Source organism: Chiloscyllium punctatum, chromosome 14 (assembly GCF_047496795.1).
Source record: "Chiloscyllium punctatum isolate Juve2018m chromosome 14, sChiPun1.3, whole genome shotgun sequence".
In the NCBI taxonomy this organism is placed as follows: Eukaryota; Metazoa; Chordata; class Chondrichthyes; order Orectolobiformes; family Hemiscylliidae; genus Chiloscyllium; species Chiloscyllium punctatum.
Window position 1 is genome coordinate 78431042 of NC_092752.1, and position 72089 is coordinate 78503130.

Consider the following 72089-nt stretch of genomic DNA (forward strand, 5'->3'; position numbering starts at 1 on the left):
TCTAAGATGGGACTGGGATATCCCAGGTATTACAGAAACAACAGCTGAGGGAGGGACAGGACAGGCAGCTCAATGTTCCAGGGGACAGATGCTGCAGGAAGGACAGAAGGGGAGCTGAGAGAGGAGGAGAGCTGCTGGTTCTGATTGGGTGAAACATCCCAGCAGGACTGAGAGTGGATATTCCTGCAGGATCGCCCAGTGAAGCTGTGTTCGTGGAATTAATCAAGAACAATGGGTCTTCCCTTTCCTCTGATTGTTCTACAGACCCCGAGAGCCCCGCCCTCCTGCACCTTGACCTTCTCAAGATGGCGGCCCTAAGGCCCGCGCTCCCTCTTCCCTCAAACAAATGGCGGCCGTGACCCTGGGCCGCTTCCCTGGAGGGCCTTTTTAGAGTTATTTTTAACCTGTATCCAGGAATTGTGAAATCTCTTCCTCCTTTTTCCTAGCGACGCTCCCACACACCGGCTCTGAGCGCGACTCTCTGAAGCCGATCGCAACCGCTGCCGGAGAAAGCAGCTCCATGTCACTCTCTCGGTGTCCTGATCAATGTGACACTGCGCATGCTCCACATAGAATCCAAACTGCGCGTGCGTCTGAGAGTATCGGTGAGTTTATAGAGAATATTCATATCTGCACAGGATCATGGGTGAAATTTTAGTCATTAACAGTTGCTCTGTCGAGTTACAGTCATTGAGATCATTAGTATGCAAATAGATTGTTCGGTCCAACTTAACCATACTAGCCAGGTATGTAAATTACCAATCGTTCTGGGAGTTTGAAAATAAGTTTCTTACTCGCATTGTGTAAACCGACCTGTGAATTATTCACGCCGACCTGTGAATTATTCTCAGCTCGTCCCCCTAAACTTTTGCAAAATCACCCATGTGTTTATCCAAGGATTGTTTAAATCTCCCTAATGTACGTTATCAGATTTACATCTCAACTATTTTGTAAAAATCTCACATTGATTCATGAGAAAGGTTGAATGCTCCACTATGTAGTGAGAATGATCAATCCTGCAAAATAGTTTGCTTTCTGACCAATCCTGAAGTGTTCACTCCCGAGAATGCTTTGGCCGCGCTCCTCACTCACTCTGGTTAGACGACCGGCTGCTGCTCGGTCCTCCTGTTCCGCCCCTTCCTCCCAATTGCGGAGTTGATTCAGGCGCGACTCAGTAGGCTAAGGGACAGGGGAGGTTAGAGTCGATGCCTTGTGATGTGGTGAAAATATCCTGAATCTTGGATTGAGAGGGCTGAGTTCATTTCACAGCTTGTGCAGGTGTGTATAATAACAACTTGATTAAGAAAAAACAAGGGAAGGCAGGAACAGTGTATAAACAATAGAACATGCAAACAATGTGGTGGGGCTCTCAATGCTCTGGTGATTTCAGTCTTTACCATGTGTTTCAGGGCCCCAGTGCATCTCAGTACAGACTGTGCCACTCCTCCTTCTGTACAACCAGATACCACGATTGTGGGGCAATCTGATGTGGTGGGGTACAGATTCTGGATTAGAGGTACTGGAAGAGCACCGCAGTTCAGGCAGCATCCGAGGAGCAGTAAAATCGACGTTTCGGGCAAAAGCCCTTCATCAGATATAAAGGCAGAGAGCCTGAAGCATGGAGAGATAAACTAGAGGAATATTGAACACAATATTCCAAGTGTGACTGCACCAGTTTTTTGTAGAGTTGCAGTATGGTATATCAACTTCGGAACTCAATCCCTCCACGAATGAAACCTAACACACCGTTTGCCTTCTTAACAGCACTATCAACCTGGGTGGCAACTTTCAGGGATCTATGTACATGGACTCAAAGATCCCTCTGCACACCACACTACCAAGAATCTTTCCATTGACCCAGTATTCAGCCTTCCTGTTATTCTTCTCAAAGTGCATCACCTCACATTTAGTTGCATTGAACTCTATTTGCCACCTCTCAGCCCAATTCTGCAGTTTATCCAAGTCCCCTTGCAACCTGTAACATTCTTCCACACTGTCCACTACTACACTGACTTTAGTGTCATCTGCAAATTTCCTAATCCATTCACCTATACCTGCAGTAGTTCCAAAATAGATCCTGGTGACACGTGACTAGTAACTGGAATCCAGGCTGAATATTATACATCAACCACCACTCGCTGCCTTCTTTCAGAAAGCAAGTTTCTAATCGAAACTGCTAAATCACCCTCAATTCTATGGCTCTGCATTTTTTCCAACAGCCTACCATGTGGAACCTTGTCAAAGGCTTTACTTTTGTCCATGTATACCATGTCAAATGCCCTACCCTCATCTACATGCTTGGTGACCTTCTCAAAAAACTCAATGAGGTTTGTGAGACATGACCTGCCATTGACAAAGCCAAGTTGACTATCTGAAATCAAATTGATGTTTGCCAGATGATTATAAATCTTATCTCTTATAATCCTTTCCTAAACATTTCCTACAAAAGAAGTAAGGCTCTCTACTGCCCTTCTTGAACAAGGGCACAACATTTGCAATCTTCCAGTGCTCTGGTACCAAATCTGCAGACAATGGCAACTCAAATATCCAAGCCAAAGGCTATGCTACCTTCTCCCTAGCTTCCCAGAGAATCCTCGGATAATTCCCATCCAGCCCAGGGGACTTGTGTATTTTCACTCCTTCCAGCATTGATAACACGTGTTCGTAACTAACCTTAATAATTTCTAGTCTAATATCTCATACTTCATTCTCCTCCTCCACAATATTCTCCTTTTCCTGAGTGAAAACTGATGAGAAATGTTCATTTAGCATCTCTCCAATCTCCACAGGGTCAACACTCATCTTCCCATTCTGTCTGTGATTGGCCCTATTCCTACCCTAATCATCTTTTTATTCCTCACATACCTATACAAAGCTTTAGGGTTGTCTTTTATTCTATTTGTTAAAGACTGCTCGTGTCCTCTCTTTGCTCTTTTTAACTCTCTCTTTAAATCCTTCTTAGCTGATCTTAATTCTCCATCGCCTCATCTGAACCATCTTGCCTCATCAACACCTAAGCCTCCTTCTTCTTCGTCACAAGAGATGCAGTTTCCGCAGTAATCCAAGGTTCCTTTACCTTATCACTTCCGCCTGCCTGACAGGGACATACCTCTGAAGGACACGCAATACCTTAAACCAGCTCCACATTTCCATTGTCTGCATACCCTACATTTTGCTACCCCATTCTGTGCATCTAATTCTTGCCTAATAGCATTATAATTGCCCTTGCCCCATCAATAACTCTTGACCTGTGGCATGTACTTATTCCTTTCCCTTGCTAAACTAAACTTAACTGAATTATGGTCACACTCCAAAGTGCTCACCTACAACTAAATCAAACTAAATCTGGTTCATTACCAAGGACCACATCCAATGTGGCTGCCCCTCTTGTCGGCCCTTCAACATACTGTGTCAAGAAACCCTCCTGTACACATTGGATAAAACTGATGCATCCAACGTATTAGTTGTAGCATTTCCAGTCAATTTTGGGGAAGTTAAAGTCCCCCATAATGACCACCCTGTTACTTTCACTCCTATCCAGAATAATTTTGCTAATCCTCTCTTCCACCTCCCTGGAACTCTGTGGAGGCCTATAAAAAACTCCAAGCAGTGTGACCTCTCCTCTTCTGTTTCTAACCTCAGCGCACTCTACCTCAGGCGACTAGTCCTCATCAAAAGTTCTCTCAGCCACCGTTATACTCTCCTCGACTAATGTGACATGCATGGATCCATTGCAGAGCTTCAAACTCCATGAGGCAGCCATACTCTGTGACAGAGAGACTCAGTCTGGAACCTCCTCTGTCCTTAAGACCTTATGCACTGCTTGTGCTCCTCCATTTTCCCTTTGCACATTCCCTTTCCAACCCACCCCACCTGCATCACTCCACGAATGGTGCTGTCAAGGGCAGAAGTCTGTGGAATACCCTCCCGAACCTTCTCTATCCTCCTTTAAGATGTATTTTAAAATCATTCTCTTTAATCAACGTTTTGATCATCCAGGAAGCACCTTAGGAGATTTGCCATTGTAAAAGATTCCATACAATGCAAGTAGTTGTTGTTATTGCTGTACAGTAGGAGAAACAGGAATGATGCATTCAAAATTCCAACAAGAAAGTCACTGACAGGTGTAGTGTGCAGGCCATCAAATAATAACATCACATTGGGATGGGCAATAAACAAAGAAATAACTATTGCCTGTAAAAATGGTCTGGCTATTATCATGGGTGATGTTAATCTACATGGAGGTTGATCAAACCAGCTCAGTCAGGGTAGCCTTGAGTTTATTAAGTGTATCCATGAAAGTTTTCTTGAACAGTATGAAATGGAACTGACAAGGGAGCAATCTATCCAGCATCAGGCCCTGTGCAATGAGACAGGAATAATTAATGACCTCAGAGTTAGGGATCCTCTTGAAAGAAGTGATCACTGTATGGTTGAATTTAGAATACATATGGAGAGTGTGAAGATAAAATCTAATACCTGGGTCCTGTGCTTCAACACAGGAAACTACAATAGAATGAGGGAGAACCTGGATAAAGTAGACTGGAAACAAAGATTTTATGGTGGGACAGTTGATGAGCAGTGGAAGATTTTCAGAGGTACTTTACAAAGTGCTCAGCAATGATATATTTCAGTGAAAAGGAAGGACTGTAAGAAAAGGCATACTCTGTGATGGGTATCTACGGAAAGCAATCAAATTGAAAGAGAAGGCATGCAAAGTGGCCAATAACAGCCTGAAACTAGAACTGGGAAAACTATAAAGGTCAACAGAAAGCCACAGAAGAGTTATAAAGAAAAGTAAGATAGAACATGAGAAAAAAATCTAGCACAGACTATAAAGACAGAAAACAAAATTTTATATTGAATGAGAAAAGAGTGGCTAAAGTAAATGTTGGTCCTTTCGAAAATGAGAAGGAACATTTAATTATGGGATATCACAGTGGAGGAAACTGATAGCTTGCCAATAATTAGCAAAGAGACAAAGATAGGTGAGGATTTGGAAACCATCATTATTACAGAAGAGCTACTGTTGGACTGTTGGAGTTAATTGACCTAATGACAGAAAAGTCTTCTGAGCCTGATGGAATGCATCCCAGGGTACTAAAGGAGATGCCAGGAGAAATAGAAAATGCACTGGCAGTAATTTTCCAAAATTCACTGGACTCTGTGGCAGTCCCAGCAGATTGGAAAGCAGCAAAAGTGATGCCACGTTTTTAAAAAGGAGGTGGACAAAAGGTGGGGAATTATACACAAGTTAGCTTATTCTCTGTAGTGGGAAAGATGCTTGGGTCTATTGTCAAGGAAGAAATAGCAGGGAATCTTAATAGAAATTGTCCCTTTGGACAACAGAGCATGGGTTCATGTAGGGCAGGTCTTGCTTCACAAATCTTTTGGAATTCTATGAAGACATTTCGAGCAAGGTGGACAACAAGGACCCAGTGGATGTGGTGTACCCGGATTTCCAAAAGGCCTTCAACAAGGTGCTGTGCAAGAGGCTGTTGCATAATATAAAGGTGCATGGCATTAGGAGTAGAGTATTAGCATGGATAGAAGATTGGTTGACTAACAGGAAGCAAAGTGTGGGGATAAATGAGTACTATTCCAGCTGGCAATCAGTGACTGACAGTGTGCCTCAGGGATCAGTGTTGGGACTGCGATTATTTAGAATTGATACAGATGATTTGGAGTTGGCGACCACATGTAGGGTGTCAAAGTTTGCATATGACACTAAGATGAGTAGCAGAACAAAGTGTGTGGAGGACTGGGAAACTTTGCAGAGGAACAGAGATACATTGAGTGAGTGGGCAATGGTCTGGCAAGTGGAATATTATGTTCATAAATGTAAAGTCCTACTGTTTGGTTGGAGTAACATTAAAAAAGAGATTATTACTTGAATTTTAAAAAGTTGCATCATTTGCTATGCAGGGGCACCTGAGTAACCTTCTGCATGAAGGTTGGTCACCAGGTACAACAATCAACTCAGAAAGCAAATGGAATGTTGGCCTTCATTGCTGAAGGGATCGTGTTTAAAAGCAGAGGTTATGTTCCAGCTGTATTGGGTGCTGGTGAGGCCACACCTGGAGTACTGCATGCAGTTTCTGTCTCCTTACTTGCTCAAGGATGTACCGGCACTAGAGGGGGTGCAGAGGAGGTTAACTAGGTTGATTCCGGAGTTGAGGGGGTTGGCTTAACAGAGACTGAGTAGATTGGGATTATATTCATTGGAAATCAGAAGAATGGGAAACATATAAAATAATGAATGGAATGGATAAAACAGAAGTAGTGGGAATGTTTCCACTGGCAGGTGAAGCTCGGACAAGAGGGCATCACTATAAGACTAGAGGCAGCAAATTTAGGACTGAATTGAGAAGAACTTCTTGACCTCTGTGGAATTCATTGCCCAGGGAAGTAGTTGATGCTAGTTCAGTAAACGTTTTTAAAGCTAAGGTAGCTTTTTAAAAAAGAATTAATTAATTAATTAAGGGATATGGTGAGAACATTTGTAAATGGTTCTGCGTCCACAAAATGATCAGCCATGATCTTAATGAATGGCAGAGCAAGCTCAAAGGGCAGGACGGCCTTCTCCTGTTCCTAGTTCTTTTGTTATATTTTGCATTCTTCCCACACTCTTGACTTTCAGGTGCTGGTGTTAGATTAGGATGGACAAAATTGAAATTCACAGAACACCAGGTTATAGTCCAACAGGTTTATTTGGAAGGACTAGCTTTGCAGCTTCTTCATCAGGTGGTTGTGTGATTTTTAACTTTGTGTCTCACTCTTGTAACTGATAAACAGCAACAAAAGCCACGAAGCAGTGTGCATGCTCCAGGCAACAATGGGGCCCCTGGTGGTTGATGTCAGCAGAAGACCAATGGAAAGGCAGGGGCACAGCTGGAGGACCTGGCGGGGCATTTGGTCCTCCGACCAATCAGAGTAAATGAAGGACGGGACTAGACTATACCACGTGATCATCCTCATCGTGGGCGCGGATGTGCGGTACGTGTAGATGGAGAGCTTTTGGTAAGGAAAGAAATAAACAGCAGGAAGTTGGACAGAAATGGTGTTGGTATGGGCTGAGAGGCTTTACAAACATTTGGTGCACATCGGAAAATACAAATTTGAAACTTACAGTCCTGTTTTTGCAGTAAACTGGAAAATAACCTCATTGTGTGATCGCTGCCATCTTTATTCGGGGCAAAGATTCACTGGACACATGCGCGGCTGCCAGCTTTGTTGGGGGCAAAGTTCAGAGGTATGTATGTGCAGCCCTCCCTGGTAGAGAATCAAAGGACAGGATTTACAGACCACATTCAAACCCAGAGAAATTGATGTTTTGTTTTCTTGGATTTGTTTCTTCATCCATTTAAATGATTTGGATGTGAATAGAGCCGGTACGGTTCGTAAGTTTGCAGATGACACCAAAATTGGAGGTATTGTGGACAGAGATAAAAGTTGTCTCAGAATACAATGGGATATTAGACAATAGACAATAGATGCAGGAGTAGGCCATTCAGCCCTTCGAGCCTGCACCGCCATTCAATATGATCATGGCTGATCTTTCCCAATCAGTATCCTGTTCCAGCCTTATCTCCATAACCCTTGACTCCACTATCTTTAAGAGCTCTATCCAATTCTTTCTTAAATGAATCCAGAGACTGGGCCTCCACTGCCCTCTGGGGCAGAGCATTCCACACAGCCACCACTCTCTGGGTGAAATAGTTTCTCCTCATCTCTATCCTAAATGGTCTACCCCGTATTTTTAAGTTGTGTCCTCTGGTTCGGCACTCCCCCATCAGTGGAAATATGTTTCCTCCTGATAGAGTGTCCAATCCTTTCATAATCCTATACGTTTCAATCAGATCCCCTCTCAGTCTTCTAAACTCAAGGGTATACAAGCCCAGTCGCTTCAGTCTTTCTGTGTAAGGCAATCCTGCCATTCCAGGAATTGACCTCGTGAACCTACGCTGCACTCCCTCAATAGCCAGAATGTCTTTCCTCAAATTTGGAGACCAGAACTGTACACAGTACTCCAGGTGTGGTCTCACCAGGGCCCTGTACAGCTGCAGAAGCACCTCTTTGCTTCTATACTCAATCCCTCTTGTTATGAAGGCCAGCATGCTATCAGCCTTCTTCACGATCTGCTGTACCTGCATGCTTGCCTTCATTGACTAGTGTACAAGAACACCCAGTTCTCTCTGAACAGCCCCTTTACCTAATTTGATACCATTGAGGTAGTAATCTGCCTTCCTGTTCTTGCCACCAAAGTGGATAACCAGACATTTATCCACATTAAACTGCATCTGCCATGCATCTGCCCACTCACCTAACTTGTCCAGGTCACCCTGTAATCTCCTAACATCCTCATCACATTTCACCCTACCACCCAGCTTTGTATCATCAGCAAATTTGCTAATGATATTGCTGATACCATCTTCTATATCATTTACATATATTGTTAAAAGCTGCGGTCCCAGCACGGATCCCTGCGGTACCCCACTGGTCACTGCCTGCCATTCCGAAATGGAGCCATTAATCACTAACCTTTGTTTCCTATTAGCCAACCAATTCTCGATCCAATCTAGTACTTTGACCCCAATACCGTGCGCCCTAATTTTACTCACTAACTTCCTGTTTGGGACTTTATCAAAAGCTTTCTGATCCACTGGATCTCCCTCGTCCATCTTCCGAGTTACATCCTCAAAAAAATCAAGAAGATTAGTCAAGCATGATTTCCCCTTCATAAATCCATGCTGACTCTATCCTATCCTGTTACTATTATCCAGATGTGCCGTAATTTCATCCTTTATAATAGACTCCAGCATCTTTTCCACCACTGAGGTCAGACTAACTGGTCTATAATTTCCTGCTTTCTCCCGCCTACCCTTCTTAAAAAGTGGCACAACATTAGCCGCCCTCCAATCCTCAGGAACCAACCCCGATTCTATTGAACTCTGGAAAATAATCACCAGCGCATCCACGATTTCCCGAGCCACCTCCTCCAGTACCCTGGGATGCAGGCCATCAGGCCCCGGAGATTTATCAACCTTCAGACCTAACAGTCTCTCCAAAACCAAATCCTAGCAAATATAAATTCCCTTAAGTTCAGGTCCTTCAGCCACTGTTACCTCAGAGAGATTGCTTGTGTCTTCCCCAGTGAACACAGATCTGAAGTACCCATTTAATTCCTCTGCCATTTCTTTGTTCCCAGTAATATATTCCCCTGTTTCTGTCTTCAAGGGCCCAATTTTTGTGCTAACCATTTTTTTGCCTTGGACATACCTAAAAAAGCTTTTACTATGCTCCTTTATATTCTTGGCCAGTTTACCTTCGTACCTCATTTTTTCTCTGCGTATTTCCTTCTTACTAATCCTCTGTTGTTCTTTAAAAGCTTCCCAGTCCTCCGTTTTCCCACTTATCTTGGCTAAGTTATACTTTTTCTCTTTTAACTTTATATGTTTCTTTACTTCCCTCGTCAGCCACGGCCGCCCATGTCTCCTCCTGGGATCTTTCTTCCTTTTAGGAATGAACTGATCCTGCATCTTCTGCATTATACACAGAAATATCCGCCATTGTTCCTCCACGGTCTTCCCTGTTAAGGTATTGAACCATTGAACTTTGGCCAGTTGCTCCCTCATAGCTCCATATTTCCCTTTATTCAACTGAAATATTGTCACTTCAGATTGTACCCACTCCCTCTCAAATTGCAGATTGAAGCTTATTGTATTATGGTCACTACTTCCCAATGGCTCCTTCACTTCGAGGTCACTGACCAAGTCTGGTTCGTTACACAATACCAGATCCAGAATCGCCTTATCCCTGGTCAGCTCCAGCACCAGCTGCTCTAAAAATCCATCTCTGAGGCACTCCACAAAGTCTCTTTCTTGAGGCCCGATACCATCCTGATTCTCCCAGTCTACCTGCATGTTAAAATCCCCCATATTGATCAGATGGGCCAATGGGCTGCGGAGTGGCAGATAGGGTTTAATTTAGATAAATGTGAGATGCTGCATTTTAGAAAAGCAAATCAGAGCAGGACTCACACTGAATTGTAAGGTCTTGGAGAGTCTTGCTGAACAAAGAGACCTTGGAATGCAGGTTCATAGTTCCTTGAAAGTAGAGTCACAGGTAGATAGGACAGTGAAGAAATTGTTTGGGATTCTTCCCTTCGTTGTTCAGAGCATTGAGTAAAGGAGCTGTACAGGACATTGGTTCGGCCACTTTTGGAATATTGTGTGGAATTCTGGTCTCCCTCTTATCAGAAAGAGGCACTGGAACATGGAAGGTTTGAGAATTGATTTTTTTAAGGATGTTGCCAGGGTTGGAGGATTTGAGTTGCAGGGAGAGGCATAATATGCTGGGGCCATTTTCCCTGGAGTGTCATAGGCTGAGGTGTGATGTTGAAGAGGTTTATAAAATCGTGAGGGGCATGGATAGCGTAAATAGACAAGGTGTTTACCCTGGGGTGGTGGAACCCAGAACGAGAGGATATAGGTTTAGGGTGAGAGGGGAAAATTCAAAAGGAGCCTAAAGGTCAACCAAAATTGTAACATTTAAAAGGCATTTGAATAGGAAGGGTTCAGAGTGATGTCAGTCAAGTGCTGGCAAATGGGAATAGTTTAGGTTAGAATATCTGGTTTGCAAAGATGGGTTGGACTGAAGAGTTTGTTTTTGTGCTAGACATCTCTGACTGTGGGATCATAAAAGTGAACACTGCTCTGATTCACCTCTGGGCTCCTTGATGTCCACCTGTTCATTATCTAGCTTCCTCAGTCTCACATGAGTGTATTTTTGCCACATTTAGTATTTTACTACTACATTCACAGACCTTTTTGGAAATGGATTATCCACTGCTGCCTGACTCCTGACCGTATGCTGCTCCATTATCAGGTTATTTTTTCCACAATATCTTTGACAGTCAAGAATTCTTTTTTCCAATAGGGAGTGGATTTTTCTTCCATTTCTGACAGTCAAATTCTGCACCATTTTCATTCCCTATAATTCATATTGCACTCCCTGAAACATCATGTGTATTTCTCCTACAGATGCCAGTGATCATTGCCAAAGCCCTGTTGCCTGTGGAGAGGGTGATGTTTGACTTCCTTTTACAACTGCAGTTTGAATGGTGAAGGCACTCCCACAACATGGTTGGGTAAGAGACATTACAGATTATTCACTCAGCGATAGTGAGAAGTAGAAGATATCTGTAAAAATCAACATGTTTTTAATTTCACAAAAATATTGAGAACTTTTGACATAAGGCCACAGCTGGAGAATATTATGTCCAGTGACCAAACCCATTGCCAAATAGGCAATTTTTCAGGAATGCCTTAAAGGAAGAAAGCAGATCTTAGAGGGTGGGAATTCCAGACCGTGTTGCCTTGGAATCTATAGAAAGAGTCACACAGCTGAACTCACAAATAAACACATCATTGGGAGTCTAAACTAAAATAAGTTATTGAGATATGAAAGGGTGTGTGGTGCAGGAAGATAGGAATGATTACAGCCAGGAATTAAATAAAGTGTGTGAAAGTAAATTGTTGTTGCTTATAAATGGGAGCCTTTTGATGGATCAGCAAGTTCTGGTACAAGTGAGCTTTTGGGCGGTAGAGTTTTCAATATTCTGGAGATTAAAGGGAGGATGATTGTGGGATGCTGGCCAGGAGTGGGTTCAGATAATGAAATCTAGTGTTAACAAAATGAATGAATGAGAGTTTCAGTAAATGAGCTGAGACTGTGGTGAGGTCAGGTGATATCACTGAAGTCGAATTAGTGGCCTTGGAGTGGGACTGGGCTGTCACCCTCACCTCACCTCTGGAATTCAGCTGTTTGTCAGTTTGTGAACGGAGGAACGGAGTGGTCCTGGCAGAACCCAAACTGGGTGTCACAGAATGTTATTGCTGAGCAGCTGCGTGACAGCACTGTTGATGACACCTTCCGTCACTTCACTGCTGAGCGAGTGTCGACTGATGGATGGAAATTGGCTGGGCTGGCTCTGTCCTGCGTTTATGTGTTGAACATCCCTAAGAAATGTTCCACAATGTCAGGAGGTGACAGTGCTGGACTTGTCTTGTTAAGCAGCAATTTCTGGAGCACAGCCATCAGTATTATTGCCACAATGTTTTTTAGGGCCGACAGCCTTTATACTACTTCTCCATTTCTTGATCTGATTTGAAATAAGTTTTCAACCAAGTTGATTCACGTGTGTGATGTCAGGGACCAATGAAGAAGGCTCATCCACTTGGCACTGCTGGCTGAAGATTGTTGCAAATGCTGTTGTCTTGTCTGTTGCACGGATGTGTGAGACCCCTCCATCGGTAAGGGTGGGGATATTTGTGATGCTTCCTTCAGTGAGTTGTTTAATTGTCCATCACCATTCCTGTCTCGGTGTGGTAGAACTGCAGAGCTCCGATCTGATCCATTGGTTGTTGGATCACATAGTTCTATTTGGTGTTGCTTGCACTGTTTGGCATGCAGGTTGGGTAGCTTGGGGACATTTTTAGGTATGCCTGGTATTGCTCCTGCGGAATTCTCCATTGAACTAGGGTTGATCCCCTGGCTTGATGTTAATGGTTGAATGGGGATATACCAGGCCATGAGATTTCAGATTGGGCTGGAGTACAGTTCTGCTGCTGCTGTTGGCCCACAGTGAGACAGAAGTTGCAGGGTCAAGAGGGCTGATTGTATTGTTGTATTTTTCAGTGCATTAGTAGATGTAATGTGGGCCATCCAGTTTCATTCCTTTGTTGAGACTGTGCAGTGATTAATACAATGAGTGATTTGATGGGCCACTGTCAGGGATGCAACTATTAAAAAAAGGATTTGTGATTTACACATGAAAGAAGTGAAACTATCATGGTATTCGAACAGATGAAAGACTCAACAGACAATCAAGGTATTTTTCAATGGATAATTTCAGTTACATCACACTAAATTTTTGCTATAAATTCTGTGCCTTAGAATTGTGCCCTCCACAATCACCTGATGAAGGAGCGGTGCTCCGAAAGCTAGTGTGTTTCCAAATAATCCTGATGGACTATAACCTGGTGTTGTGTGATTATTAACTGAAAATATTACAACACTACTAACAGGACTGCATGTAAACAGGCTCAGTCCAGTTAATCAATACATTCAGAAGGATTTCCTCCAAGTTTGAAGATGCAATATTCGTCAAAACCGTCAACTTCAACCTGCAAGATTGTTATTAACAAAACTTCAGGCTGACACAAATCTCCCCACCCCACTGCAATGTGGTATCCTGGGCCCGGCCCACGAATTGGAACTTGGACATTTGTGGACTGTGATCTCAAAGGAAGGGAGCAAACACAATTCTGACAGATTAGTCCTCAAAGATGAGTAGCAAGTTTGAGACAAGGCAGGTGGTATACCATCTTACACTTAGCTTAATTGCATTTCTTAATTACAGTCATGGTTTGCAAAGTATAAAGAACTATGTGTTTGTTTTCCATGGTTGGGGAGTTTTATCCAAATTGATCACAGTTGCTGCCTCTCGCTCCCCAAGTCAAATCATAGGATTGATAACAAAACAATAAACTGCAGGTGCTGGAGATCTGAATCCCAGAAACAAAGTGCTGGAGAAACTCAGCAGTTCTGAAGGCATTGGTGAAGAGAAAAATAATGTTACATTTCAATTTCAGAGACTCTTTGTCTGAACGGAAAAATGGTCATGAGACTTGGAGCTTCCAATGTTTTATTCCCCTCAGAGATGCTGCTGGACCTGCAGTTCTCCAGCACTGTGCTTTATATAGTGAACTTTATTTACAAAACAGATCGGAAAAATACTAATCTCTGAAAGTGAAAGGTTCATTGCAAACATGAGCATAGTTTCCACACTTGAGTTACACAAGCACGTCTCAGTTTAAAAACAAGATTTAACTAAAAATAATATTTCATCTCAAAATTAACCAAGTTACACCAGTAATAAAGCTCATCCACCCAATCAGGCACTTCAGCCCAACATCCTGCAGTGTTACACACAGCCACCTTCACCAAAGAATGATTATATATCGCAAAATTGAAGGCCAAGAGCATGTCTCTTTAAAGGAGCTGAAGTCAAACTCAATTTTTGGAAGGATTTTTATTAAACCTGATTGAACATTTAAATCTCAGAGCATAATCTTTGTTTAAAAAAGCATAGTGTGTGGGAAACATCCCACATCTTGTTAAAGGTTCAGTTCAGCCTGATACATAGAGCCAAAGGTCAAGCAAACATCACACTTTCCATTCACTTCTACAAAGGGCTGACATCACATTTCTTCAGGATTTTAAGTATTTTATAAATTGTTTGTGAAATCAATTGTCACGTTAAAGAACTGGACAATACATGTCATTGTATACAATAAGAGTGAAGCCTGTGACAGCAGATTTATCTTTGGAGGGCAGTGTGTGTGCTTTCTAAATTCTGGAAGCACTTTGGGAGACTGTTCCCAGATGGTGATAGTGAGCATATCTGGAATGCACTGTTTAGATTTGGGAATCCATGGGAATCAATCTGTGGTTTCACTAATACTTGGCTTGCGTTGTTGGTGAACAGTAAGCAATTCATAAAGTTACTTATGTATTGTTGTTGACTACCTGAATGGTATTCAAATTGACCAGATTGCCTTCAACAGTGTGAATGCATCTATTGTAAATATTTGGAATATTCCACAACTGCCCAGTGCTTGGCAAATTCAGGGGGGACAAAAAATCACATGGAGTAATTTGAAATTAAGAATCCAAGAGGACTTAACCACTGAAGTATTCAATTCAAATAGTTAAATGGAGTGCTCACATTTAAAATACCTGTTATCCATAGGAATGGATGGACTGACAGAATTGGGATCAAATTCCTAGCTGGGGAGTGTGAAATGTGCTTTGATAAAGCCACCTACATTTCCCAACAATAATTTGGCAAGCTCGGAAATTTAAAAAACAATACGAGCTTCATTGCTGCTCCAGTCGGGTCACAAACTCTGTGAAAAAAATAACAATGTTCAGGTTTATTGCATACACTCTGAAACACATGTTTCTTCTACAGATCCTGCAAGTTTCCCCAATGAGCATAGTCCATCCAAATGATGTTGCTAACTTTGGCCAACTCATTTCTTTCCGAGCCTCTATAACCTGAAGAATGACCAGAAGCAATTACTCCACATACGTGGGAACATTACCGACGAGGATTTTTTCCTTCAGAATTGACTTCCATATATTCAGTGCCCAGAACAGATAAAAAGCTTGTTACCTTTTATAGAGCAATGATTCAGTGGGAGTAAAACGCCAACCTTTTCTTGCTTAACAATCACGCTGCCTAAGTTTTAAACATGAACACTTCTTAATAGTTCACCAGATCCTAACAAAATATTTTGTGTGAAACAAATCACATGATACATAGTTATTCAGATAATAAAACAAGTTTGTTCATTGAAGAACCCAGAGGAAAAGGTCATGAAACAATGTGATATACCTCAATCATCATTTCAAGTGCATTCTCTGCATAAATCCTCCTTTTCCTCCTCGAAGCATTCAACTTCTTGAATAATTGAGAGAATGAAGTCGCAGTTGTACAACACAAAATCAGACCCTTCAGTCCAACTTGCCCATGCTGACCAGATCTCCAAAATTAATCTAGTCCCATTTGCCAGCTTTTGATCCATGTCCATCTTTAACCCTTTCTACTGATTATCAGTTTATTTTACATTATCAGCACTTGAAATACTGACTTTTTTTTTCCCAACATTGGTTAAAGAAATCATAAGTTCATTCATCCAAGTTAATTTTATAATCTTTCACAAAGAAACAAGTGAGAACAACAGAGAGCTGAGTGCAAAACAAAATACTGCAGCTGTGCGATATCTGGGAACACTGTAAAGGTAAGGCACTGATACTGCACAAGTTTGTCAGCACAGTTTCAATTACTGACAATAATTTAGTAATGTCTTAGCCTTCACACAGTTAACGTAAATGTGAGATATCTGAATTTCATGAATTGGTTCGTATTGCACTTTGAGAAGATTAAACCAAGAATAATTTTTGTTGATCAAAGGAAAAAGTGATGACCAAAGAAGTGGACATCAGAGTCGAAAAGTGTCATGCTGGAAAAGCACAGCAACTCAGGCAGCATCCGAGAAGCAGGAGAGTTGATGTTTCGGGCATAAGCCCTTCATCAGGAATCACAGGTTTCAGAAAAATTACTGGCATAGACTTATGCCAATACATATGTAGAAGGGCCAGAGCATGTTACTATCAGATTAGAGACTAATTTCAGATTTGGTACCGTTCAGTGCAACATTTCAGTCTGATATTTACATATGTACCTAAAAGAGAAGTTGTCTAAACTTACAAGCTCTAGAATTATTATACAATTAAACCTAAAAATAAAGCTGGTGAACAAGAATGGCAAAGTGAAGTCCCATCAGTATTGCCTTGGGCAGTGTCAAGTAAGAATTTGAGAACACAGTTGCCACTTTGGTGTAACCTGCAGTCTGGCCAAATTGCAGCAAAGATCTGTTCAGTTTTATCTGCAACCTATTGAATGGAAAATCCTCCTTGCACAATAATGAGGCAGCATTTTGGGATGTCATTTTTAAAATATATTATTTTCAAAGTTACTCACAATTAAGAGTGATCGCTTGGTGCTGTCTGCATAACACAGTACGAAAAGGAGTTAACAAAAAAAAACATTATAACCCAAATTCAGAGTCACTAATTTATTGATATTGCATGGGTCCAGCATTTAAAAGTAATCAATTTTTAAAAATAAATTCAGATACATTTGCTAACTATATTGGAGTACAGTCAAGTTTCTTAGTGACCAGTGACAGGATTGGACAGAGTCCACATGGATTTAAGAGAGGGGAATTAAACTTAGCAAATCAACTAAAAGAATCGACAGAGTCGAATATTAAAGAAAGAAATTGCAGGACATTTGGAAAAGCTTATCATTAAACATGGTAGACTGGGTTTTGTGAAAGAGAAACTGTATTTGACAAATTTAGCGACAGTTCATTGAGGAGGTAACAAGCAGGGCTGATAAAGTGTAATCGAATTATGTTCTGTATTTGGATTTTAAAAGTGTAAATGATAAGGTGCTAAATAAAAGTTAATTGCACAATTTAGGAGCTCATGGTATCGGGGTAATGTATTAGCATGGATTGAGGAATGGTTAACCACACTGGCTGTTGCTGAGACTTCACTTGGAGTACTGTATACAATGTTAGCTCCCATGTTTAATAAAGGATAAACTAACATCGGACACCATTCAAAAAAGATTCACTTAGCTACTTTGAGGACAAAAGGGTTGACTGATCAAGAATAGATAAGCAGGGGTGATCTTATGGAAACAAGGTTCTGAGGAGCTTGACAGGGCAGATGTTGACTAGATATTCTAGCACCAGTGAAGTCTCAAAGCAGGGGACATTACATAAGGGAACATTCATTTTAGAAAATGTAAAGAATTTTTTCTCTCAATGAATGGTTAGAATTTTCTCGCCCAAACAATTGTGAAAGTTAAATGTGGGAGGGGAATGGTTGGGTTACTCTTCGGAGGGTTGTTCTGGCTTGTTGGGCAGAAAGGCCTGTTCCCACATAGTAGGGAATCTGTGACTCTGTCTCAAATTATTTTAAAAGAGGGCAGATAGATTTTTGAAATATTGAGCAGTTGAGGGCTATGCAGATCAAGCATAAAAGAGGTGTTGAGGTCTGGATTGGCCCAGCCATGATCTGATAGAATAGGGGAAGAAGGTGAAGGCGATGAATGCCCTACTCCTGCTCCAATTCCTTGAGGCTCCGTTTCATGTTTTTTGTTTCTAAAGAAGAGCATGATATAATGTGCTAAAGATCTCAGATGTTGTGAAAAGCAGTGAAAATGGTGTGTTTATGTACAGGTTCAGATGGCATTGATTCATCAATCACAGCGATACAGTCATGAGTGGGAAGGCAATTCCCTCCATGAATAAAGGAAATCTACAGCAGAGCTCACACAAAGGGAATTCCTACCCTCAGTAAACTCTCCCATCACATTACCCAACATGTCTGCAAAAGCAGGACACACTGCGCATGCTCTAGCCAACAAAGTGACCCGCGGGTGATTGATATCAGCGCCGGACCAATGAAAGCACGGTGGGCGGATCTGGATGACCGAAAGGGATGTTGGTCCTCCAACCAATCAAAGTGAAAGAAAGGCGGTGCTAAGCCAAACCATGTGATCACCCTCGCGCGCGGCGCAGAGTCTCTGTAATGAATGTTTGGGAAGTTATGGAGAGAAAGGATACGGTAAGAAAATAAATAAACAGGGAAACGGGATAAAAACTGTGTTGCTATGAGCGGAGAAGTTTTACAAACAAATTGTGCACGTCGGAAAATACAAATTTGAACGTCTCAGTCCCGTGTTTGCAGTAAATTAGTAAATGCAGACCTGAGTAAGCACCGCCATCTTTATTCGGGACAACGATTCACTGGACATGTGCGGAGCCGCCATCTTTGTAAGGGGCAAGGTGCAGCCAGGCGCATGTGCAGCCTTTCTCCCGAATCATGTCTTTGGGACCATAACAGCCAATCCTGCTCTGATTCACCTCTGGGCTCCCTCATAACCACTTTGTCAATATCTAGCTTCCTCAGTCTCAAACCATGGGTGTATTTTTGGTATGTTTACTATTGTATTATTACTTTTGTAAATGAGTTTTTTCACTGCGGCCCAGCCCCTGACCATGTACTACTCTATTATCAGATTACTTTTTTCTTGAATATTTTTAACAGTAAAGAATTCTTTTTTCCAATAAGCGAGTGGATTTTCCTTCCATTTCTGACTATCAAATTCTGCACCATTTTCATTCCCTGTAATCTGTTTTGCACTCCCTGAATCATCAACTGTGTTTCTCCTTCCACAGATACCAGTGATTAATGCCAAAGCCCTGTTGCCTGTGAAGAGGGTGATGTTTGACTTTCATGTACAGCTGCAGTTTGTGTGGTGAAGGTGCTCCTAAAATATGGTTGGGTAAGTGGCATTATAGATTATTATTTCAGCAACAGTGATAATTTGAAAATAATGTCCAAATCAACAACAGTTTGTATTTTTATTATCATGCTTATAATTTCACAAAAGTACGATTGAGAACTTTAGACATAAGGCCATAGATGGAGATATTAGATCAGGTGACCAAAAGCATTGCCGAAAAGCAGGTTTTGAGGGATGTCTTAAAGGTGGAAAGCAGACCTGTGAGGTTTTGGCTGCGAATTTCAGACCATGCTGCTTCAGAAACTGTAGAAACAGCCACACAGGTGAAGTAATGAATTAACAAATGGTTGGGAATCTCGAAGAAAATGGGTTGTCGAGGTCTCAGTGTGTGTAGTACAGGGAGCTCGGGATTATTACAGCCAGAAATTAAATCAAGTGTGAGAATTTTAAATTGAGGGATATTGGCCAGGTGCTGGCAAGTGAGACTAGATTGGGTTGGAGTATCTGGTCGGCATGGACGGGTTGGACCGAAGGGTCTGTTTCCTTGCTGTACATCTCTATGGCTGTATGCTGTTGATTATAATTAGGAGCCTTTTGATGAATCAACAAGCAGAGATTTCGACTTTCTTGAGATGACAGGGAGATTGAATGTGGGAAGCTGGCCCTGAGTGTGTTTGGAAAATGAAGTCTGGAGACAACACAAGGTGGATGATACAAGGGTAGAATCAGCTTGAAATAGTGGTCTTGGAGTCGGACCGGGCTGTCACCCTCACCTCACCTCTGGGATTCAGCTGGTTGCCTGATTGTGAATCAGGGCGGTAGCACAATCGGGAGCTGTGTGGCTCTGGTGGAGCCTAAAATGAGTGTCGCTGAGCTGACTGTTGCTGAGCAGCTGCTGCTTGGTAGCCCTATTGATGACATCTTCCATCACTTTACTGCTGGCCGAGTGTGCACTGATAAATGGAAATTGGCTGGGTTGGATTGCCCTGTGTTTTTGTGTTGAAGATCCCTGGGCAATGTTCCACATTGTCGGTAGATGCCAGTGCTGGCTTGGTGGGTGGCAAGTTCTGGAGCACAAACCATTAGTATTATTGCCAGAATATTGGTCGGGCCCGTAGCCTTTGCACTACTTAAGCATTTCTTGATGTTATTCAAACTCAACTGAACTGGTTTAAAACTCACATCTGTGATGTTGGAAACCACTGGAGAAGGCTGAGATGGATCATCCCACTTTACACTTCTGGCTGAAAATTGCAGCAAATGCTGTCATCTTATCTGGTGCATGGATGTGTGAGGCCCCTCCATCAGTAAGGGTGGGGATATCTGTGATGCTTCCTGCAGTGAGTTGTTTAATTGTCCATCACCGTTCACAACTGGGTGTGGCAGAACTGCAGAGTTCCAATCTGTTCCATTGGATGTAGGATCACTTAGCTTTGTTGCTTGCTGCTGATGCTGTTTGATATGCAGGTAGTTCTGTTTTATGGCATCACCAGGTTGGCACTTCATTTTTAAGTCTGCCTGGTGCTTCTCATGGCATGCCCTCCTTTCCTGTCCATTGTGATGGGTGCGAGCAGGATTTACAAACCCATGAGATTACAGATTGTGCTGGAGTACAGTTCTGCTGCTGTTGATGTCCCACAGTGCCTCATAGATACCCAGTTTTGAGATCCTACATCTCTTCGAAGTCTGTCTCATTTAGAACCTCCACTTAACACAATGGAAGTTTTTCTCAACTTTAAGGCAAGACTTTGTCTCCAAAAGGAATGTGTGATGGTCGCTCTTACCGATACTGTCATAGACAGATGTATCTGCAACTGGTCAATTCATAACAATGAGATAAAGTATGTTTTTCCCTCACCACCCACTGTTGAGCAGCTATGTTCTTTAGGACCTGGCCAGCTCAGTCAGTAATTCTGTTGCAGAGTTAATCTCGATTGTGGACATTGAAATCCTGTACCCAGAGTACATTTGACACCATTTTATTGCCTCGGTGCTTCCTCCAAATGTTGTTCAACATGAAGGAGAAGTAATTCATCAGCCAAGCAAGGACGGGATGTGGTAATCAGCAGTAGCCATGAGACTTCCTGGTCTCCGGAGCCAATGCTGTGTACTCCCAGGGCAAATCCTCCCTCTCTATACACCACTGTGCCACCACCTCTGCCTGGTATGTCATGCCAGTGGGACAGGACATATCCAGAGATTTCAGGACAAAGTGAAGATTGCAGATGCTGGAGGTCAGAGTCAAGAGTCTGGTGCTGGAAAAGCACAGCAGGTCAGGCTGATGAAGGGCTTAGGCTCGAAACATCGATTCTCCTGCTCCTCGGATGCTGCCTGACCTGTTGTGCTTTTCCAGCACCACACTCTCGATATCTAGGGATGGTGATGGTGGTGTCTGGTCATTGTTTGTAAGGGATGATTCCGTGAGTTTGACTGTGTCAGGCTGTTCCTTGACTAGTCTGTGAGACAGCTCTCCACATTTTGGCCCCAAAAACCATATGTTAGTGAGGAGGATGTTGCACTATCGAGAGAGCTGATTCTGTGGTTGTACTTTCTGGTGCCTTGTTAGTTGCCAACTGGTCCATCCAGTTTCATTCCTGTGTTGAGACTTTGCAGTGATTAATACAGTGAGTAGCTGGCTGGGCCGCAATCAGGTCGGCAGGATTTTTTTCACCATTGACAATGGTTTCATGGAGATCAGGAGATTCCTAATACGTTGTTTTTTTCTTGAATTCAGATTCCACCATCTGCCAAGATGGGATTCGATCCAGGACTTCAGTCGTTTGTTTTAATATTCTGGATAAAAGCTAAATACATCAGGTTTGATCACTCATTTTAAATATCACGAACCCTGGTTTTGTTTCTTTATAAAACACTGTCCATCATCCTGTCTCCTCCATCCTCCCCTCCAACAACGAGTGAGGAGCACATGGAGTTTCTCTGTCACTAAGACTGAGATAATCCGATCTGCTGTTTCTCTCCCTCCCACTAGCCCACTGAGCCAAACTGCCTCACGTGATGTTCCTGGTTTTTGTCCTAAACCTACATCTTTCTCCAGTCTCTTATCAAGCCTTATCAGAGCTCACCTTGACCCTTTACCCTAATCTCGCTAAACTCACTTTCCAACTCTCTTTCCTCCGCTGCCGCCTCATCACCCCCCCTCGCCAATTCATAGATATTGTTCCTTGTTCTGTCTGTTGGTCTTTTCTGGTTATGTCCTTCTCTCCCATTCTGTGAAAAACTGATATTTGACCTCACCATTGTTGGAAAATCCTGCTCCATCTCCATTCTCCCTTTGCTTTCTGAATTCCTTGCATTTGGTGTCCCTCAACGATCTATCCTTGGTCTCTCCTGTATCTCACGTACATAGTGCCAGGAGGTGATATCATCCAAAAACACTGTGTTAGGCTTGACATGTACACTGACGATACCCAGCTCGCTCTCCCCATTATCCCTCTCCATTACTCCACTGTTACTCAGTTATCAAACTGCTTACCACATTCCCACTACTCAATTAGCTGCAATTTCCTCCAATGAAACATTGTCAAGGTTATACCCGTTGCCTTACTGCTGAGCCCCTGCCTCCCACTGGGAACTCTGAGGCAGAACGACACTCTCAACAATATTGCTGTTATATCTGACCCCAAGGTGACCTTCTGATCAGACATCCACACAATCACAGCACCAGGAAATCCAATCTCTTAAACGTTGCTTTTCTCCACCTCACCCCAGCTCCATTGCTACTGAAATCCCTTACCCACGTCTGTGTTCCCTTATACTTGAATCCAAAACAGAACTCTTGATTCCGTAACTCAGAATATTGTTTCAGACTCCCCTCTCAGTATTTACCCTCGGACACATCCTCTCAGTATTTATCCTGTCAAACCCCTTAAGAATCCCATCTGTCTCAATGAGACCACCTCTCTTTCTCCAAAATCCAGTGAGTAGAGTTCCAAACTTTTCAGCCTTTATTTAAAAGATAATCCCTCCAAACCAGGGATCATCTCATTGAATCTTCCCTGAAATGCCTCCAATAAAGTGACACATTTCCTTATCTAAAGGGACCAAAACTGCTCTCATTACTGCAGATATGGTGGTCTCACCAGCACTTCCACACGTTACTCTCAGGTATATACTCCAAACTCTCATACTGAAAACTTTTGAAACAAACATTCGATTCCCCTTCCTGATTCCCTGTTGTAACTGTGTGGTAGCTTTCTGTGTTTCCTGAACAATTACCCCTGGTCCCTTTGTGGTGCAGCTTTCTACAGTTTCCACCATTTAAATAGTACTTTGTTCTTTTATTATCTCCTCCAAAATGAGCAACTTCCCATTTTCCCAAGTTACACCCCATCTGACAACTTGTTGCCCCCTTCTCCTGTGCATCTCTCTCTTTTCATATTCCTCTTAGACCTTTACAGTTATGCCTTTTCTAGGAGATATTCCCCCCCCCCCCCCCCTTCCCATTCTTCCAAACATTTACTGGGAGCACTGGGCAGTGGGAAGCAGACAGTGTTACTATCTTTTTAGGGATACGCTTTGGAGTGATTGGGAGGATCTTCCTACCCATTGGTCAGGATGGAGACAACGTGTCCATCGTTAGGCATTAGCCTTTCACACCCATGTCTTATTGATGAGGCAGAGCGGCAGCACGGAATGAAAGAATATAAAGTAATTCTTGTTCCCCATATCTCACTGACCCTTGGATCATTTTCTCCAATGTGTCAAAGAACTGCTGTGTTCAGTCACATGAGATCTCAAGTTGGAATCTCCTAGAAACCCACAGATTTCCCTCTGAGTTGACTGCTGATGTCCTCTAGGGTAATATGTACAGTAATCCTGGGCCACAAGGAGGGGATGGTGTGAGTTTCTAACTTGAACTGATAGTGACAGATTTTATAAACTTGTATTACGGGATATTACAGGTGGACATTCAGATGGTAATCTCAGTAAATATTCTGCTAAACTCTGATTGAATTACTCAGTACATCAGGATCTGGATATTCGCATTGTGTGTGTGAGTATTGTGTTCCAGATCAATCCAATTTGCTGCTTAAAAATTCTCCTTTGAATCATCGCATTCTCTCAAAAGGTCTCCCCAAACCTTCAATGTGTCATGTAATCCTTTTATGATGACCTGATGAGTGTAAGGTTTATTATTCGAATGTGTAATTTTTGTATAAGGATGTCTCAGAGAGGGAGCAGAATATTCTTAAAGGGGAGAATAACCATTTTGAGGGGAGGCTGTTGTTTATCGCTGTCAATGACATAGGAATTGAAGAGTTCACATTATTGGATCATTGGAATCTCTTGTGGGGTAGAATTGACCTCCATCAGAAGGATGGATTGTACTGACACTGGAAGGGAACAGTTTCTCGTGCTATTCAGGAGGCATTAAACCAGTGAAGGAACGTGGGTAAACCCAGAGAGAGAGTGAGCGAAGAGCTAAGTATGACGCTGGTACAGTTCAGACATCAAACAGTCAAGGCAGACAAGGGCAAGGAACAGAATGAGCAGTTACACTGCATATGTTTCAATGCAGGGGGCAGAGGAGCTCAGGGTATGGTTTTGAACATCGCACTGGAATATTATAGCAATTACAGAGGCATAACTTAATGATGGATAGGACCAGCAGCTTAATGTTCCACTGTATAGATGCTATAGCAAAGATATAAAGGGGGCAACAGAGCAGGGGGATAACATTACAGCTGGGCTTCAAGAGGGTATTCCTGGGAGTACATCCAGGCAGAACTGAGAAATAAGAAAGGGATGATCTCCTTATTGGGATGGTACTATTGACCGCCCTCCCACTTCCCCAATCGTCAGCAGGGAGTTGAGAAGCAAATTTACTAAGAGATCACTTATCTGTAAGAATAGTATGGTTGTGTACAAGACTTGACCTTCTTTGTTGTTCATTCACAGGATGAGGGTATCACTGACTGGGCCCAAAGGGCAGTAAAGAGTTATCTACATTGCTGTGGCTCTGGAGTCACATGTAGGCCAGACCAGGTAAGGATGGCAGATTCCTTCCCTGAAGGATATTAGCGAATCTGATGAGGTTTTTTTTCGGAATAATCAACAATGTATTCGTGGTCTTTAATAGATTCTTAATTCCAAATTTTTATTGAACTCACATTCCACTGACTGCCGTGACGGGATCCAAACCCTGGACCCCAGAACGTTATCTGGGTGTCTGGATTATCCATCTAGTGATAATCTCACTCGGCCATTTGGCAGGGTGAGTGACTGAGGTATCCATGGGGCAGCACATCAGCACCAAAGATCCCATGGTCTCTGCGGAAGATAGAAAGGGCTGAGGAGGGAGATATATCCCTGGTGGTGGGGTCTGACTGTAGGTAGCAGACATAGCAGAGGTTAATGGAGATTAGTGGGTGGCAGGTGAGGACCGGGGGATTACATTCTTATTGTGGTTGGAGGGGTTGGGGGGGGGGGAAGGCAGAGGTACAGGAAGTGGAGGATATGCGTTGGAGTGCATTGTTGATCAAGTGGGAGGGAAATGCGGTCCTTGAAAGAGGAAACCTTTCTGGGATGTCCTGGAGTGGAATTGCTTCTCCTGGGAGCAGATATGGCAGGGACAGAGGAATTGGGAGTACAGGATCACGTTTTTACAGGAATATACTCGAGGGTAATCAGGAGAGCAAAAAGGGGACTTGAAATATCTCTAGGAAATAGTTTAAGGAGAATACAAAGAGTTTCTACAAATACTTTAAGCATAAAATAATAACCAGACAGAGAATAGGACCCCTTAAAGATCAACAAGGCCATTTATGGAACAACAGGATGTGGAAGAAATACTATGCTCTTCTATTCTACAGAGTTTGGACAAATAAATAGTGATAACTTGAAAAGTGTCTATATTACAGAGGAGGAAGTACTGGATGTCTTAAACAGTAGCAAGGTGGATAAATCCCTGGGACCTGATCAGGTGTATCCCAGAAATTTGTAGAAAGCTAGGAAGGTGTTGGCAGTGCCCCTCCCTGAGGTATTTATATCATTGTTTGTGACAGATGAGGTGCTGGAAGATGGGTGCCATTATTTAAAAAAGGTGGTAAGGAAAGGCCAGGGAACAAGAGAACAGTCAACCTAACGTCAGCGGTCGGTAAGTTGTTGGAAGGGATTCTGAGAGACGGTATTTACATGTATTTGGAAAGACGAGGATTGATTAGGGATAGTTAACATGGCTTTGTGTGTGGGAAATTCTCTCTCTCTAACTTGATTGAGTTATTTTGGAGATGTGACAAAGGTGATTGATGAAGGCAGACTGTGGACGTTGTCTATATTGACACTGAACCATGTTCCACAAAGCAGACTGGTTAGCAAGGTTAGATAACATGATATGTTCGGTGAACTAGCCATTTGGATGCAAAACTGGCTTGAAGGTAGGAGGCAGAGGGTGGTGATGGAGGGTTGCTTTGTGGACTGGAGGCCTGTGAGCAGCATTGTCCTGCTGGAATGGATATTGGGTCCTTAAATAAATGACTTGGATGTGAATATATGAGATATGGTATGTGGGTTTACAGAAGTTGGAGGTGTAGTGGACAATGAAGAAGGTTAGTTCAGAATGCAACAGTATCTTGACCAGATGGGCCATTGGAGCGAGGAATGGCAGACTGGGTTCAATTTAGACAAATGTAAGCTGTTGGATTTTGGAAAGGCAAATCAGAGCATGACTTGTACACTTAATGGTAAAGTCCTTGGGAATGTTGCTGAACATAGAGACCATGGAGTGCAGGTTCATTATTCCTTGAAAGTAGAGTCGCAGGTAGACAGACGAGTGAAGGTGGTGTTTGACATGCTTATATTTATTGGTCAATGCATTGAGTTCAGAAGCTGGGACATCAAATTGTGGTTGGACAGGACATTGATTAAGCCATTTCAGGAATTATGTTTTAAGTTCGAAATTCCCTGTTTTGGAAAGGATGTAGTGAATCTTGAAAGAGTTCAGACAAGATTTACAAAGACTTTGCAAGGGTTGGAGGATTTGGGCTACAAGGAGAGGCTGAATAGGCCAGGGTTAATTTCCCTGGAGAGTCAAAGACTGAGAGGTGACTTCATGGAGATTTATAAAATCATGAGGGGCATGGATAAGGTGAACAACCAGGGTGTTTTCCTCCCCAATTAGGTGGGTTCAAAACAAGATCACATTGGCTTACGTTGAGAGGGCAAAGATTAAAAACGGATCCAAGGGGCAAAGTTTTCAAGCTGTGTGTGGTGTATGTGTGGAATGAGCTGCCAGATGAAGTAGTGGATGCTGATACAATTACAACATTGAAAGGCATCCGATTGGGTACATGAATAGGAGGAGTTTCCAATGATACAGACCAATAACTGGCAAATGGGGCTCTGTTTGTTGAGGATTCCGAGTTGTCATGGACAAATTGGACCAAAGGTTTGTTTCTGTGCTGTACATCTCTATGACACTAATAAATGAAAATAAGATGTGTTCCTCTTTTGTGGAGAGCTAGTAGAAGCACAGATCATTGTTCTTGGAGCTGAGAAGGTTAAGCAGTGATTTTGACCAGGTGCAAATTTGTTTCTAGGATATCTAATCTGCAGAGAGAGGGGAATTGTTAACAATGTCGCAATCTTAGTAGCTATTTTCAGGTAATTGGCAAATAATGTGAATATGCTGGACACAGACTCAGCAGTTATTCATAAACATATTTAGAATTTTACTTTTTAAGGGAAGATTTGGGGGGCTATGGGCAAATAGGAAGGGAATTGGGACAGATTTGCAGCATCTCCAGAGGGAGAGGGTACATCCCAAATGGGCTGAATAGCCCCAGCCCCTGTGCTCTGTGATACTGCCCCATTGACTGTGAATGTTGAAGCTCATCCCAGGGCAGAGAGAGGGAGGATCCCACCACTCACCTCACAATGGGCCCTGATGATTGATGTCAGCGCAGGCCAATAGGGGGCAGAGGGCAGTACTGGAGGACCAGGTTGTACCAGTTTGTCCTCTAACCAATCGGAGTGAATGAGGGCATCCTCAAGGCTGGAACTAAAGAAAGGCACATATCGCAGAGATTTGAGAAACTGGAGGACATGAGATAGGGAGCGTTCTGTGGCTGGTGAGGAATTATATAAATAAGGAAGAGTTGTGAGGCTGGATGAAGTGACAGTGATCGGGAGAGTTGAGGATGGAGGAATTTAGAGTTAGTGAGGATTAGAGTCCTAATGTTATACAGCAAGGAAACAGGCCCTGTGGTCCAACCAGTCCATGCCGACCATAATTCCAAACTGAACTAATTGTACCTGCCTCCGCTTGGTCCACATCCATCCAAATATTTCCTATTTATGTACTTATCTGAAGGTCTTTTAAATATTGTAATTGTATTCACAGCTACCACTTCCTCTGGAAGTTCATTTCACACGTATAATTTTTTTTAAAACCCTAATGTCTTTTCTCAAATCTTTCTAATTTCTTCTCAAAATGAATGCACCCGAGTTTTGAATCTCACTCTTCCCCAGCTATTCACCTTATCTATACTCTTTCTGATTTTGTAAACCTCTAATAAGGTCACCCCTCAACCTCGTGCACGCCAGTGAAAAAAATTCCCAGCCTATCCAGCCTCTCCTTGGAACACAATCCCTCCATTCATGGAAACATCCTGGTAAATCTCTTCTGAACCTGCTCCAATTTAATAACATCCTTCCTATAACAGCACAACCAGAACTGGACAGAGTATTCCAGAAGTGGCCTCCCCAACGTCCTGTACATCCTCAACATATCGTCCCAACCCCTGGACTCAAAGGTCTGAACGATGAAGGTAAGTGTGCTCAGCACCTTCTTAACCACCCTGTCCACATGGAACACACACTTCAAAGATCTGAAGCCCTCGGTCTCTTTGTTCCCATATCACTACTCAAGGCCCTACTTTTATTGAGTGTAAGTCCTACCCTCGTTTGTTTTGTCAGGATGTTATATTTTGCATTTATTCCAATCCAAACCATTTTTGAGTATAAAGGCAGTAGGAGTATAATTAAGAGGGGAATCAGGAGTCAAAAAAGGGGACGTGAGATAGCTTTGGCGAATAGGGTTAAGGATAATCCAAAGGGCTTTTGTAAATACATGAGGAACAAAAGGCTAACTAGGAAGAAAATAGAGACCCTCAAAGATCAGCAAGGCAGCCATTGTGTGGAGCTGCAGGCGATGGGCGAGATAGGAAACAAGTATTTTGCATTAGTGTTTACTGTGAAGAAGTACATGGGAGATATAGAATGTGGGGAAATAAATGGTGACATCTTGAAAAATGTCCATATTACAGAGGAGGAGGTGGTGCTCAATGAGCAGCTAAGGAGCTGGTGCAGGGGAAAAGGATTCACGTTTTTTGGATCATTGTGATCTCCTCTGAAGTAGAGTTGACCTGCATAAGAAGGATGGATGGTACCTGAATTGGAAGGTGTCTAATATCTAGGCAGGGAGACTGGCTGGTGATACTCGGGAGGCATTAAACCAGTGAGGGAGTGGGTGTCAACCCAAGAAGATAGTGAGAATAGAGGTATGTCTGAGGCTGGTACAGTTCAGAAGTCAAATAATCAAGGCAGGCAAGGGCAAGGCACAAAATGAAGTCGGACTGAGCAGTTGCACTGCATTTACTTCAATAGAAGAGGCCTGACAGGGAAGGCAGATGAGCTCAGGGTGTGGTTTTGAACATGGCACTGGGATATTATAGCAATTACAGAGGCATCACTCAGGGATGGATAGGACTGCCAGCTTAATGTTCCAGGGTATAGATGCTATAGGAAGAATAGAAAGGGGGACAAGAGAGGAGGGGAGTGGCATTTTTGATTCGGGATAGCATCATGTTTTTGCTTAGGGAAGATATTCCTGGGAGTACGCCCAGTGAAGTTTTTTAGGTGGAACTAGAAAGTAAGAAAGGGATGATCACCTTATTGGGATTTTCTGCAAGGATTTCGTCCGGGTGCTCTGGTTCCCTCCCACGGTCCAAAGATGTGCAGGTTGGGTGGATTATCCAGGTTGAATTGCCCACAGTGTTCAGGGATGTGTAGGTTGGCTGGCCCTGGGAAATGCAATGTTACAGGGGGAGGTTAGGAGGCTCTCCAGGTCAGTATCAATGTGATGGGCTGAATGACCTACTTCCACACTGTTGGGAGTCTCTAATAATTCTACTAGTTTTAAAATAGTTACAGAAAACAATATACAAGATCTAAACGTTAAGGTTCTGAATTGGACAAAGGCCAATTTTGATGGCACAAGGCAAGAACGTTCATCTGGCCCCTCAAGCCTGCTCTGCCATTCAATAAGATCAGGGCTGATCTTTTCATGGCCTCAGCTCCACATTCCTGCTCTCTCACCACTACCCTTAATTATTTTCCTGTTCACAAATCTACATTTTGCCATAAAGGCATTCAAGTTGATAACGTCAAATGCTGCACTCGGCAGGGAATTCCACAGATGCACAACCCTTTAGCTGAAGAAAGCTCCTCCTGAACTCAGAATAAATCTGCTCCCCCTTATTTTGAGGTAATACTCTGTAGTTTGACCCGCCCCCAGTGGAAATAGCCTCCCTGCTTCTGTCTTATCTGCTCCCTTCATAATTTTATTGTTTCCTCTCCAACCTCCCATTCTTCTAAATTACAATGACTATAGAACCAGTTTTCTCAATCTCTCCACATACACCAACCCACAACTCCCAACTCAAACTAGTGAACCTCCTCTTTACTCCCTCCAGTGTCAGTACATACTTTCTGAAGTAAGGAGACCAAACCTGTACACAGTACTCCAGGTGTGGCCTCCCCTGTAGAGTTGCAGCATAACCATCCCTCTAGCAATGAAGGACAATATTCCCTTCACTGCCATAATTACCTGCTGCACCTGCAAACCAACTTCCTGTGATTCATGCACAAGGACACCCAGCTCCCTCTGCACAGCAGCATGCTGCACGTTTTCACCATTTCATCCTCAGTTTGCTGTGAGTCCGACCAAAATGGATGACCTCACATATCCCAACATTGAACTCCATCTGCCAGATCCTTACCCACTCACTTAACCTATCTGTATCCCTGTGCAGACTGACAGTGGCCTCTGCAGACATTGCTCGACCTCATCTTTGTATCAAATATGAACTCTGACACCGTACACTTGGTCCTCAACTCCAAAACATTTGTGTAAATTGCAAACAGTTGTTGTGCCAACATTAATCCAAACACCCGTTTATTCCCATTCTTTATTTTTTGTTGGTTAACCGATCCAGTATCAATGATAATACATTACCCACAATGCCATGCATTTTTACCTTATTCAGCAGCCTTTTGTGTGGCAACTTGTCGAATACCTTCTGGAAATCCATGTACACCACATCCACCGAGTCCACCTTGTCCAACGCACTCGTCGTATCCTCAAATACTTCCAGTAAATGCGTTAAACGTGACCTGCCTTTCATGAACCCATGCTGTGCCTGCTCAATGAGACAATTTCTACCCAGATATCTCACCACTACTTCCTTGAGAGATTCAAGCATTTTCCCCACTACAGAAGTTAAGCTAACGGGTCCTTTTTGATAGATAGTGGCACCACATTTGCAGCTTCCAGTCTGTCAAAACCATCCCAGAATCCAATAAATGTTAGTGAATTATCACGAGGTGTATTTGTTACTCCCCACCCCACCTTCTCCCCCCACCCCCACCCCCACCCCCACCATCTAGTGAATTATCACGAGGTGTATTTGTTACTCCCCACCCCCCCTTCCCCCCAACCCCCCACCATCTCTTTTAGTCCCTGGGATGCATTCCATCAGAGCCTGGATACCCATCTACCTTTAGGCTGTTGTTATCTTTCCCAACATTACCTCTTTACTGAGAATGATTGCTTCTGTCTCCTCATCTGCCATTGCCTCCATAGGCCTGCGACAATGAGAGTACACAGACAGTATGTTCCTGTTAAAGCCAAGGCTGGTAGGTGTAGAGAATGCTGCCTGACGAAAGATATTGTGGGCCTGGTCAAGAAAATGAAGGAGGTATATGGCAGGTACAGAGAGCTGTGTTTGTGTGAATCCCTAGAGGAGTATAGGGGCAGTAGGAGTATACTCGAGGTAAACCAGGAGGGCAAAAAGGGGACATGAGATAGCTTTAGGAAATAGGCTTAAGGAGAATCCAGAGTGATTGTACAAATACACTAAGGACAAACGAGTAACCAGGCAGAGAATAGGTACCCGCAAAAATCATCAAGGCTGTCTGTGGAACAGCAGGAGGTGAGAGCAATTCTGTTTGAGCGGAGAGGTTTTACAAACAAAATGTGCACGTCGGAAAACACAAATTTGAACGTCCCAGTCTCGTTTTTTCAGTAAACGGGGAATTGCCTCAGTGTGGCTGCAGGCATGAGTGCGCGCCGCCATCTTTATTCGGGGAAAGAATTCTCTGTACACGTGTGGAGCCACCATCTTTGTAGGGGGCAAGGTGCAGCCAGGTGCATGTGCAGCCTCTCTCTGGTACAGAGTCATTGGGCAGGATTTACACAGAGCACATTCAAACTCAGAGAAATGGATGTTTATTTCTGGATTTTTTTCGTTATTCATTTAAATAATTTGGTATCGTAAATGAGTTTACAGGTCATACAAAATTGGTGGGGTGTGGATAATGAAGAAGGTTACCTCAGATTACAATAAGATATTGATCAGATGGGGTTTAATTTAGGTAAATGTGATGTGCTGCATTTTGGAAAAGCAAATCAGGGCAGGACTTGTACACTGAATGGCAAGGCCCTGAAGACGTTTGCGCAACAAAGAGAGCTTGGACTGCAGGTTCATAGTCCTTGCAAGTCAAGTTGCAGGCAGATAGGATGATGAAGAAGGTGTTCAGTGTATTTTCTTTTATTGGTTAGAGCATTGAGTATAGGATGTGGGAGGTCATGTTGCTGTACAGGACATTCGTTAGGCCACTTTTGGAATATTGTGTGCAATTCCGGCCTGCCTCCTATCAGAAGGGTGCTGTGAAACTTGAAAGGTTTCAAAAAAGACTTACAAGGATGTTGTTAGGGTTGGAGGATTTGAGCTACAGGGTGAGGCATAAAGTACAAAGATGCTCCGGTGTTAGAATCATGAAAGTGTTGGCCCCTTAACAGCGCATCAATGAATATTCATGGGCTATGCATATACCTACATGAACACAGGCCACTCACAATATGAACACCTATCTCCCTCTCTCTGCCTATGTTCCTTGTCTATGTGCCCTTTCCTGCTTCCCTTGTAACATTGTGGGTCTGATTACCCTCCCTGTACTGCAGCTATTCCCCTGTGTTTCTGTGTTTGCCTCAGCTCTCATGGCCCAATTCAGAATGTGGTTAGAATTATCTCCCACTGAGAGTCCCATGTTTATAATTACAGTTAAATAGGGTCCCATGTCATCTTTTAAATACATCAAACCGATTTCATCATCACAGGTTGGGGTTTGGTCATCCCCCGTGGTCCTTACATACATCAGGCTTCCTTTCTGTATGATCCTCGATATCACCCTTTTGTCTCTGAGTCACCAAAGTTATTTTAGCCCATTCAGCCTGTCCCCTCCCCAGTGTGTCCCTGTAATATCTGTAAATGCCTGGAGCCACTGATCGGCTGTGCATTGGGGGAACCGACTCTCCCCCTCACCCTCTTATTGCAGGGACAGATTCTGCTGTACACGTCAGGGCATCTTGGGCTGAGGGAGGGTCCGTACATCATTTTCGGTGAGACTGTGTACATATACTAATTCATCCATATTGTCCCAATAAGGCCCATTATTACCAATTCTCTGTCAGGCTGGGTGTTCATTCACCAACATCTGTCGTTCAGCTGGATAAACGGTTCAGGTTTCGTTTCTGTCAGTTCCCCTTGTTGCTCCCTACTGTCTGTCCAAGTTTGAGCTTTGATGCACAGTGGAGCCATAGACAGGGCCTTCTGGGTCTTATAGGGCGGTGGGTCATCCCACCCATTGTCGTCCCTCTGTCCATACGTGGCTGCTTCACCATCTAACCCGTTCCAGTCAGTGTCACCATCCTCACTGCCTTCTGAGGAGAGCGGTGCACTAGGTACCTCCCCCACTGTAACTACCACCTGGCCCTTTGGCTTTAAGGCCTCACGTCTGAGAGCCACCACCTTCACTTGTTCCTGTTTCCCATAATAATGTAACACATCCTGTCATTCCTGGAATAAAACAGAGCAAAATGTAAATTTGGTTTGACTTGGAATATTAATAATTTGACATTCACTTTGACATATCTATAGAGGTGAGAATTGTACTGTGATTATTTAAGTGAATTTAACATGATCATACAATGAATATAACTCTGATAATCAACGACAATGAATGAACTGAATAATATGTGATTATTTGTACCAGTTCTTGCATTGAAAATTCAATTTTATTTTAATGCTTGTCACCCATTACACCATGGGCATTGTTATTAGGGAATAAAGTAATGGAAGGATATCAGAGAAAATAAATAGACTTTAATTTTAGCTTCACTGCAATAATGAACCAAAACAATATTTGGAAATATGGTTAAACTACATAACAAAGTTTCCAGTGTCATTATTGACATGAAAACTATTTTAGTTTGCAAGTTGTTTTGCTCTAAGAATAATTGGAAATGAATTGTGATTATGAATTGACCATTTAAAATATATTTTGAAGAGAATAGTCAGATATATTTTTTGGAGGAAACTTAGGAAAGGAAATAAATATGTATGCATTGGTATTAATAGTTTTAAAATGTTTGGAAGTTGACTAGAATTATTTAATCGAGAGAGGCTGCGTGATTATTAAGACTAATTCACCTTTTTCATTTCATTGTTGGTTTCCCTAGAATCTGTTGTGGTGTAAGCTCTTGTGTGCAATGGACTGTCACTAATAGCTTAATTAACCTGCGAGTCTCAGATCAGGTTTCCTTTGTCTGTAAGTCAGTCTGTAAGTGCGCGACACACCTGCTTTTCTGAAGGGAAACAGAGACTCTTTTCAAAGGAAATAAGTGGCAGTTCTCACTGAGAATGATTTCTACCACACACCATAAGCAGGGAAGTGTTTTTCTGAAGAATTTCATTGTCTATCTACAAACTGATGGTGTGTTTGTCATATACCTGTGTTTGTCAGTTTGTGGAGGATTCAGCACCTTTGTTTTGAGCTAGTTTTATACAAGTAGTTGGTTCATTCTGTCTTTGCCAAGAATGTTGTTTACTTTCCCCTTTTACTGTGATTCTGCAGGTTAGAATATTCTGAGAGTCAGTAATATTCAATAACTGAACATTGAATGATTTTGACTCTAACAGAGCAGTCGCCTTGTTTTCAGCTAATTATTCACTTTCCATTTCCTGGTTGTGTTGAATGTTACAGAAACAGGCTCTGAGCAATGTTTCCATTCACTTGTGTTGGAGTCACTGACAGCCACGTGGTCAGTCAGTTTCAGGCTGATGGATCAGTTTCTCTGTCCTATTAGATGGTGGTCACTTGCTCAGTTTCTGATGGCTCACCTCAGTGTCAGTCCATCAGCTGCTGAAACCCTCCATCCAGCATTTGTTCCCTCTCACCATGACTACTCCAATACAGTCCCAGCTTGTCTCCCACATTCACCTCCATATACTCATGATCACCTCAGATTCTACTGTCTGTGTCCTTAAAGCAAGTCACGTAAGACATCTCCCTCCATTTTAACCTCATCGACATTATGTTCAGAAATATGATTTCAAAATTTGGTTCACTGCTTTTAAACCTACCCATGCCTTCACCCTGTCCTCCCAGTGTAGTTCCACACCTCCCTGAGGGAGCTGCACTTATCCAATTCCAGCTGCATGAGAGTTTCTTGTTTTCATCTCCTCCCTGTTGGTGGCTTTAGTTTCAGCTGCTTTGAACCTAAACTTGGTAATTCTCTTCCCCCAATCCCTTCAACTCTCCTCCATTCTATCAGCACTCCTTTATTTAATCCAGTTTGATCAAGGTTTTGGTTTCCACCCGTAAAACTGTCCCTTTGTAGCTCGGTCACAGCCTCGTGTTATCATTGCTGAACTGTTAATCCAGAGACCCAGCGAATATTCTGGGGACCCTGATTCAAATCGCATTACAGCAAATGTGGACCTTGAATTTAATAATCATCTAAAATTATGGGTCTGTTGATGACCATGAAACTATTATTGATTGTCAGGAAAAACCCATCTGTGTCACTGATGTCCTTTAGGGAAGGAATCTGCCATCCTTACCTGGTCTGGCCTGCATGTGACTCCTGACCCACAGCAATATTGTTAACTCTTAACTGCTCTCTGGGTAATAAATGTTGCCCTAGCCAGTGGCGCCTACATCCAGTGAATGAATTTTAAACAAAGCTCTCAGTCTGGGATCATGTGAGAAAGAAGCAGAAGGTGACCATTATGCCCCTTGAGCCTGCTCCACCATTCAAGAAGACCAAGCCTGATCTGTTCGTGATTTTTATTCCATCTTGCCCCAATGCCCCTTAACACGAATCTATCAACCGGTGTCTTAAAAATACTCAGTGAATCCACCTTCTGGGGCAGAGTTCCAAAGTTGCACAGCCTTCTGAGAGGAAACAAATTTCATTATCTATGTCCTGAAAGGGTGAAGCCAATTTTAAAGCAGTTCCCTCTAGTTCAGGAATGACCCACAAGAGGAAATATCCTTTCCACATCCACCTTATCAAACCATGCAGGATCTTATATACTTCAGTCATGTCACCCCTCACTCCAACTGAAACAAAACCAGCCTGTCCAACCAACCCACATTTTATTTCTGTCATGCCGGTATAAGTGGGGTTGAAATGTTGTCTAATCTTTATTATGCAGTGAATGTGTTGCTTCACTGTGTGGGTTTCAAAAATCAACATGAGCCATACTAGCTTTCCTGTCTCACTGTATTACATATAGCTTACATCACTGTAGTGTTTCCATGCCTCCCTACTTTGTCTAATGAAAAGGAAGGAGAGATAGATTGAGAGAAGTTGTTTGAAAATTTGTTGTCGTCAAAAAAATATTTGGTCTTTTTGTAGAGATTGCATTATAATTGAAATAACCAGTTCGTTAAATATTACTGACAAAATAGTACCAACAATTTACCAATGACTGAGGCCAGGATTAATACCCAGTTATTTCCCTTCTTTTTCCTTACTCCCTTCTTGTGGCTGGGGGTTATATTAGCAATGTTCCTGTCCTCTGGGACAGTCCCTGACTCCAGTGATACCGGAAAGCTCACAATTAAAGCCTCCACTATCCCTTCAGCTATCACCTTCTGGGGCGTGGTCCATCTGTCCAGGTAATAGATCTATTTTCAAATTTTTCAATTTTTTACCATTTTCTCCTTGGTGACTCTTAAATGCTCTCTGGGTAATAAATGTTGCCCTAGCCAGTGGCACCTACATCTAGTGAATGAATTTTAAACAAAGCTCTCAGTCTGGGATCATGTGAGAAAGAAGAAGAAGGTGACCATTCGACCCCTCGAGCCTGCTCCACCATTCAATAAGACCAAGCCTGATCTGTTCGTGATTTATATTCCACACTCATCTCTGTTCCACCGCCACCCGCCCCACCCCCACCCCCGCCCCCCCGACTGTCCCTGAAATTTTGGGATATTATTTGTGTCTTCCACCATGGAGACTGATGCAAAGTACTTATTCAGTTCCTTATCCATTTCTTTGTTCCCCATTACTATTCTTCCAGCCTCAATTTCCAGCAGCACATGTCCATTTTCGCCTCTCTTTTGAACTTTATGTAACTAAAGAAACTCCGGCAATCATGTTTTTAATATTACACACTCGCTTTCTCTCATGCTTAATCTTCTTTCTCCTTATGTTTTTTCTTCATTGTTCTCCATTGTTCTTTTTTGGCTTCCCATTTCACTGACATCCCACTGCCCTTTGCCATGTGATATGTTGCTTGTATGCTTTCCCTGACTTCCCGAGTCAGCCATGGTTGCCTCACCCTCCCTGATCCATGCTGCTTTTTCCTCGGGATGAATTTTTACTGTGTCACCCGGACACTCCCAGAATCCCTAGCCATCACTGTTCCACTCTCTTTCCTGCTTGACTCCTCTCTCAATCAATTCACTCCAGCTTCTCCCTCATGTCTCTGTAGCTGCCTTTATTCAGCTGGAATACAGTTACATCTGATTCCATCTTCTCCATCTCAAACTGCCGTGTAAATTCTATCATATTATGGTCCCTGCCTCCTCAGTGTTCATTCACGTTAACCTCCCTTATCAAGTCTGCCTCATTGCACAACACTAAATCCAGAATTGCCTGTTCCCTAGTGGGCTCCACTGCAACCTTCTTCAAAAAGCCATGTTGCAGAGATTCCACAAATTCATTTTCTTGCAATCCACTATCATCCTGATTTTCCCAGTCCCCCTGCATATTGAAATCCCCCCGATCACTGTAACCTTACCTTCCTTACATGCTTTTCCTATCTCCTCATGTAACTTATGCCCAAATCCTGACTATTGTTTGGAGCTCTACAGATAACTCTCATTATGTTTTTTTTAACCTTTGCAGTTCCTCATCTCCACCCACACAGATTCTACATCATCTGAGCCAATGTCATTTATTGCTCTTGACTTAATTCCATTTCTTACTGTTCACTAACCCCAGCCTCTCTGCCCACCTGCCTGCCTTTTCATTTGGATGTGCATTCTTGGATATTTAGCTCCCAGAAAGCTTCAGCCTTATCTTTTGCACTGATGTGTTCAGCTCTTCCATCATTGATGATGGGAATATTTGTAGAACCTCCTTTTCCGGTGAGTTGTTCAATTCTCCACCACCATTCTCGACTGGATGTGGAATGAATGTAGAGTTTAGGTCTGATCTGTTGGTTGCTGCATCGCTCAGCTCTATCTGCAGGTGGGACCTGTCTCCAAAAGGACTGTGCTGTGGTAACCGACACTGACATGGACTGTCTCATTTTCTTCTTCAATCCAATCAAGCGAGCTATTGCATTTTATTCCCTCCGTTTTCCGATCTTAATAAATATCCAATCAATTTCAGAGCAAAATGCTTTCAAAATATTGAATCAATTTATTTGTTTAGATACTAGCACTAATTATCAAGTCATTGCCTTGACAATAATTGCATAATAATTTAAATTAGTTTTGCTAACAGGTATATTGTGGTTCATATATCAATTTAATTTATTGACTCTTAGGACAAATAGTATAACATTTTCTTTTTTCAGAATTCTAACAACAATTATTAAGTCATCAGCATTACAATAATTACACAAAGCTTTAACTTATTCTGGCTAACAATTACAGTGAATTTCATATTTGAAAATAATCTAGTGTTCCCTTGTACTAATACAGTAATATAAAAATCCATTTTCTTCCAGATCATCACACATACAAAAGAATCAATGATTTCTGATACAACACTCGTTGTAAAAATCTGACTTTTTTCTCATTAAGAGTCATCGAGTCATAGAGGCATACAACATGGAAACAGACCCTTCACTCCAACCCATCCATGCCGACCACATTTCCCAACACAATCTAATCCCACCATATCCCTCCAAACTCTTCCTATTCATATACCAATCCAAATGCCTCTTAAATGTTGCAATTGTACCAGCCTTCACCACTTCCTCTGGCAGCTCATTCTATACACTTACGACCCTCTGTGTGAAAAAGTTGCCCTGTAGGTCTCTTTTATATCTTCCCATCTCAACCTAAACCTACCATCTTTAGTTCTAGACTCCCCGACCCCAGAGAAAAGACTTTGCCTACTTACCCTATCCATGCCCCTCAAAATTTTGTAAATCTCTATATGGTCACGCCCCAGCCTCCAATGCTCCAGGGAAAACAGCCCCAGACTGTTCAGCCTTTCCCTGTAGTTCAAATCCTCCAACCCTGGCAACATCCTTGTAAGTCTTTTCTGAACCCTTTCAAGTTTCACAACTTCTTACCGGTAGGTAGGAGGCCAGAATTGCACGAAATATTCCAACAGTGGCCTAACCACTGTCCTGTACAGCCCGAAACATGACCTTCTGACTTCTGTACTCAATACTCTGACCAATAAAGGAAAGCATACCAAACGCCGCCTTCACTATCCTATCTACCTGCGACTTCACTTTCAAGGAGCTATGAACCTGCACTCCAAGGTCTCTTTGTTCAGCAATACTCCCAAGGACCTTACCACTAAGTGTATAAGTCCTGCTAAGATTTGTTTTCCCAAAATGCAGCACCTCGCATTTAACTGAATTAAACTCCATCTGCTACTTCTCAGCCCATTGGTCCATCTGGTCCAGATCCTGTTGTAATGTGAGGTAGCCCTCTTGGCTCTCCAGTGCACCTCCAATTTTGGAGTCATCTGCAAACTTACTAACTATACCTCTTATGCTCGCATCCAAGTCATTTATATAAATGTCAAAATGTAGAGGAACCATCACCGATCCTTGTGGCACTCCACTGGTCACAGACATCCAGTCTGAAAAACAACCCTCCACCACCACCCTCTGTCTTCTACCTTTGAGCCAGTTCTGTATCCAAATGGCTAGTTCTCCCCATATTCCGTGAGATCTAACCTTACTAATTAGTTTCCTATGGGAAGAACGCCTTACTGAAGTCCATATAAATCGCATCTACTGCTCTGCCAAAATCAAACCTCTTTGTTACTTCCTCAAAAAACTCAAGCAAGTTTGTGAGATATGATTTCCTACGCACAAAGCCATGATGACTATCCATAATCAGTGCTTGGCTTTCCAAACACATGTACGTCTGGTCTCTCAGGATTTGCTCCAACAACTTGCCCACCACCGAGGTCAGACTCACTGGTCTATTGTTCCCTGGCTTGTCCTTACTGCCCTTCTTGCCCTAACGTTGGCACCAGGTTAGCCAAAGTCCAGTCTTCCGGCGCCTCACCTGTGACTATCGATGATACAAATATCTCAGCAAGAGGCCCAACAATCACTTCTCTAGTTTCCCGCAGAGTTCTCGGGTATACCTGATCAGGTCCTGGGGATTTATCCACCTTTACCCATTTCAAGACATCCAGGGTTTCCTTCTCTGTAATCTGGACATTGTGCAAGATATCACCATCTATTTCCCGACAGTCTATATCCCTTCCATATCCTTTTCCACATTAAATACTGATGCAAAATACTCATTTAGTATCTCCCCCATTTTCTGCGGCTCCCCACAAAGGCCGCCATTTGAATGACCTCGGTAATTTCAAATTTATTAATTTTGAAAACCTTAATTACTTTTCCCTGCAATAATTCCTGTTTATGTCCACACATAGCTCAGTCGAATAGCAAGGTGAGATTTATCATTATTCTAATGTTCGCTAATAGAGCTTTGAAAATCTATTTGTTGCTAATATGTAATAACTGTTCAGTTCAGTACATAGAACATCGAACAGTACAACACAGTACAGGACATTTGGTCCATGTGCTAACCTTTTATCCTCTTCTAAGATCAAACTAACCTATATTCCCTTCATTTTACTATCATTCATGTACGTAGCCACGAGTTACTTAGATACACTTACTGTATCTGACTCTACTACCACTGCTAGGAGTACATTCCGCACACTCATCACTCTGTAATAGGAACCTACCTCTGACATCTCCACTAAGCATGCCTCCATTCACCTTGAAATTATGCCCTCTTATGATAGTCATTTCCACCTGGGAAAAAGAGTCTCTGGTTGTTCACTCGATCTAAGCCTCTCATCACTCTATCTAAGCCTGTCTGTCAAGTTGCCTCTCATCCTTCTTTGCTCCAATGAGAAAAGCCCTAGCTCCTTCAACCTTTCATCAGAAGACGTGCCCTCTACTTCAGGCAGGATCCTGGTAAACCTCCTCTATGAGGGATCTATGGACATGGACTCCAAGATCCCTCTGTTCCTCCACACTGCCAAAAATCCTACATTTCATTCAATAGTCTGCATTCAAATTCAAAATTCTAAAATGAATCTCTTCACACTTTTCCAGGTTGAACTCAATCTCCTACTTCTCAGCTCAGATCAATGTCAATGTCCCGTTGAAATCTTGAAACACAGTTTAAAAGACAAATCAAATGAGTCCTAGATGAGTGTTCGCTACAAATAAAGGTACGTAGAATTCAGGAAGAGCTGACCTATTTGAATGATTAAACAATTCCTTCTAGAAAACACAGTAACTAAATCTTTCTTACAATTCAGTAATCCTGCAACTAGATTATACTTCTCAGTTTACATATCTTAATGAATATCTAATTAATGTCTGTGTAAACTGCTGGAAAATGTTTAATCATTTCATTAGTTAAAACGCCACCGTTAATTATCACATCGCTGTCACAATAAGTGAACTCTATTTTAATTATTGACTGAGGTCAAGTGACCTGTGGCCCGAAATTGAATGTTTGAAATTCACCGACAGCCAGAGAAATCTGATCGAAAAGAAACCTGCTCAAATGAAATCAAACAGAGCCAGCATCATTCAGCTCCAGAAAAGAGGTCACAAAAGTTCCGGGGATCCAGTGACAACCAGCCTGAGAGTTGTGTATTCGAGAGGTTGAACCAGATTTTCTGGCATCTTGGCTTCCAGCCAGTTCCTGAGCATAGCAAGCCTCTCATGGGAAGGAAAACAGTGAAGGATGTTTGTACCAACCCACTGGATTGATCGAATACAGCTCATGATCATCCTCAAAATTTTGTCACAAGATTATTAATCATTTGCCAAATCATGCAAAATAGCCCAATGCTACTGAAATCAAATTACTCTTAATCACTGCACATAAAACCAAACGATGGTCTTCAAGGTCACCTAATCACTGTTCACTGAATATCTCTTTGTAATAATCTTATTTTTCCCAGGATGAATAACCACAACAAACATCACCATAACACCCCATCCAAAGATATGCAATAGGCACCTTCTTATAATTTACACACATCTTTCTCTGACCAATAATCACCCTTCATCATTAATAGATGAGCAAGCTAATACTGACATTTATTGAGATGAAGAAATTCCTGAATATTACTAATGTTTGTGATAGGTTTCTCGACTATTCATCACAGCAAAAGTGTAATTATGGCTCACTGTATTTGTAGCTGCAAGCATTTGCGCATAACCGATTATACATTTTTTCAGAGAAATTTTGAAAATAATTGTGCGACAAATACTGTTGCCTATTTTTTGCTGTGATACCCACATTCCTTATCTATTTATTCTCTTCCCAACTCTGACTCAAATTTGTAAATATTGATGATATGAAAAATTCCATGAAATTATTCTTTTTGGGAAGAAATGTAAAGCAAGAAATTCTTGAATAACTGAGAATTATGAATGACAAAACAATGATAATTAATAATCACTGAATGTCTAATATGTTTTTTGTCAATCTACCAAAAAAGCAATTTAATCTTCATGTCTCTGATCTCAATAAAAAGTCTAATCAACATTAGAGCAAAATAATTTTAAAATATCGAATCATTTAATTTGCCAGAGTACTAAAATTAATTGTAAATTCATTGTCACTCCATTAACCAGACGGTAATTCAGTTAAATCTTTGTGACAAGCATCGTGAGATTCCCATTTTAGTTTAATATGTTATTTCTTACAATGAAAAATGTAGTCATTCTATCCAGGTTAAAACATCCACAAACCAACCAATGAAACAACCAAGCATTCATAGTAAATATGTTATCTCTTCTTGATGTGAAAACACAAAGTAATCATGGAATTAATATGAAACCTTAAGTCATGTCAGATTGCTATTCTACCCTAATAATTACTGTTCATGTCTACACTTTACACAGTTGCACAGTAAAATCAGATTTCTCACCAATTTAATGTTTGACATTAACTGTTTTTCAGACTAATTGTTGCTTATATCCAATATTTAATAATAGTTCAATCCAGTACATTCATCCCAAAGTGTAGTATCATGTTTCCATACATTGACTTGTGTAAACACATTGCACTGTACAGTTTTGCAATCATAGCAAATGCTGATTTTTATTGTAATAGTGCAATGCTAGTTGATTTTTAGTTCAATAATGGAATTCGTGTTGATGTTTATTTTAATCCTGTTTCATTTGCTTTGATTATATTTCAATTCCATACGAACATGCATTTTAATTTAAATGATTACACTAAAAGCTACATTGTGTTTCTTGCTAAAAAAAATTTTAAAGTTCCCATTCCACTTTCTTTTGTGAGAAATGAAGTTACCTACATCTCTTGTTCAGGTCAACAAACACAATAACTTTTGAATTCTTGAAAGTTGTACCCCTTTTTTAAAAAAAAAAGGAAAGTATCTTTTAGCTGAAATATCACGTCAAGAGATTTTTTGCTTTTTCAGATCATGTGCCCTGCAGAAGTGTTTTTATGTTCAATTTGTTACAACAAACAGCTGCTTTGGAACTGTTGATTTTGTTTTAATGTTTATTACAACATTACTTATTAATGTTCAATAATCACAAAATCATGCAAATTGATTTTCTATCAAATGTCATTGACTGTATCTTGTGGTCACTCAGATATTCACTTTCTTTACCAATAATTTTCTTCCAAATTCAGGTACTAATGTTTCAACATTGATCAGGATAAAATCACATAAATTAAAAATACATGTTTCTACAATTAATTGAATTGAATGAAATGCATTACTGTATTTTTTGCGAGAAATGAAGTTACCTACATCACTTGTTTAGTTCAACAAACACAATAACTTTTGAATTGTATTGTCTGCATTTTTCATCAAAAATAAATTATTTTCAATAATAACTGAATGGCTCATTTATTGTTCCCAGTCCATCAATCTCGCGACTATATTTCAGTTTTCAGTTTACTGAGCATAATGAACGTCTAATCAACATCAGAGCAAAGTGTTTTTAAAATATTGAATTGATTTATTTGTTCAGATTACAGCATTTATTTTGAATTCATTAGTCTTATAATAATTGCAGAATAATTTGTTTGTGTTTCTAACGTGATCCACATTTTAATTTAATGTATTGTTTAATTTAATCCACTGTAACAATATTGTTGTTTTCAGGTCAACTATCCCACAATGGAACCAGTGATTTTGCATCCAACATATTTTGAAAGTATCTGACTTTTACTGATTTGAATGATCGCATTAATCTCAGCCGTAGAAATTCAGGGAACTGCAATTACATTTCACTGCAATAATTCTTGTTCATGTCTACACATTGCACAGTCACATTGCAAAATTAAATTGCTCCTTCTTCTAAGTGCGTAGATAGATTTTCAAAATTCTAATTTCTCATAATTGTTCAGTTCAGTAAGGGGTATAAATGTGCAATAATGGCTCAGTGCAAGAACTGTTGTGAAGATATTGCAGTGTACAATCTCACAATCATTGTAAAGATCAATTTCTGCTTTAACCATGGAAACATAGTTGAATTGATTTAATTATATTTCACTTCAATGTTCATATTCATTGTGTTTTTAATCACAATAAGAGTGAACTATTTTACATGACAAAATTAAAATTCATTCCACTTTATTTCTGGACACAAAACAGAATTAACACACGCTCGTTCTCTCCTTTACCAATCACAGTCAACTTTGAATTGTAGAATGGTAGATTGGCACAGCACAGAAACAGCCCATTCAGCCCAACTTGGCATGCTGGCCAGGTTTCCTAAACTAAACTCGTCCCATTTTCCTGTGTTTGTTCCATACCCCTCTGGATGTTTTCTATCCATGTAACTGTCCAAAAGTCGTTTACATGTTGTAATTGTACCAGCCGCTGCCCCTTCCTCTCACAGCTCATCCCATATGTGCCAAACATATTGTACGAATAAAATTGCCCGTCAGATCCCTCTTCGATCTTTCCCCTCTCAATTTAAATATTATTTACACTGTAGAATCTTTAATACTGCAAAGTTGATAGGTATTTAGAAGCAGCATAATCCCCTTTATATTTTAATCAGTGACCTAAAGCCAATAAAGTGCAGATATTGTGGTCATAGCAATGAACAACAGATACAAGTTGAGGAAATGTTGGATTGAAAAGCAATTCAATAGACACCTAGATATGTTCTAACCAACTCACAGAGGTGCTTTGACACATCTCTGTTGAAGGTGGGAATTCAACCCATGCCTCCTGGTGTATTAGTACAGACATTACCAGAGCGCTCAATAATGTTCCCATGCAGGATGGGCAGGACTATAATCATATACTTACTATGGTTACTCAATGGGAAACTGCTCAGATATTTATTGTGATAATTGGACTAGGATTGTATTAGACAGTTCAGTGTGTAATGGACCAATTAAAATAATTAGTAATTTCTAATACTGATGGACCGAAGCGACATTGATCTCAATGAAATAAAAATGTCACGATAGTCAAATAATTCGATATGTTTGAAACAATTATTCATATACAGAAATTAAAATTAAACTGCTTTGTAATGCATATGAATTGGAAATAAAGAATTAGTCATTCAATGTGACTACTCAGCGAAAGACAACTTCCCTCATTTTCACAAAATTGTGATTTCTAAGAATTCAAGTTTTACTGTAATAGAACAAACATTTCGGGTGTAGGTTTGCTCGCTGATTTTTAGGTTTGATATCCAGACGTTTCATTACCTGGCTAGGTAACATCATCAGTGGAGACCTCCAAGTGAAGCGAAGCTGTTGTCTCCTGCTTTCTATTTATATCTTTCTCCTGGATGGGGTTCCTGGGGTTTGTGGTGATTTCATTTCCTGTTCGTTTTCTGCGTGGTTGAGCGATGGCATCTAGATCCATGTGTGTGCTTATGGCGTTGTGGTTGGAGTGCCAGGCCTCTAGGAAATCTCTGGCATGTCTTTGCTTAGCCTATCCCAGGATAGATGTGTTGATCCAGTCGAAATGGTGTTTTTTTTTCATCCGTGTAAAAAAAACACATTTCAACTGGGACAACACATCTATCCTGGGATAGGCTAAGCAAAGACATGCCAGAGAATTCCTAGAGGCCTGACACACCAACCACAACGCCATAAACAAGCACAGAGATCTAGATGCCATCTGTCAACCCCGCAGAAAACGAACACGAAATGACATCACCACAAAACCCAGCAATCCCACCAAGGAGAAAGATATAAATAGAAAGCAGGAGACAACAGCTTCGCTTCACTTGGAGGTTGCCACTGATGATGTTACCTAGGCAGGTAATGAAACGTCTGGATATCAATCCTACAGCTCAGCGAGCAAACCTACACCCTAAACCTCAACCTGAGGTATAAACCGTCACAAACCTTGCGAGAACAAACATTTGTTAATTCTGTTTTGCGTACGGAAGAAATACATGAAATTGAAATGATATTTAGCATGAAAACAGTTAGTTCTTATTGTAATAATCAGAAAACAGAAATGTTGGCATTGAAATGAAAAACAATCAGGACAAGAATGCAAAAAACGGTGGCTACTGGAAATCAGAAACAAAATCAGAAATTGCTGGAAAATAGTTCAGCAGATCTGGCAGCATTTGTGAAGAGAAATCAGAGTTAATGCTTTGGGTCCAGTGACCCATCTTCAGAATGCATTTTTGCTCACAGTCAGTTCAATCCAACTAAGCTTCCACACTTAAAACTATTTTTGGTAAGATTAAGAGATTGTAGAGTGCAATACGTTTTGCATCAGTTGATGTACTGAGCCGTAATTCCTCATCTAAAGTTGGAGATATTAGATTTCAACAATGATTACCGGTTTGTTAATTGCAATAATTAGTTTTAAAATGGCTGATAGCAAATTTAAGAATGATGAGAAAACCCTTATTGCAATGTAATTGTGCAATATGTTGGAAAGAACTGAAATATTTATGTGAAAAATAGTTAGCCACTTCTTAATTGATAAGGCTGATTAATATGCCTTCCATTAATATGAGAATTCAAATGAAAGAAAACGAGATAGTTATTATGAATTTTGGATGAGAAACCATTGGTGGATTGCAGGTCTGTTGACCTGAAAAGAAAGTTAATATTTCATTATGATACTGGCACTAAGAAATAATGGATTAAACTGAAATGTGAATCGCCTGATGCTCATTACTAGATTAAAATACATTATGGTGTGGTAATTGAAATGACAATAAACTAACAATTAATGTTAGAACTCAACACTTAAAATGATTCAATATTTTCAAAGCTTTTTTTTTACTCGGTATTCATTAAGATCAGAAAACTGAGAATTAAAATATTGGGTTAATTTAAAAACAAAAATAGACCTTCAGAGATTATTCATCAGCATTGTTCTGTCATTGAAAAACCACATTTATTCAAGAATTCTGCATTTCTTTCATTTTCTGTCTTTTTTTCCAAAGGGATCTGTACTGAAACTTTTCTGTTTGTGATAAAAATGTATATAAGTGACATGGATTTAAATCGAATTGAGTGAGTTAATAGATTTGCAGGCATTACAAAGTTCAGTGGAGTTGTGGATAATGTAGAAGGCTGTCAAGGAATACTGCAGGATAAAAGATAAATTGCAGATATGGGCAGAGAAATTCAAGGTGAAGTTGAATCCATATAAGTGTGAGGTGTTTCACTTTGGGAGATCTCATACTAAGGAAAAGTGTATAATGGCAGGACCCTGAACAGCTTTGTTGTTCAAAGTGATCTTGGCGTTCAAGACCATGGCTCCCTGAAAATGACCATGCAAGTAGATAGGGTGGTAAGGAAGGCAAATGGCATGCTTGTCTTTATTGGTCACGGAACTGGTTACAAGAGTCAGGAAGTCATGTTGTAACCAAAGTCATGTTATAAGACTTTGGTTAAGGCATACTTAAACGATTGTATTCATTTCTGTTTGCCACATTACAAGACGGGTATGGAGGCTTTGGAGAAGGTACAGAGAGCAGTTACCCGGATGCTGTCTGGATTTGGAGAGGCGAGAAAAACTCATTCGACCTTTTTGTGGAGTGGCAGAGGCTGGGGGAAGACTTTATGTAAGTCTATGCAATCATGAGATACATAGATAGGTTTGACACTCTGAATGTTTTTCCCAGAGTTGAAACGTCAAAACTATGTGACTTGCGTTTAAGGTTAGGGGAGACAGTTCAAGGGGCAATTTGTTTTTTTACACGGGAGTGGGGGTAGGTGTCTGGAATGAACTTCCAGCGATGGTGGGAGAGGCCGATGCATTAAGGCTCTTTAATGTTCATTTAGATAATTTGGAAGGATATGGACCAAGGGTAGGCCGAAGCGGAGAGTTTCTTTTGCATTATGTTCAGCACAACGTTATGGGCCAAATGACCTATTCCTGTGCTGCACAGATCATTGAGAGAAAACTAATGTCTCACTCATATGACATTTAATCTAATCAATATTAATCACTGGTGTCAGAAATAGGAATAAAGTAAGTAGAGAATGAACTTAACTATAATCAAAAGATATAGTCAATGACATTTACAGAGGTATTTTTTTTATATTTGTTCTGAATTGTCAGATTAATAACTTTGGTGGAGATGTATTGAAATGTTTACAGTTACAGATGTGCTGAGCCAAAATTACCCTTTTTATACTGAAGATTGAACTAGAAACATGTTAGAAAGCTTGGAAATATTCAGTAAGGTGAGATTCGCACATCAGTTTAATCCATTATTTCCTAGTGCCGATACTGTAATTAAAAAAAAAACCGTTCAGGTCTACACCAAAAAGCATTGATTTTCCATCCAATGCTCATTGGAAATATTTGAATGCTAATCATTTCTACAAGAAACGTAATCACAACCTGATCAATTATGAGATATCTAATGGCATTTCACCAGTAATTACTGTTTATTTCGACACATTGCTCATTCAAATAGCAATGTGAGATTTCTCATTAATATTCAGTTCACTGACAGTATAATAATTTTGTTATTGCTAATATCTAACCATTGCCTATCCAAATGGAGTATGAAATTGGAATTATGGCTCAGTACATCAACTGATGGAAATAAATTGCAGTGTTCACTCCCCCAATTATTGTGAATATCAATGTGTATTTTAATTTGGTTTGATTATATTGTTCTTCAACGCCAAGATTTATTGTATTTCTGTTCACAGTAAGATTTAAATATTTTAAAGCTAAAATAAATTTGAAATTTGTGACATTTTGTGTAAACAAGAAAAAAGGATTTTACAGCTGTTTGCTCTTTCCTTTATCAATCAGAGTGAATATGGAATCGTTGGAAGTTATACGTTTGTGGAAGGAGGGGAAGTTCTCTGCAGCTGAATAATCACAGTGAATAACATTTTCTTCAGATTGCGTCCTACTGCTAAATGTTCTAATGATCTTTCTATTATAAGAAAAAAACACTTTAAACATATACAGCAGTTGTATTTTTTTATTAATTTACAATAAGTGCATGATGTGTCTATTATCTTTCTCTCAATTATCATAATCTTAATTTTTAAGTAAGAGCATATGTGATTAGTTCCATCATTATTGTGAATTGCCATTTCATTCTCAGTCGATTACACAGAAACAGTCTAATTAATTACCAGCCCAGTTATCGCAATGAACACTGGTTCGTTTGCATTTGAGTAATCCCAATCGATTATAATCCCACCCTTCCTTGGTGGGAAGATAACGAAAGGAACTTGTGGAGCTCTACTCGTGTCTCTCTCCTAGGAGAATCAAAGTAACCACAACCTGATAAATTATGAGATATCTAATGCCATTTCACCAATAATTACTGTTGGAGGTGTGAGTTCATCTTGAACAGAGATGCATCAGAGCAGCTTAGAATGGTGATTAGAATATAACTAAGCGGAGTTTGCATTGTTTTTAAATCCAGTTTTGGATCTGCTTCTGTCTGTGATTCATTCTAATAATCTCACAATCTGCAATCTTTTATCTGCAGGTTATTAATAAAAGGATGTATCACATTGCATTGTCTCTAAATTTTAAGTTTGAGGACTTAGTAGTTTTCAAAATTTAATATATCTAAGAAATGAAATTCATTTGATTTTAAAATCAAAATACCTTGCTACATCCAATTATTATGCATATAGTGGACAACAGGATTTTAATTCCAATCAGATCATGAATGCCCAAACATTGTTTATTCTGTGAACTTAATTCTGCAGAAGAGATTCAATAAGCATTTAGCACATCAGTATTGTATATTTGAACACCTCACATATACTTATCCTTATTTTCTAGTCCACGCAAGATGAAAAAAAAGTTCGATTTTTCTTCAGTAAAATGAAGCAAATGCCACTTGCTAGTACCCTTCAGTTCTTCAGATTACCTTTATTATACAATACAATGTTGTAATTCATCTCATTATTGCTATGTCTTTTATTAAGTTTAATTTCTACTGAATGTTCAATTGATGAACTGCCTGAGAGTTCGGTTTATTTTTCCAATGGCCGAGTCAAATTGATTGTAAAGATGAAATGCTTTGAAAATCGATTTTGCATATATCTCACTTATCACATGTGGTTTTTCAGTTTGTTTCACGAAGTTAAAAAATCACACAACACCTGGTTATCGTCCATCAGGTTAATTTGGAAGCATTGGTTTACCTGGCGCTGTCTGTGCATCAGATCATCCGATACAGAGGCAGCACCTTGAAAACGAGTGATTCCAAACAAACCTGTTGGACTATAACCTGGTGTTGTGTGATTTTGAACTTTGTCCACCCCAGTCCAACTCCGGCATCTCCAAATCATTGTTGCACAACGGAATCCTCGTAATTTTATAAAGAAAATATGACATTAGTTAAGACCTTTAACACACGATTATTAATCCCTTCCGTTATTAGTAAAATATCTCAATGTAATTTTTTAAAAATGCTCAGAGACACGGCGCATACAGTCACACAAAGTCTTCCTGGTCATCTAATTACTGCTCAGGAGAAAAACCTGAGGAAGTATCTTATTGTTCCTGAGAACAAGAACCACAGTAAATATTTGGTGAACAATTCCACCCAATACATGCACTTGATTTCTTACACCTGACTTCAGTAATTGCACAGGAAATATTTCACTAAAACCAATAACCATGCTTTATTACAAATGACGGAGGATTCGAACATCAACATATGGAGCCGCTTTCCAATCAGGGTTCCAGTTGGAGTGTCGCACAATAAAGTAACTTAATTTTGACTTAGTACAACTGTAGGTGAAAACATTTTGAGCTCGTACTTTAAACATCTTTATCTGCTTAGTCAGAGAAAATACTGAATGGTGACACTGTAAAATTAATTTATTTTGACTTTCACTCCTGCAAATACTCGTGAATTGCTTCTCGTTTTCTTCCTAGTTCTGATACAAATGTCGAAATAAATTACGATAATAAAAGTTTAGGAATAATAAGAGTGTTCTTTGCAAGAACGATATGAAGATGTTCACGGTCGTCGAATTACTGTTGAGTAGAACATTTTTCATAAGGGTCTTATTGTAACGAGCCAATGCTTTTTGTGACTGTTTTTAGTTGTGACTGGTATTTTTGTGACTCGTGTTTTTTGTGTTCAAGTGAGTAAATATTTAAATGTCAAACCTTCAAAACCTTTGAGGGACAAAGAAATGATGAGAGCAGAATCGCTGACACTCCAAGAATGTGTTATTCAAAATATTTGGAAAGGCACACTTGGTGACATACAAGGAATAAATTTCACAAGTATAGAAATAGCCTGTGGCGAGGTAAAGTTGTAGGGGTGGGGTGGAGTCGGTTGGAAGCCGCGGGGAAACAATGTCTCAGTTGGTCGACTTTAAAAGTCTAGAAATTACGTGAACATGCACAGCTGAATAAGATTTTGTTTCAAATACCCTGGATTTGGAAAGATTTGGCATACTATGCCATCTGAAGCATTGCAAATGGAACTGAGTGGATTTTTTTATTGTAAAGGAAAGATATTACATAATGAACAGTAAGTGAACCGTTGCTTGGAGATAGACTTCCTGCTTTAATCACGTGGCTAAAAGTTGTGATCACCATGATGTTTGGTCCATTTAGTGATCATTGAACTCTGCCAAAGCACGAGCAACAGAACTGTTGGTTTTTCTTTTGGACTTTAATCGTCTCTTTTTCTAAGCAGTATTTTCTTTCAGCTGAAATAAATCGGAACAAATTTGCATATATCATTAATCGTTCCAATGAGATAAATCTTATTCACTTCCAATTATTACAATGAACAGTGTGACTTTCAGTTTAATTATTAAAATGAAACGATCAAAACAGCGTTTCTTGCGATTTAACCCAATTCAGTTAATCCATATGAGAATGGCTATTGAACCGCAACCTCGTCTTTATATCCCTCTCCATGGCTACTTCTTCACATGAGAGAGAACGTCACTGAAGAAATTATGAGTCAAGGCAAAATGTGTGCGTGAATATGACGGGAAATTCTTGTTTGCTGTTTCATTCTGACACAGGTCTGATTCAGAATGAATCAATGACAGATGTTCATTCCGACGAGCATGGCTATTTCTTGAATTTTGCTGTTATTGTAATTCTGGTGAAAGCAGAAACAGTACGATGTGGAATCAATTTAGCTCTAGACATTTCTCATCTACGGATTTCACCACATGTAACCTTGATGAGGTCACATGTCACCCCTTTCCAAAACGTGCTGAGGAGACCGGGAGATTATGGGTTATTATACTACGGTGCTCCACATTCACGGGTTGAGTCACATTTTGGTTGCTCTTTCCACATAACACTACTGCATTTTTATTTTGCATCTCACACCTCTGGTTTACACTGGATCGAGAATTTTGTTCTTGCCCTTCACTGCACGGGAAATTCACGAATGATAATCACCACATTAAAATTGAAATAAAGAATGAGAGCAGATGTTCTAATCAGTTGTAAATTAAATTGGTGTAATGAGAAGGTACACATTTTTTTCTTTATGTCCCTCATTCCATCTTGTCCTTCCATTAATTTAAATGACTGATAGAGAAATAACTAACAAGTGATCGGGAGCACAAGTTTATCCAATGGGATTATTCATGATTATTTTAAACTAACAGTCCACACAATGATTTGATCAGTATTTCAAACAGACACTCGGAATTGGAACCGCAGCAAACTGCTCCAATGAAACGAACCTTTCATGCTTTCACATGCAGCGTGATGACTGACTTGCTAACTGTACAAGGCCGACCAATTTTCTTCATCATAGCGTCTGTAAACCGCCACCTGTGCTGTGCAGAGTGTCATTTGTTGTTCCCAGGTCACTGCACCTTTCTTCTTCATGACCTTATGAGCTTCGTTCCTGATCTGTTTGATAAACCTTTTCTATCATTTCATCGCATCCACTCACAATTCTCAATTTATGAATAAAATTTGGCGTTAGACCAAATGTTAAACAAAGTGGACGTCTGCCATTCATCCCATCGAGTCTGCCCCACCATACAACGAACTCATGGTTGATCTGATAATCTTCAACTCCATTCTGCTCACTTACCTCGACAAACTTCATCATCTTTCTGATTCAGTACCTGACACAATTTGAAAATAACCAACAACTTAGCCTCTACTTCGGCTGCCAAAAAAAAGCCACATATTCTCTGAGCATGGAAATTACTCTTCATTTCTCAATTAAATGGACGCTATCGCATTCTGAGATTATGTCCTCTGGTGCACGGCACCTGCCTGTATCTACCCAAAATCCCACGGTTTTGTATCAAGGAGAATAATCCCAGCCTGACCAATCATTCCCCGAAGCTCCATTTTATCCAAAGTTGACAACATCCTCGTAAATCTCTGCTGTCCCTTACAGCACGGGAACTGGAATTTGAAATGAAATTGCGATTGGAATCGGATTAGTCCACACAAATACAATAATAATAACTTTGACAAATGAGAATCTAATTATATTCTAATGACATTCAATGGTTTCGTTGTAACTGACGTCCTCCGTGCAATCGCCCTCAGAGCTAATACTTCGGAGAAATGGAACCTGACCGCCCATATAAAGAAGTTGACGACAAAAAAAATGTCCGTCAGTCGACTTCGTTTGATTATTAACACAACTCATGTCTCCGTGAAGCCTGCATCATCTGTAAGGCACACATTAGATGTGTAACAGAACTCTCTCCATTTGCCTGGATGTGTGCAGCTTCCATACCACTGAAGGAACTGGACATCCTCCACGACAATGCAGTCACTTAAATGTACCACGTTCAATACCTGAATGTTTGTTACCCTCACCGCTAAGGCAAAATTGCAGTAGAGTGCACCATCTACAAGATGCGATTGGAATCGGATTAGTCCACACAAATACAATAATGATAACTTTGACAAATGAGAATCTAATTATATTCTAATGACATTCAATGGTTTCGTTGTAACTGACGTCCTCCGTGCAGTTCTGATTCAGAATGAATCAATGACAGATGTTCATTCCGACGAGCAAGGCTATTTCTTGAATTTTGCTGTTATTGTAATTCTGGTGAAAGCAGAAACTGTATGATGTGGAATCAATTTAGCTCTAGACATTTCTCATCCACGGATTTCACCACATGTAACCTTGATGAGGTCACATGTCACCCCTTTCCAAAACGTGCTGAGGAGACCGGGAGATTATGGGTTATTATACTACGGTGCTCCACATTCACGGGTTGAGTCACATTTTGGTTGCTCTTTCCACATAACACTACTGCATTTTTATTTTGCATCTCACACCTCTGGTTTACACTGGATCGAGAATTTTGTTCTTGCCCTTCACTGCACGGGAAATTCACGAATGATAATCACCACATTAAAATTGAAATAAAGAATGAGAGCAGATGTTCTAATCAGTTGTAAATTAAATTGGTGTAATGAGAAGGTACACATTTTTTTCTTTATGTCCCTCATTCCATCTTGTCCTTCCATTAATTTAAATGACTGATAGAGAAATAACTAACAAGTGATCGGGAGCACAAGTTTATCCAATGGGATTATTCATGATTATTTTAAACTAACAGTCCACACAATGATTTGATCAGTATTTCAAACAGACACTCGGAATTGAAACCGCAGCAAACTGCTCCAATGAAACGAACCTTTCATTCTTTCACATGCAGCGTGATGACTGACTCGCTAACTGAACAAGGCCGACCAATTTTCTTCAGCAATCATAGCGTCTGTAAACCGCCACCTGTGCTGTGCAGAGTGTCATTTGTTGTTCCCAGGTCACTGCACCTTTCTTCTTCATGACCTTATGAGCTTCGTTCCTGATCTGTTTGATAAACCTTTTCTATCATTTCATCGCATCCACTCACAATTCTCAATTTATGAATAAAATTTGGCGTTAGACCAAATGTTAAACAAAGTGGACGTCTGCCATTCATCCCATCGAGTCTGCCCCACCATACAACGAACTCATGGTTGATCTGATAATCTTCAACTCCATTCTGCTCACTTACCTCGACAAACTTCATCATCTTTCTGATTAAGTACCTGACACAATTTGAAAATAACCAACAACTTAGCCTCTACTTCGGTTGCCAAAAAAAAGCCACATATTCTCTGAGCATGGAAATTACTCTTCATTTCTCAATTAACTGAGCGCTATCTCATTCTGAGATTATGTCCTCTGGTGCACGGCACCTGCCTGTATCTACCCAAAATCCCACGGTTTTGTTTCAAGGAGAATAATCCCAGCCTGACCAATCATTCCCCGAAGCTCCATTTTATCCAAAGTTGACAACATCCTCGTAAATCTCTGCTGTCCCTTACAGCACGGGAACTGGAATTTGAAATGAAATTGCGATTGGAATCGGATTAGTCCACACAAATACAATAATAATAACTTTGACAAATGAGAATCTAATTATATTCTAATGACATTCAATGGTTTCGTTGTAACTGACGTCCTCCGTGCAATCGCCCTCAGAGCTAATATTTAGGAGAAATGGAACCTGACCGCCCATATAAAGAAGTTGACGACAAAAAAATGTCCGTCAGTCGACTTCGTTTGATTATTAACACAACTCATGTCTCCGTGAAGCCTGCATCATCTTTAAGGCACACATTAGATGTGTAACAGAACTCACTCCATTTGCCTGGATGTGTGCAGCTTCAATACTACTGAAGGAACTGGACATCCTCCACGACAACGCAGTCACTTAACTGTACCACGTTCAATACCTGAATGTTTATTACCCTCACCGCTAAGGCAAAATTGCAGTAGAGTGCACCACCTACAAGATGCGGTAGAGTAAGTCATCTAGGCTGTGTTTCCAGAACATTCAAAGCTCAAAAACTGTACCGACGAGAAGGACAAGGCTGAAGATGCACTGAAGCGCTACTATTTGCAAGTTACCCTCCAAGGCACATAAAGGCATGACTTGGAGATGTATCAGTGGTAAATTCACTGAGTGATGAAGCGGTCTTGATGGCCAAAGTTGTATACTTCAGCCCTCCATCATTTATCTTACATCTTTTAAAATGTTGATGATTGCATTGACCAGACTTGTGCTCATTCTTTTAGTTGTTTCCTAAACTGGTGGTTGCTAAAGATCGAATATCATCCACCGTCTGAGATCAACAACAGAAAATATCCAAAGATACTCTCGACCAACTGAGCTCCCTGTCCAAAAATCTTCAGTGATCTGTAAATATCCACTCCAAGATCTCTTTGTTCCTGTTTGTTCCGTTCACCATTCAGAATCCTCACTGTTATTGTTACAACTCCCCAAATTCATTACACTTACTGGTCTGGATTCAATTCCATTCGCCGCTTTTATTTTCCACCTGATTGATACATCTCTGCAGGCCCTGACATTATTCATCATAGTCAAATACACGACCAATTGTTGCATCCTTTGCAAACTTCTAAATCATGACTCCTACAACTAAGTCTGAATCGTTGATCTACATCAGGAAACAGTGGAACTCCCCTGGAAACAGGCGTTCAAACATGCTTCATTGCTGGATGTGATGAACACCTGCAATAACAGCACAATCGGACCCCTGATGTCTTTTGTAAACCTGATGGTGACTCTGCCAGTTGGCCTCCTGAGTGATCCCTTCTCACATATGGGAGTGGTGAATGACCTATCCACATTGTGCCTGGGCACGTAGGTTTACACTTCAGCGGATAATTGAATCCTTTCCGGATGTCGCCCTATGGAGCTGACTTCTTGGCGGTGTGGGTATCCATGTGTCTATTTAGCTTGGATAATCAGTTGAATTTGAGTCCAAACAGAGATGACTCCCAATTTTCCACGTCATCCATTTTTCTATTCTTCTTTATTCTCCCACGGAGTGTGGCCATCATGATCTGAACATTATTTGTTGTTCATTCTTAATTCATCTTGAACTGAGTCAGAGTGATTCTATGGGTGAACCGCACTTTTGTCAGTCTGGAGTCATATGTTGGCACGTCTCGTTAAGGACGGCAAATTCCCCTTTCAAAGGGACAAGAATGAATGAGTATTCGGAAATCAAATTTTTTTGCCTCTGTTCCTCTGATCGGGGTTAATACTCCAGATTTTATTCATCGATGTAAATACCAGCAGCTGCCATGTTCCAGTCTCCAAGGGTTGCTCGCCCACGATATCGCCACTACATTTGCATTTGACTCGAGGATTGGTGAGTAGCAGAAAGCATAGGGATCAGTCAAAGAATGAAGAATATAGATAGACAGGAGAGTTGAGCGGAGAAGTGGCAGATGGAGTTCAATCGAGGCAAATGTGAAGTGATGCATTTTGGGAAGCCTAATTCTAGAACCAACTACACTGTAAACGGGACAGCCTTGGAGAAATTTGATGATCTGGGAGTTCAGGTCCTTTGTACCATGACGATGGCGGCACAGGTGGATAGAGCGGTCAAGAAAGCATATGGCATGCTTGTCGTCATAGGGCCGGGCTTTGAGTCTAAGAGCTGGCAGGTAATGCTAAAATTGTACAAGATTTTGGTTCGGCCACGTTTAGAATACTGCGCACAGTTCTGGTAAAGTTACCAAAAGGAAGTGGACGTTTCAGAGAGGGTGCAGAGAAGGTTAACGAGGATGTTGCTGGTATGGAAGATGCTTGCTGTGAAGAGAAATTAAGAAGTTTATGATTGTTTTCAGTAGAAAAAAACGAGATTGAGGGGTCCTGATTGAGGTCTACAAAATCTTGCAGGGTACAGACCGGGTGAATAGAGATATGCTTTTTTCCCCAGGTGAGTTATTCAATAATGAGAGGTCACGCCTTCAAGTTGAGAGGTGAAACGTTTAAGGAGGATAGGTGTAGAAAATATTTTGCACAGAGGGTGGTCGGTGCCTGCCAGCAGAGGTAGTAGAGGCAGGCACGGTCGTTTCATTCATGGTGCGCCTTGAGAGATGCGGGAGTAAGTGGGGAGCAGACGGAAACAGATGCTGAGGAATTGGGTGATAGGTTTAGACAGTTGATTTGGTTCAGCTCAGGCTTGGAGGTCCAAAGGGCCTGTTCCTGGGCTACAAATGTTATGTGTTCTTTGTTCTTCTTTGTTCACTACACTACCATCTCAATGCTACGATGCTCCATCTCAGAGAATGACATTGGAAATTCCAATCATCTCAGAGGGAGTGAGAATATGACATGTGGCTGTGTCGGAATGAAACTGATGTACGCTGTACTGGAGTGTTTGCTGGGAGCAAGAGGATGATGTGATCAAAAAAACTGTTCTTACTGTCAAAATAACACAACATTGTTAAGGAAAATTGCACTGAATGCTTGCAATACATCGACCTCTCGCTTAAGGCTGCAGCACGCTTCCGCTGAGCCAATCTGCAATGCGGGTTAATGCTGTTGTTGTATCTTAATAATCTAATAACCGGAGACAAATATGCCCTTCCTCCCCGACTTTGACCAGGAGAACTCCCAGTCTCGGAATTTCATGCCATTCTGTACCATCATAGAAGGACAATGTGCTCACCGATCGCATTACTGGTGTGACAGAGTAGCTTCACGTGTTCATTTCCATGCCAATTTCCAGTTTGATCTTTGCAGCCCATTGATTCTGGGTGGAGGAACTGCGATTATGTGATCCACTGCAGAAATGGGTACTTCCTTCTGTGGGGAAGCTCGTGAGGCAACAAATGTGAAACCACATTGCTGATGAAACATACATTTCAACAATATCCTGCAGTATCCCTTGAGAATTTGATGTTTTGTAAAAATCTATCAACCTCAGTCTTCAATATGCAGTACTCGATGGATCTTCCTCAGCCTCTTGAAACATCCAATTTGAATATACAGCCAATTCTGAGTTCCCACATGTCTATTATTGCTCGCCATATAGTCCTGTTGTGTCTCTCCATTCTTCCTAACATGTCCTATGTTTCTGTCGTTACTGCTCTTTTCAAACACGCATCTCTGCATGGCCCAGTGATCGTATAATGTTCAGTGTTGTGCGTTGTGGCCGCAGTAACCTCGTTAGAATCCGAGTTACGGCATGTAACCTTCTCCCCTTTTTAACTCCTTGTGGTACATGCCAACGAAACACAGAAATGAATTAATTGATTTTACATAAAAACTTTCTCTAACATTAATGATTTTTCATCAATCCCTTCTCTCATACATCTCTGTGAGGTAAATATCAGAATTCAGACTCACCCATTCTTGGAGACTTCTCTCCCTCCCACAATCACTGACCTCCTTTACGCTCCCCCTCCTATTTCCCTTACAATCATTTTCACATTGAACCCTGTTCAGTCTGTGCTGCTGCGCTCGCTGTTGCTGGATGAACGTGCCACAATCATACCATTGCGACCTTCAGACCAGTCAATCCATTTCGATACTGTGGTTTTGAGATCAATGGTCAAGTAACAGTTTTTAATGACATGGATCAGATATTATTGGAACTTCAGGCTCAGGAAAAGAACACAGGGCAGCTCTGAGGAAAAGAAACTTTTTTCCAAAAAGACCTTTTTCTGCAGACTTCCACATCATTTATTTCACTTGCTCAATCGGCTCTATGTAGACTATTCCGTGCAGTTCTGCAACCACATTAGCACTGGAAATGATGCAGGGATGATTTGCCAGAACGTTGTCTGGGTAGAAGAGCTCCTGTTATGAAGAGAGATTGGATAGACTGAGAGCAGAAGAGATCGAGAGAAGACATGATTGAGATATAAAAAATAATCAGGGATACGGATGGCGTGGACTGAAATAAAAGTTTCCTTATAATGGAGAGATCACTCACGGGGTAATAGATTTAAGAACAGAGGAGGGAAGATTTGAGTGAATGCGCAGACAAACGTTTTGAAACGGCGAGTGGTTGAAAGGAACTCAGTGCATGCAAAGGTTGGAGAGGCAGAAATCCTCATAACTTTCAGAAGTATTTAGATGTGAATTTTTGATGACAAGACCTACAAGGCTGTCGGTCAAGTGATTTAAAAACAGAGTTCGGATAGTTAATCGATTATTGATTTCCAGTACTGATACATAGGCTTCTTTTTGCATAGAACTCAAGGGTAATACCACTGCCTGTCACTGCGTGAGATTGGGTTCAATTCGCATCCGGGACGGGCGCTTACAGATTGGGAGGGCTAAGAGGCCAGAAACCCGCATTCGATTCCAGACTGATGTGACTGACTGTGTGGAATTTACACGCTCCTTTTCTCTCTCTTCCGTGTGGGTTTCCTCTGATTGGTCCGATTCCTTCTCACTGTCCAAATGAGTGCACTTCAGGTAGATGGCAAACAAAACCTGAATGGACTGTATAATCAAAGACAAAGGCAAAGTCAAAAGTAGGAATTGCAGCTCAGGGAAAACAGAATGACCATTTGGGGTCAACATTCCTTGGAACAGTTTTTGATTTGCAATGTTAACTCTGATTTCTCTCCATCGACGCTGCCTGACCCGCTGAGCTTTTGAAAATATTTCTATCTTTGTAGCTGGATCAATGATGCGGGTTTAGAAAGATCGGCAGGGGAGTGTGAATCTCTTCTGCGGCACAGAGCAGACTCAATTGGCCAAATGGTTTCTGTCTGCGTTGTGTCTAATTCCATCAACTCTGATTCTATAAGTTTTGTCCTTTTTTTAGGCTTTGGTATTTCACATCTCCCCTGAAATGTGGTTTGCAGAACAGGACAATCGCCAAACCGTTACCACCCGCTGCCTGGAAGAGGAACGCCTCATATTCTGCCTTGGGACCCTGTAACAATACGGGATAAATCATCTTCAATTCCCCTTCCCCCACATTATCACAGTCCGAAGCATCCAACTCAGCACAACCCTCCGAAACTATTCATCTTTTCCCGCTCTGACTTATCACTTTCTCCCCCGCCTCCATCCAATTATCGCTTTCCCAGCTACCTTCCCCCCAACCCCAACTGCCGCCCATTTATCTCTCTGCCCTCACCTATACGTCTCATTCCTGATGAAAGACATATGCTAGAAGCGTCGGTTCTCCTGCTCCTCGGATGCTGCCTGACCTGCTGTAGTTTTCCAGCCCGACAATCTCGTCATGGCGAAGATAAATTAGCTTAGCTCAGGCTCTTTATCTGAGAGCGGAGAAGAGTGAGTGAGGGAGGGTGTACAGTAAGGGGATAGATACGTGTTATAGGAATAAATTTGTTATGGGAAGTGTTTACAAACATAGATCTATGTTAAACGCAAGGGGGAGGATAATCAGAGGAGATATAAGACGAACATTTTCATTCTGAGAGTGTTGTATCATTGGAACTCACTATTTGAACGAGTGGTAAAGCTATGAGTCATCAAAACACTTCAGGAGTACTTAGCAGAATACTTGAGAAGCTAGAGCACACATGGATAAGGACCAGGTCCTGGAAAGTTGGACGAAGACAAACAGATATCTGATCAAAGATCCGAACACTGTACGGAAAGTACTGACCATGAAAGCATGGGAAGGGTAAAAGCATGGATACTACTGTCGATCTGTTACAAGGGGTCTGTGGAATGCTTCACGAGTCAAAAGGTCACTGTGGTAGGATGGGGCCACTGTGGCCTGATGGGATAAGCAGAGTGGAATGCTCCTCCACGAATTAGCAGAGTCAGACTGGGGCTGAACGGTTACTGTGACAGGCTGAGATCATAGCAATTATTAACGTCAACCTTGCCAGCTAAATATCATCATTGCAGTTTGGGACAAGTCGTGACAATAAATATTTAGGACTTGACTTTAAATATTTAATTGATAGTTGCGTCAGCCTGCTTGAAACCTTTGTAGCAGAAAAAAAGACGTTAAATATCTAATCAGCTTGGGACAGGAAAACATTGTGGCAGATGGGGTAGCTAAAAATCTAATCATGACAGGTTAGTCTGGTTTGTAAGATCACTGCAGCAGATGTGGCAGTAAAATACATAATCGTGACAATAGAAAAACCCTATTGGCAGAAGTAGAGCGATAATGGTTTATTGTATACCTGGAGTGAAATAATTCTGACTAACACAGTTGGGCATCCTGGTAAGCTAATAGAAATATAATTAAAGAAAGGGTATAAAGAGCCACGGACCCTGAGTTTCGGGGTCGTTCAAGAATTTGCTTTCTGTGTGGCACGGCTTTTTGTCTGCTAATAAAAGATCTACTCCTTGAAGAACTCTCCGCATCTCCTGGAGATTTATTACATTTTCTCCACGACAACCACAACTTTGGGTACAGTAAAATTATGGCTAGCGCGGCTCAGTGGTGCAATGAAAAGCGCGTTAGATTTCTACAGCATTGTTAACATTGCTATACAAAGTTTGTTGTTTTGGGTTTCACCAGAATCGGCGTTCAGATATCAGCTGAATCAATTATTATTCTGCTGATTCATCGTTAATTCCCGTCGTCTGGGGTTCTTGAAATTGCTGTTTACCACAGAAATTTCCTGACCTCCTTGTTGGTGAGTTTCGACGGAATCATATCAATTGAAGCATGATCAGACCAGAATCAACTGCTAACCCACGAAACCTACAAAATTCGTGCAGAAACCCACTGTCTCTAAACGCATATTCCAGTCCAATAGTTTCACAGGCATTATCGATTGCTTAAATGTCTTTCTCCCTTTGGGCGACAGGCTGTTCTGGATGGACCGGGGAAAGATATTGATGTATTTGGTTAGTCATGACAATGTCAAATGGTGGGGTAGGACCGGTGTTTGGAATAGCGTCCTCCTGTTCCTCTCTGTCAGTGCTGTTTCTGACAGAGGGTTTTCAACAATAACATATTGAAATGTGAATCTACACCACGGAGTATCAAGGTCCTCCCATTTACCCCACCGCTCTCACAGCCAGAATGGAGAGCTCCTATTGCCGCTTTAGATCAGACAATCGAGGATTCTCACAGGCGCTCTGTCAGACTGCATGCTCCTTCACACAGGTTTTTCACTGAACACATAGAGCAAGCAAACGTGGGGATTCAGGGACAGATTACCCCTCTGATTTGCTGCACTTCTGGACACAGAGACGTACGTGAATTTCTGACATTCTGAATCTTACTGTGCATTCTTCCGACATTACAATTTAAACTGGAATTGAATGTATTCTTGCGTCACACTCCTACATCCTCGGTATTCATGGAAACCGTGAAACGTGTTCATGGATGTCGGAATGGTGGAGATTATTGCTCAATGCAGTGTGTTTCATGTGACCAGTATGAACTTTCAGAAGGAAGTTGCGAAGTTTTATCGATTCGAATTGAAGCCGATCGAAGGAAAGGTCTGGCGACAGCGGCAATGTAACATTGTCTGTAAACAACGCAGGAACCAACGGAAACCCATTTTTCAATGAAGTCTATTTTGCATATTTTTATGTGTCCCCTTCCTGAGCCTGATGCTTCAATAATCACAGGTCCATGTCAGTTTCACCTTGTCTGCGTTAGCTTTAATTTCAGAACCACAGCAAAAGTAGGGCAGTTGAGTTAAAGTTCCTAAGGATATGAGTAGGACATGTGACCAGCTGGCTTGTCTGCGGCTACAGTCACGCAATTGTTTAGCGCCTGCTACTTAAAGGTGCGTAAAATGCAACGGTTGTGAGTTGAATGCTTATCTAAAGATGCTGTTACTGACATTGACAAGGGATTATTAGGGCATCATACGCAGTTGAAATCAATATTGAGTAAAGTAGCATTTATTTGAAAACTCTAGTTTCACATTTCTGTCAATTATTATCTGCAAAGCTACAAATATTCCCCAGTTGAATATCCATCTGTGGATAGGGAAACAGAGGTGAAAGTTTAGCTTAATGACTTTTCTCAAATCGCTCACCCTGCACTGAATTACATTCTGGGAAAGTCTATTTAACTCATTTCATATCATTCCATTTCCTGCAAACACGCACAGTTCATTATCCAATCGAAAGTATTAGATTTATCTCTTTGGGGAGTTTGAATGTTGTCAGTAACTCTGACAAAGGCATAACAAGTAGTTTTGCTGTTGGGAGAAGCTGAGGGTGCAAACTTGAATAAGGTCGAGTCTTGTCACCGGGGTCTTTAAGCGGAGATAAGTGAGTATTAAATGGACTCACTCTCCTTTTGAGTGATTGTGACCAAATGTTCAAGGCAACAAATGGCAATGATAATGATGTTTTCCATCTACAGGCCAAATCTTACTCACTAGAGGCACCATAGTATTACAGATCAGGAGAGCAGAGTAGATGATGATCCTTATGCAAACCTGAGACAGTGAGAGAATTACTCCCAAGCTGTTGGTCTCACTTTTCACATAACTAGTTAGTCAGTGGACTGAGCTAACAGACTTCCATTCAATGCAGAGATAAACCAAACAGCTCAGTGTATTTACAATATATAATATTTCATGTAGAATAAACTGCAACACCTATCAACGCCAGCAGCTCTTCTTATACGTAGCATTTTCAAGTGCAGGTATTATGCAATTTCTTTCCGATGAATGTTATCCACTTCGAGAGTATGTCCCTTTTGCCTCGCCATCCAGGCAGCCCAGAATCCCTATCGTTGTTAAATTCACTCCATGTGTGTCTGCACACGACCTTTGAACTATAATGAAATCAGCTCCTAAAATGTTTTTATTTCTGAAAATTCATCTCCGATTTCAATAATTCTCAGAATAAAAAAGAAAAATCTGCTCCAACCATCTTCATCATTCCCCGTTGGTTTTGAAACTCCACCCTTTAGTTTCCACTCACTTAAACGAAGGAAGTTCCCTCAGATTTACTCTTACCAACGTCACATTAGCTGGATCACCTCCCTTCAGACACAACGAAGTCTTTCCTGATTTCTCCCGCATGGTTCTTTATCTGTCCCACCTTCCCATTAAATCTGCTCTTTCCTTTTCTAGTGGTGTTATCTCAAAGAAACCGTCATGTCTGTCTTTTTTATCGACTTTGTATCAAGTGAACACTGACCGTGTCATTCCTAACGTCTTTATATTCCAGTAAACTCTACCGTGTCTTTCACCGTGCCTTTATATCCCAGTAAATTTCAACCTGAGAAAGGATGCTGGGTCCAATTCAAAGCATGAAAACTCACCACTGAGCTGTGCAATCTTATTACCGACACAGGAAAGGTTGAAGTAATTTCAGTTACAGCTGAATCGATTGGCTGCAGCAGCATCGGGTCAAATCCCAGTCAGATACATGACTGTTGTTCTTATATTTATTTCTTCTCTACGTGTGCTGAGTAACACAGTGAGGGATCAATTACTGTTGTCAGACATACATGTAGGGGCCTATTAAATACTGAAGCTGTGAGATGCGAACAGTTTTTATTAACAGAGACCATTCGAATCTCAGGCTCAGGAATTTGACAGAGAGCGAATTTGAGCAAAAGTTGAGCCGGGTGTTTCCCCCATGACGTAACACGAGTTTCTGCGGTTGCTTTGTTGTTCGCCTCATTTGTGTGTTTTGCATCATTGAGGATTTTGAAGTTGTCCCCTCGATAGAAAAGGCCCGTACTTTTGCAACATTGTACAAAAGATGCAGTACAAGAATAGCCGATGCTGATTCAACGAGGTAAAAACAATGACTGCAGATGCTGGAAACCAGATTCTGGATTAGTGGTGCTGGAAGAACACAGCAGTTCAGGCAACATCCAAGTAGCTTCGAAATCGACATTTCGGGCAAAAGTCCTTCATCAGGAATAAAGGAATGAAGGGCTTTTGCCCGAAACGTCGATTTCGAAGCTACTTGGATGCTGCCTGAACTGCTGTGCTCTTCCAGCACCACTAATTCCGATGCTGATTCAGTCTACTTATCCAAATATTGACCCCTGGAAACAGGACTGTGCACTCTCCTCGAGTCTGGAAAACAACTTCCTCACAGATAATGTTACATTCCCGCTCTCATGGCTCTTTTCATTCCATCGGCTTCTGTTTTGCTTGGAATCGGATTCAATACATCTTGTCACTGTGTCATTTCTTTCCATGTGGTCAGATCTTGTGAACAGTGGGATTGTATATGCTGGAATCAGTCGAGGCTGTCCGCTCTCCCACATCCAATTTATCCCCAGGTTGTGTTAAGATGATGATCTAAATCGCGTCCTTCTCTTTCCTGTCACTCTGGGATGATGTGAGCTGTGAAATCTATGATCTGAACTGGAGGCAACGTGGAAATCACATCAGCTGCGTGAGCGACAGGATTTGGTGCATTAATATCCCATGCTAATTCAGACAGCAGAAGCCTCCCCGTGACTTCGAGAAGCACAGACACTGTTCCTGAATAATGGGGAGAGATTCACTCTTTGCTCACAGTTCTGCATTTTCTATCTGTCTCAGATCGCATTATTTGGACAAGGGTTCCCAAAAGAAGATGATTTCTTGTGCATGCACGATCTCACTTTTCTACACCTTTCCAGAATTTCCATACTTCCCACTCCCAGCTGACCCCTACTCCGCTGGACAAACCCGTGTTTAATGAGGGAGGTGAAGACCGCGTTCAAGCTGCTCTCCACCAACACTACGTGACAATGGCAGATGAGTTCGTCCAGTTCTCAATGAAGACCGCCCTGTTCCGCGAAAGCAGCTAGCACAGCCTCCTGGGAGAAGCGAGTCAGAATGGAAAGGAGCTGTGATGAAAACTCGGTGCTTCTTTCACTCTGAAACAGCAGAAATAGCAAAAAACTCACCTCGTTTATGATTACCACGTCTGGCGCCGTTCTCGCTTGTTTGTCTCGGGTGTGATATTGCCTCAGTCAGGTGACATAGGTGTGAGAGGTCTCGGGTTCACCTTGCAGATGAGCCTTGGAATTTTGCACACTACTTCATTTTTGACTGAGAAGATATGATTTCGATGAGATCGAGTTCAGATAAAGATTCCAAAGCTTGAAACCATACACAAGCAAGTTCAAAAACCGTTTCTTCTCGGCCGGTGCTGCTCTGAGAAATGAATTGTCTAACTTGAAGTAATGCTGATCTTGCCAATTTGGATTTTGCTGAGCGCACGTATTATACATAGTAACCTGAATTCCCGAGTCTGGTCAAATTTTGCTTTTCTCACGCTGTGATCTGCATGTCCTTGATTACTCTGATCCGCCTTTACCTTTCGCAAACAACGCTTTCCACTGTACTTAGGTACATGTGACAATCAATCAATCAAAACACAGTCATTTCCTCATTGCGTGGAGCCAGCAGAGCGAAGGTGGGCTGCATGGACTCTGTCTGCAGTGTGACACATTTTGTGATCCTGATTGAAATTACAATTAAAACAGCAGCATTGGCGAAGTTACACAGTAGTTATATTGACGCAGCCGGGACACATCTGTGAAACAACGTATCAGACAATAACAGTGAAGATCTTTTGACGTCATCCTCGAAGGGACATGCTACAAAAACCTGAAGACTGCGTGAAACTGCTGTGGTCAGCGATAACAGAGCGGCCCAGAGGGATCGTGGTGGGCGCATAATCCAGAAATTAATGAATGAAAAGCATCCTCTGCTCGATTACAATTCCAGCTTTCAGTGTGTGTACTGCCACTGCCAGTATTTTGCTATAACAGTGCTCCGTTCTTCGTATTACATATTGATATGCCTTTTGCGTCCTTATACTGAATGGTATCTGAAATAGATAGACCCGCCACATTTATACATTTAAGGAAACACACGTTTGAAGTTATGAAAGATGTTTTTGCTGTTCTCCGTCGGTCTGTTATGACCTGATTTGCAAAGTCACTTGCCTGAGCTGGGAATACACTGGCGAAGTTGAGGGAAATCAGTTGTGGTGTGGACCGTGCCCCTGACGCCTTGCAGTTCTTCCCCACGCTGTGTCACACAGCAGGGTTCTCCGGTGAAATGAACAGCCGTGAATGACATGTGGTTCAGTATGTTGGAGACAGCATTTCCAGACAGACACAGTTCCCTATTATTAGAACAAGCATCACTGATGATGAATAACCTCAGAGAGAAGCAAGCGATAGAGATTTGCCGTGGACTCGATGGGCTGAACGGCTTCTGTCGGCACGTGAATGGCGTCACACGTCTCTGCCGTCCCTCTGTCTGGCTCTGACAGAGTGGCTGAGGGTGAAATAATGGCTCGCTTTTAATCCTCCCTTCTGCTTTGGACTGTCTGCAGCCCCGCAGCTCCTGGTTGTGGGGATGGTTCTCAGTGAGTGAGGGTTTCATTCGGAGTCACTTCATCTGGGACAGTTGGGACTCATACGTTAACTGATGCCCGATTGCAGCAAAGAAACCGACGCCTCTGAAACAAAAGCCTTTCCGCTGGATTGTTCTGTGAAGATTGATTCTGAACATCAAATGGACAGCACAAAAATGCACTGATTTGAATTTTACTGAGGGAAGAGAGTCCACAGCCCATTTCTGTCTTTCCCTCCAGCTCAGCACCTTTCTCTCTCTCTCAAATAAATGACATTTGGAAAAAGATCGCAATCAAAGTTGCTAGGTTCCAGCGGCGCTCTTGCACCTGGCTGTGCCCGTAAGAGGAAGCTTCAGAGCATATCCGTTTTACATCCCCTCATAATGCCTGCAAGTGGAGGGAAATGGCTGAATACTCTGCCAATAGAGACAGCTCAGTCCCCGAGGATGGCATACACAGCACCGTCTCGGTGGGGACATTCTGCCGATCAGACACAGTCCACTTTATTATTCAGATCATACCAGAGTGAGAGCGATCGAGAAGGCCAATCGGTCACTCGTACCTGTGCCATCTCGGGAGTTGCAAAAGATTGGTGAAAGTGGAAAGTGGATTTGTTCACGTTCCAAGTGTTTCCGTGAAGCTGGAAGCAGAAGAAGATACACAGTGAAGCGATTGAGATCTGACTAAAGGAGCAGCAAATAAGTTGGATAGCGCAGTGGAGAGCTTTGAAGTATTGAGTTCTGGTTAATGGGACGATCATGCTTTTACTCGGCCATGCTGCTACAGAAGAAACTATGTCAGTGTCTCTCAACATTGTGATGTCACAGGCAAAAGACGCCGTTACACTGCAGGAAATTCCTTTTTCCAATGTGAGGGCTGTCCATATGTAAAGGTGCAGCTTATATATCGAATCCTTTCACATAAATAATTCCACTGCACCTCAGTGTGTTGTATTGTCTCCTTTCCACTTGACCTGTCATTGTGCCTACACTGAAGTTGATTTTCTCCTTGTGCGAGTCTTTTACAATCTGGGTGATGTGATGCAGTTGTACTGACCCATTTTCTGGCAGAATTTTCCACTTCATTTCAGCCCGCCCTAACTTCGCTATCTGATACTATTCCAGTTGTTTAGGTGTTAAGTGCTCATCCCAGATCCAGCCTGCCCTCACCCAAAATAAATGGAAAAATCAGTTACAGTGTGATCACTGATATCGAAGGATATCCTCATGCCAAGGTCATTGATAATTCCAAGGATAAAGTTAGGGCTGCAGATGCTGGAGATCAGAGTTGATGCTGGAGATCAGTGTGATGCTGGAAAAGCACAGCAGATCAGGTAGCATCCGAGGAGCAGGAGAATTCAAGTTTCAGGCTTAAGCCCTTCATCAGGAATAAGGCTTGTGAGTCGGGGCTGAGAGATAAATGGAAGTGGTGTGTGGTTGAGGGGAAATAGCTGGAAAGCAATAGATGGATGAATAGAACGGAGAATATAAGAGGTCAGAAGTGGCAGTGATGGAATGGGTCGAGTGTGCAGTGGCGAGTTGAAGGCTTATGCTTGGGGGAAATGAGGAAACTGTTCGAATTCACATTTATCCCGCGTGGTGTAAGGGTCCCAAGCCGGAATGTGTGGCATTCCTCCTCCAGGCGTTGGGTGGGTAACGGTTTATCCGTGGCGGAGGTCCAGTACCTGCGAGCCTTTGATTGGGGAGGAGGGGGAGTTGAAGTGTTCAGCCACGGGACGCTGAAGTTGGTGGGTGCGGGTGTCCCAGAGATGTTCTCTGAAATGATCTGCAAGAAGGTATCCTGTCTCCCTGATGTAGAGGAGAACACACTGGGTGCAACGGATGCAGTAGATGACATTGGTATTTGTACAGGTGAATTTCCAACGGATGTGGAACGGTCCCTTCGGGAGTTGGTTGGAGATGAGAGTTGTGTGGGTGCTAGTTTCACCCTCACTTTGGTGGCAGTCAAAGGTGCCAGGAGAAGGTTATGTGCTGGTGGGGGGAAGTGTCTTCCTCAAGAGGGGGTCGTGGAGGGAGTGGTCTTTCTGGAGTGCTGGCAGAGCTGGGTAGCGAAATATATCTCGGGTGGTGGCGTCTGTTTGGAGGTGGCATCAGTGGCAGAATATGATGCGTTTTATGCGGAGGTTGGTGGGGTGGAAGGTGAGCACCAGGAAGTTCTTTTCTTGTTGCGTTGACAGGCATGGGGCTCAAGGGTGGTGGTGCGTGAAGTGGAGGTGATGCACTGGAGGGCATTGTCAACTAACGTGGAAAGGCAGTTTGTGACCGTGGAGGAAGGAGACCAACTGGGTCTTTCTGAGGTCCAATTGGTCATCCGGCGGAACAGATGTGGTGTAAGCGGAGGAATTGGGAATAAGGAATGTCGTTTTTACAAGAGATAGAGTTGGAGGAGATGTAGTCTAGATACCTTTGGGAGTCGGTGGGCTTGCAGTATATGTCTTTAATTAGTCAGTCGCCAGAGACGGTGATGGAGAGGTCGAGGAAGGCGAAGGAAGTTGCCAAGATGATCCGGATAAATTTGAGGTTGGTGTGGAAGGTTTTGGTAAAGCTGGTGAGCTATTGAACCTCTTCGTTGGACCACCAAGTGGCGCCAATACATTCATCAATGTAACGTAGGAATAGGTGTAGGATGGTGCCTGTGTAACTGTGAAAGATGGACAGTTCCGCTTATCTGACAAACACGCAGACATAGCTAGGTCCTATGTGGGTGCCCATGACTACCAGTGTCGATGGAGGAAGTGGGAGATTTGGAAAGTGAAGTTGTTGATTGTGAGGAC

At 41.6% G+C, this 72089-nt stretch overlaps 1 long non-coding RNA gene across 3 annotated transcripts; it reads left to right on the plus strand.

The window, feature by feature from the left end:
* Positions 1-10719: 10719 nt before the first annotated feature.
* Positions 10720-46501, plus strand: LOC140485783 (uncharacterized). 3 transcript variants are annotated; one of them, XR_011962449.1, is made up of 7 exons: positions 18209-18270; positions 18885-18991; positions 21687-21769; positions 24872-24958; positions 37105-37219; positions 39283-42002; positions 42310-46501. It is a non-coding gene; the product is annotated as an uncharacterized lncRNA (long non-coding RNA). The 3 variants fall into 3 exon arrangements; XR_011962447.1 differs by lacking the exons at positions 18209-18270; positions 42310-46501 and adding an exon at positions 10720-11149 and having other exon boundaries at positions 39283-42300; XR_011962448.1 differs by lacking the exon at positions 42310-46501 and having other exon boundaries at positions 41884-42300.
* The last annotated feature ends 25588 nt before the right edge of the window (positions 46502-72089 follow it).